The 71,808-nt window shown below is 40.0% G+C and overlaps 6 protein-coding genes and 1 long non-coding RNA gene across 10 annotated transcripts; 2 read left to right on the plus strand and 5 right to left on the minus strand.

The window, feature by feature from the left end:
* Positions 1-14,021: 14,021 nt before the first annotated feature.
* On the minus strand, positions 14,022-20,104 carry LOC125502037. Its single transcript, XR_007279841.1, has 4 exons — positions 19,009-20,104; positions 18,768-18,945; positions 15,528-17,642; positions 14,022-15,426 (listed from the first exon to the last, which is right to left on the minus strand). It is a non-coding gene; the product is annotated as an uncharacterized LOC125502037 (long non-coding RNA).
* Positions 17,657-18,734, minus strand: LOC125502029 (jerky protein homolog-like). Its single transcript, XM_048659513.1, has one exon. The coding sequence runs from the start codon at positions 18,311-18,313 to the stop codon at positions 17,672-17,674; it is 642 nt and encodes a 213-aa protein (XP_048515470.1). The 5' UTR covers positions 18,314-18,734; the 3' UTR covers positions 17,657-17,671.
* An 8,635-nt stretch (positions 20,105-28,739) lies between the features above and the next one.
* Positions 28,740-30,646, minus strand: LOC125502028. Of its 2 annotated transcripts, none has more exons than XM_048659511.1 (3): positions 30,451-30,646; positions 30,186-30,344; positions 28,740-29,989 (listed from the first exon to the last, which is right to left on the minus strand). In XM_048659511.1, the coding sequence occupies exons 1-3, from the start codon at positions 30,632-30,634 to the stop codon at positions 29,607-29,609; spliced, it is 726 nt and encodes a 241-aa protein (XP_048515468.1). In that variant the 5' UTR covers positions 30,635-30,646; the 3' UTR covers positions 28,740-29,606. The 2 variants fall into 2 exon arrangements, with proteins under 2 accessions (XP_048515468.1, XP_048515469.1); XM_048659512.1 differs by having other exon boundaries at positions 28,767-29,986.
* Positions 30,647-30,856: 210 nt separating this feature from the next.
* LOC125502070 lies at positions 30,857-32,871 on the minus strand. Its single transcript, XM_048659630.1, has 3 exons — positions 32,861-32,871; positions 32,724-32,779; positions 30,857-32,634 (listed from the first exon to the last, which is right to left on the minus strand). Exons 1-3 carry the CDS (start codon positions 32,869-32,871, stop codon positions 30,857-30,859), a joined length of 1,845 nt encoding a protein of 614 aa, XP_048515587.1.
* LOC125502027 lies at positions 32,614-34,172 on the plus strand. Its single transcript, XM_048659509.1, has 2 exons — positions 32,614-33,362; positions 33,446-34,172. Exons 1-2 carry the CDS (start codon positions 32,940-32,942, stop codon positions 34,145-34,147), a joined length of 1,125 nt encoding a protein of 374 aa, XP_048515466.1. The 5' UTR covers positions 32,614-32,939; the 3' UTR covers positions 34,148-34,172.
* An 8,234-nt stretch (positions 34,173-42,406) lies between these two features.
* LOC105683007 (protein ALP1-like) lies at positions 42,407-44,550 on the plus strand. 3 transcript variants are annotated; one of them, XM_048659853.1, is made up of 5 exons: positions 42,407-43,007; positions 43,092-43,329; positions 43,404-43,784; positions 43,957-44,150; positions 44,419-44,550. In XM_048659853.1, exons 1-4 carry the CDS (start codon positions 42,781-42,783, stop codon positions 44,041-44,043), a joined length of 933 nt encoding a protein of 310 aa, XP_048515810.1. In that variant the 5' UTR covers positions 42,407-42,780; the 3' UTR covers positions 44,044-44,150; positions 44,419-44,550. The 3 variants fall into 3 exon arrangements, with proteins under 3 accessions (XP_048515810.1, XP_012250713.2, XP_048515811.1); XM_012395290.2 differs by having other exon boundaries at positions 43,404-44,150; XM_048659854.1 differs by lacking the exon at positions 44,419-44,550 and having other exon boundaries at positions 43,404-43,620; positions 43,957-44,138.
* A 203-nt stretch (positions 44,551-44,753) lies between these two features.
* Positions 44,754-46,803, minus strand: LOC125502124. The gene is made up of 7 exons (XM_048659855.1): positions 46,497-46,803; positions 46,180-46,306; positions 46,002-46,106; positions 45,659-45,883; positions 45,373-45,544; positions 45,135-45,256; positions 44,754-45,030 (listed from the first exon to the last, which is right to left on the minus strand). The coding sequence occupies exons 1-7, from the start codon at positions 46,506-46,508 to the stop codon at positions 44,771-44,773; spliced, it is 1,023 nt and encodes a 340-aa protein (XP_048515812.1). The 5' UTR covers positions 46,509-46,803; the 3' UTR covers positions 44,754-44,770.
* Positions 46,804-71,808: the final 25,005 nt, after the last annotated feature.

Genomic DNA, 71,808 nt, shown 5'->3' on the forward strand with positions numbered 1-71,808 from the left:
CTCTCCGGCTGTTCTCTGTGGATGTTCTGAGGATGTGGAATTTGGTTCTGTTGGCTACTACTCTTTGTATTGCCATGGCTTTATCCATTGCTTCTGCTAGTGTAGTTGGTTTTTCCGCGGCGACTCTACTTTCTATATCGTCTGGTAATCTTTTGATGAAAGAACGCGTAGCCGAAAGTCTAACCTGGTCTAATACATACCTAACAGCTTCATTTGGGATAGTAGCTTCAGCTACCTCCTTAGCTTTCCTGACTAATTCAGTTACCCTATCACAATACTAAATGACTGTTTCGTTTCGTTCCATCACGCATAGGCCAATGTCCGCCTGAATTTCATCCAAGGTTCTTTTGGATCTATATGCGCACTTAAGGTCTCCAAGTGTATCGACGAGGGTTACCGACTCTGGCTTTATGCGTCTAGCTGCTTCGCCCTCTGATTTGAGTTGCACTAAGAACGCGAATTGAGAGTGATCTCGCGGGTTTATTAAAATTTTGAATGTTATTAACTCGGGTCATGAATTCCCGGTACGACATATTTTTTGCATTGAATGTCGGAGGTACGGCCGATGCGTGTTGGATCGACATAAAAGAGAAACTATTATCTTCCTGATGGTTCATTTTGATTCGCTAACTTTAGATCCACTTTATAGCTATAGAACACTTATTGTTAGATTGATGATTCGAACGACTTACAGGAGTGCAGCTACAATGATAAAGATGCGAGAGATTTGCATTTTCTGAGATGTGTAGATGTGCTGCGTAGTGTTGCGATGACCTCGTCCCAGTCGTTGGATCAGCTGGGCTCTATGATGTGTTGTCAGCGTTCTCTCCGGTGTCCGGGTGCTGACGGGATTGTAGGTTCTCTCCGCTACTGGTAATAATTGTCCGTTGTTGTTGATTTTGAGATTTTCCGTCGCTTTGTCGCGGATTGCTTTTATACGTTGCTCTATGGCGGATTGAAGTAATTTTCGTCGCGTTTTTCGCGGATATTATTTAATACGTCGCACTGTGGCGGATTGAAGAAATTTTCGTCGCGATTTTCGCGGATATTATTTGATACGTCGCTCTTTGGCGGATTGAAGAAATTTTCGTCGCTTTCTCGCGGTTTTGATTATTGATTTATATAACAATTGTTGTTCACTTTAAGTTACACGATACCTTCACTAACGGGGTTTCCGTTATCACGGAACTAGCTGTTCGTATGTACGAGGTGCTATCTATGACGGCTGGCAGGTATTGCCACCGGTAAAAGCTGGTGCAGAGTCAATTTTCACAGATTACGATTGCAACTCACGATTACCACCAACTGTTACGGAATTGGTGTGTTTAAAAATTAGATTCGATGATTCCCACAAAAAAAAAAAGATCACCGTTGTCGCCAATTTGTTAGGAAATTAGTGTGTTTAAAAAAAATTATTATTTATTTCTATAACTTCGATGTTTCCCGCAGAAACGAGAAGGTCACCGCTGCCACCAGTTTGTTAGTAAATTGGTGTGTTTGAAAAAAATGTTCGTTAATTTGATTAATTAGGTTCGATTTCACCCACAGGAACGAGTAGTACACCGCTGCCACTAGTTTGTTACGTCGGTAAACGCTGCCACCAATTAGTTACTTGTGTAAAAGGTTCACCGGCGTTATTATTTAGGTTCGTTCTCGTTTTATGCAACTAAATGCAACTGCAGGAAAGGATTCGAAGTGATGAAGGTGACAGTTTGTAGATGATTATGATACGAAGTATATTTATTCGCCAAGCTCGGGGAGGCTTACAGGCGTAATCAGACGTGTTTAAGTCTCGAAGAGTTATGATTATTATTGACCAGGCTCGGGGAGGCTTACAGGTGTGTTTGATAAATATTTGTAGAGTGACCGATCCAGGATTTCGGTGCGTGACTAAGGAACTGTGTCCTGGAAAACCGTACTGTTTGGTTCTAAGTTCAGAAGTGATTTTGATATAAAGATTAGGAATAAGGTGAGTTCGGTTTATTGAAAGAGGGGCTAGGTGGAGTGGGAGTGCACGTGTAGCTGACAGGGTGCAAATCGGAAAGTCATTGCACTTCCATGTCATGCTGATGCAAGGTCGAGCAATGACCGATGGCAATTGAAATAGTCAGGCCGGAAGAAAGATGTCGGGTTGCATCCAGTAGAATTGGTGGTAATACTTGACATGTATTGGGAATTGGTAAGAATGGTTGGGCGAGACGTTTGGACCCAGGTCCGGACGTAGCATAATAATGAAACAGCGATAAACAAATGATAGAAAAATTGATGACGAGAATATTTTTGGTTTTTTTCGTACAGCGCTTCTCAAACCGGGCGAAATTCATGCCTCTACAGGAGAATACTCCCTTATCTCTACAGATCAAACAAATAACGGAGAAACACCTTCGGTACAAGATGTACCGGACGCTACAACGTCGTGGCCTCCTGTACAGGATTTAGCTAGAGCGGCACGCCAGAAGAACCTCCAGTACAGGACGTACCGGAGGTATTCCAGACTGGACAAAAGTAAGTCCAGAAGTGAGTCACCAAATTTGTTTGGTATGACTTCGGCACGAAATTTTTCCCTTCTATCGTATTGAGTATTTAAAATAGAACTTAACAGTTATTTAGAAGAACAGCGGCCTTCTAGCGCGTAGAAGGGTAAGTGCCGGAGCACAAAATGATCTGTGCTGGAGGGTTTGAATAATTAAAGACCAGGTAAATATGAATCCAGTGCCCTTGCAGAATAATTCAGAACAGCGGTCTGCCTGGCTTAGAGTGGTTGAAGAAAGTCTGAATCCGAATTCATTTTTTATTTTGCATCGTTTTTACTTTCGGTAAATCCTTCGCTTTTTTGAACATAGGTTATGAAAAATGAAGCTCGCCAAAGAAATTCAGACCGCAGTCTACCAAACTCTTTCTGGGTATGTGGCGGAAATCCAAGAAAACCGGTACTTTCCTCCGCAGCATACCAAGGAAATAGCGGTAGCAGTCTACCATAAGAGACAAGTGGCAAAAAAAGCTGTCGCCGTTAAGAATTATATCAAGAAGTACCGTAATTTTCTGATGGCGACACTACTTGCACCTTTAGACCCTCCAGCAGAGGTCATGCCAGTCCCTGAAACTTTGCCGCGAGGAAAAAAGAAACGGTGAAATCAATTGGAATTGTTGATTGCGATCAACGCAAATAAAGGCTAAGCTGGCACGAGAAAAAATTGAAGAAATCAACTTGCTTTCTTGCTATGACTTGTTTCTGATTATTCAGCAGATAAATTGACATAGTTCTCCACAACTGATTATTATTATTATTCGCAAGTAAATGGCAACGTGGAATCGCATACCAAAAAAAATCGGGTTTTTTTTTTGTTTTAGGAACTTGTTCCGTATCTGGCGCCCAACGATTGAGTTTTAGTATTGTCGCGTTCCAATTTGGCGTGATTTGGGTTCAACTAACAATAAGTAGGTAACGTGCCTAGAAAAGAGCGCCGTAGCGTTATGCGGTGACCCGTCGTCTTTCTTCCCTTGGGGAAAGGGGGGGGCCTGAACCCATCACAATCCCCGCACATAATGTAGATCGTTCTGCTTCTGCATGTTCTGTTGGTATGCCCGAATTTAAAGCAGTTTAGCACCGCATGGGTTTTCCTACATAAGGAAATATATCTGTTTTTACTCTCGGAATTGGAATTTCATTGCGTAGAATTTGGCCACGAAAAGTTTATACCATAATTTGGCTTGAGATGCATCTGTCCCAACTACACGTGGCTTTTTGATTTCTCTCTTCCAGTCCATTAATCTATTCCACTCGTACACGAGACCATCAGATTCTTTTTTGCTTATAGAGCTTGAGGCCGACTGTAGGTTATAGGACACGTCGACTTCCATGAACGCTTCATCTACCAGCTCTGTCGTAATCATAGGATAGGCCTTTCGCAGAGCGGGGGCCGTATTTCGAAGTAAATTTTTCGCGAAGGAGAAATAGTGAGGATGTTTGGCACTTGAGAGCAATAAGAAGGAAGACCTGCGCCCGAACAAGGGTCCCCCAATCTTCGATGCCTGTCAAGTTCAGCATAAATCTCACTTGATATAGAACGACTGCAAAACACGTGTGTATTCCTCACAGCATTCTGAAGCGAACTCTCCTTGACAAAGTGGCGAATGTTTATATAACGGCGCCGTTACACGTCAGTGCTGAGTGCTGAGAATCAATCTTCAAAATGTAATACGCGCCCTGTTCTTTCATATATAAATCTGAATTCGTTAGTAGTGACTTCAGAACGACTAGAATTCTGTCAGTTATCGCACTAGCGAATGGACGTATGAATAGAAAGAATGAATGTATAAGCATACGTCAAACATGCGAATTATGCCACCATACAGCTTATTATTTTGACCCACCTCACGGCCACGCGCCTGCCCTGGGGAGTTCACCCGCGGTGTTATATTTTACCGGGTCTATTTCTTCTACGGGAAACATCGGTGGCGCCTCGCTGCCTATCGGCGCTTTCTGGAACTGGCCATGTACGTTAGAGCTACGGCGTTGACTCAAGATTTCCAAAGACATCCAGCGGTGGGTAATGATTTGAAGCAAACAAAAGGGCACGGGGGGCACGGCTCAAACCGTGCGGTTCAGCATAATCGGTCGCATCGGTAAAAAAAGAAACGATAGTATATTGTCACGACAGCACAAATACGTGCCTCATTTTCCGCCAAATGTGCCCCGGTTTTTACCAGAACTTGCACGCGAGCTCGTTTAGATTCGACTTAACAATCGATGGGAAAGCACAGTCAACGCTGAACTTTTCGATAGCTGTACTGTAACTGAATATTTGATTTTTAATCGGTAATTCCGAATCGTATGCGAAATGAGAAATCTTATCCGGTATTTGTATGCCCGAGATAACGTAGTTTTTTTCTTGCTCATCCGGATCATCGCATGATTAACACGCCAGTTCGTAATAGTGATACGCCTATTAAGAATAATTCATACGTATATTCCACGAAGATTCATTCTACGTGTGTGCTATGTTACTTTTTCATCACCACAGGAGTATTTCTCCCACTAAATATAATAAGCGAATATGATTTTGTCTAATTTTTGAGTGATTATTGGAAAAAAAAAAACACGTGATTTTGGGCTTACAAATAACGAATAAGATCCGAAAAGAATTACTCGAATATCACGACCGTGTAGCGCATTACATGGCTTACCCCCTGACATGCGCAACATTGTATGATGAAATGATTTTAATCTCCACAGATCCGACCAATAACGGAGAAACACCTTCGGTACAAGATGTACCGGACGCTACAACGTCGTGGCCTCCTGTACAGGATTTAGCTAGAGTGGCACACCAGAAGAACCTCCAGTACAGGACGTACCGGAGGTATCCTCAGGTAGGTTAGGTATGAGATCATACCCAACGTTTCGACGACGTTAAGGCTGTCCCAGCGACCCCCACCACCGCTTATTTTTCCATAGTTATGTGGCGTCCGTGTAACGCAATCGCATATATCAAATAACTCCTCGATAAAACAACAGATCACTCTGAAACTGCTTGGGACAACTCATTGAAGTGTGGTGAAGGGAGCTACCGTCAGGTACAAACGAACAAAATTAGTTTGAATTAGTAATTGATTTATTTTTGCGAAGCTGCGGATCAGCTGTCACACGGACGCGAACCACAATTACACGAAAAACGCACAATTTACGGAAAAGGCACCGAATAACGGATCATAGCCCCATGCATGCTAATCCTGTCGACCGTTTGGAAAAATTACAACGCAGATTATTGCCATTTGGCGACTTAAAACCAAATATGTGAGCCGAAACACAAATCGTGAGCTTGCCCATGTTTTTCTAGCCCGCGCCACCGAAAGTCGCGTAGGAACAGTTCACGACTTTGCCGCAACGTTTTGAGCGACATCAGCGCTACACAGTCGAGCTCAACAGCAGGGGTGCTCAAATAAGATTTCTCGCTCGTCAAGCGTGCTCTAAGAACCGAATCCCATCTTTATCGCCACATAACTATTATACATGGGGCTATCCACGTCAACTTGACACGGCTCCAGACCTCATATCTCAAATTTCGTTTTTAATTTTATATGTTACCATCCTACCTCTGGAGAGCTCCGAATTTTTTGTGCTGAGTTTTCAAATCATCACCTCCGGAGCTATGAATGTTTTCGAACAAAAGGTGCTTATTTGAAATTCAGCAATAAATCACAAATAGTCTGTGGAGAATATAGACACCCTCCCACTCACAGAAACATGGGCGGAATTTGGCTCATATTTGTTTTCAATTCATACAAAATTTTATTCCGAAGAATGCTTTTCTGATGACATTTATGCTCTTGAAAATCTTTCGTACTTACACCATTCCGGTATTTCGAAATAACAATTGCTTCAAATTGAGAAAAATACGTCACTCGTGCTCATCATAGTTCCGACTCGAGAGGTAATAAATTTTTTTTTTGTTCACGAAAATTCTGAAAAAATTTGAACCCTTGTAGTGTAAACTCGTGCAACATTTTGCTCCCTTGGCATTTTCTTCGAGTTAACTTTACCGGGATCCCTCTGACGGAACAACTTGACCCATGTGAAGTTAGCCCCCCCAAACGTCAGAAATTTTTTTGAATAAATCACACGGATTGCCCATGATTGCCCTATCTTTTTTTCTGTTTGCCTCATTTTATTCAAAGTTATCGCGCATTGAAATTTGAGGGGGGGGGGGGGGGGGGGCTGCCTTCGTGAAGTTGGACCCCCCACCCAAGAGTATCGGATTTTGCGGAGTTTTCAGAGTTATTTGTTACACATAAAAAATCAATTCGATTTCGGCATCGTATACCATTTTGAAAATTTCGGAAAAATTCCCGAGAAATCGTTATGCGAGTTCAGAATTTTTCAGACCATTTGAATCATGGGTGGAATTTTCTACGATTTTTGCAGAGTTGCGAGATTTGTATCCAATTTTTCTACCAACGATTTGGGTTATGTTTTCAGGGGGTCATATCAAGATCTATAGCTGATGTTACTCACTCACTCATCTCACTCTGAAACTGAGTCAATTTGTTTGTCGTGAACTTGACTTTTGTAGTGCGAATCTGACTGGGTTTTACCGGTTTTTCTGGAGTTCTTGTTCGAAATTTCAGATAAAAAAAATCCATTTTCCGCAAGGTTCGCCATTTGCGAAAATTATGAGTAAATTTTTCAACGTGTTGTTACTGATACAAATATTCTGAGATCTCACCGATCATGTGTGAAATTTTTGCCATTCGTAGACGGAATTTGCGTTTCCGATAACATTCGAGAATCGGAACATCTCTCGAGAACCCGAATTCGATCCATAATTCAAAGAGTCTCTAAAGTGTCCATATTGGTGATAACATATTTGTATAATTTTATCGACAATTTGAAAAATAGCGACCATCGCGGAAAATTGATGTTCACATGTAGTGAATATCAGAAAATCTGCGAAAAATCTGCAAAAATCCCACCTATCATAGGTATAAGCGACCCCCAAAATACGTCTCGGAGAAAAGATTTCTCGAGACTTTCTCTAGAATTGGAAAAAATGGTGTACTTAGTGTCGTGTCGAGATTTCGGGAAAAATGATTTCAAACAATTGGGTGCTCCAAAAGAATTTCTTTGAGAAATGAAATCGGTACAATTTGTGTTGAAAAGTCGAACTGAAGACAAGCGATTTTACGTGACATCATAGTCCGATACCATCTATGGCCTATGACATGGCCCCCTCAGAACTTGTAACTTCCAAATTCAGGCCGAGTCACGGTTAGAAGAAATAAATAAAAGGAAACACAAATTCTGTCAACAATCGTGTCAACTTCGGCTCATGATCTAGAAAGTATCCAGAATTTTGTCTCGGCGAGAAAATTGTGCCAGAATTTTTTTTTTTGGACAATGACATACCTCGCAAAAATTGGATTTCGTGATTTGAATTATGATGAACATCTTCACAACAATGGAAAAATAGAGTAAAAAGTGCATCAGCAATACAGTACATAATCCATGCATGGGTTTACGGTGTACAAATAAACGTAGTATCAAATTTTGCATGCAATAGAGTGGCTTTTTACAAGAATCTGCGGTACAACCCGGGTGTTCAGAAGACTCTGAACATTTTTTGTCAGCTCTCTTGGGATCGGCCATAGTGAGAAACGAAGATGGGTTGAAACCAAAATGGACCGGGAGGCCGTTGAATTAGGGGGCATGGGTTCAAGATTTTACTAATTTTGCTGAGAATGAAAACGCGGGAGATGTTTTAAATCCTATCAAAAAAAAAATTCAAAAAATTATGAAATAATGAAAACGTTTTCGAAATAATAGGATTAGCTATAAATATGAATGATATAGAGACTTGAATACGAAGTCCGTGGACCATAAATGATTCTTTATTTTCTGTTTGAACCAAAACCCTAATACTTGAATCCAAAACTTAATTGATTTATTCTATTCCAATTTTAATACTTGAGGAAAGTTTGGAAAAATTCTTACGTTCATCATTTGGGGCAAGGGGGTTCACGATATTCTTAGTTTTTCCATGTTTTTCTCATACTGGGGAGTCTCAAATAATTGACAACTTGCTTATCGGGGTAATATCCGCAGACGGCAAAGAATTACAGAGGTCGACGGGCAGGCCACGAAGTTGGTACATAGTGAGGTCCAACAGGGTCTGGAGAAACTTAACCTGCTTTATTCTTCCTTTGGTTTGTGCATGTTGATTCGAACATGAGTCGAAAACTATATTTTCGTTGCAGTTGCATTTTGAATGTAGTTGGGCAGTAATGTAGCACAATTTCTCATGTACGTACAAATGGTATCGACCAAGAGCGGAAATCCCTCTTACTGAACACTAAATGTCTGTGACTCCCGAAATTACTCGCTAAGCGGGTGACAGCATGGCGTGAGCTTTTTTCATAACTTGTTAGAATGAAATTGCTCTTTGATACGCGAATTTCGCAACACCTCATCACAAGCTGACAAATATCACACACAAATTACATCCTTACGAAAAGAGTGCGAGTTATTTCAATCTCTGTATACCTCTCATCTGGATGTGGAATTTTTTTCGCGATCATATAGGTTGTCATCCTAGGCGATTTCATGTGACATTTCTCCGAAAATTCCCAGAGTTAAAAATTCTCGTTCTGATAAGACCGTGTTCTTCGATTTTTCCCCACGAATAAAATTATCATTGCTTCGTATCAGAACCCTGACTTTTTAAACGCATAGCCGCTCGTAGTGATTGAAATGTTCGAATTTTTTAGTGCAGAGACGTCAGCATGTAGTTCATGTAGGGTTTTAACATGAGAAGAGAGGATATTCTGTGAATGCCGACTTTGGTATCGAATTGTAATTAGAGAAATAGAAAACGTGGGCCTACACGACCGATGGTAGTAGAAAGTTTCAGTTGGGTGCATAATTTAGGTGTGTTATCGGAAGAAAATATGATAATTAGGGAAAGGCGGGGCAAAATGGGGTACTCGAGGAAACCGTGAGAGAAAAAAAAATTTCGAATCCAGAATGATGTTTGACGGCCTTTTCGATCATTTCAAAAACAATTTTTTCGAAATGTTTCGGTGACCCCATTCTGCCCCGCTGGCAGAATGGGCTATACAGAAATTTGGATTATGCCACCCTCAACATTTGTCGAATGCAAACAATTCATTGATTAGTAGCATTACAATTTTTTACTAGTTTAAAAATCAAAAATTCAACAAAGTGATATTCCGTATTTTCATACAGTTTTGAATCATGACGAAAAATATTAGGTATATGAGTGGAATGAGCGCCAGTGATACTATTACCCATCGAATATTGGGCATACTAACTGCTCTGAAATCAACGTGGTTGGCGTGGTGAGCACCAGGTGTGCTGCGATCGTTTCTAAACTCATTTCGGAGTTCGGGCTCGGCGCTGGGACACCCTTAAATGCCGTCGAAAACTCGCGAGGACCCAAAAAAAAAGACGTAATGGCAGACGAACCAGAAGACGCGTCTCAAGACTCGAAGGAGCCTGCTCACGCATCTAAAGAATACCTTTCAGAAAGACCTGAAAGACCTGACTATATCTAGAAAAAAATCTAAAAACATGGAGAAGCCCAATTATCTGTCCAAATGTCCTGATTGGGAATTTGTGTAAACAAATAAACATATTGCTATTCTATTGTTGAGAATCGGTAGCCTCTGTGATGCGGTCAAGTTAGGGCAATTTCATGTCATGATTCACAAAACATGCGGCTTGAATTCGCCTTTTCAACTTTTTGCAAGCGCGATAGCAGAAGAAAAGAGTTATGAACTAGCGATGCAAGAACAACACAACCGGTTCATCAAATTCGCCACTGGAATCCTAATTAGGGGTAAAATATGTGCTGTTGACTTCATGGATCGAGCATCTATCTTACACTAAGTATCCTTTTTAGGTAAAACATCAAGAACCAGGCGTTTGACATCTATTGACGCTCATTGCAACGTAGTTTAGTTGGCGGAAACTTTATTACGCGACATACGGAGTATGTCCCGGAAGACAAAGTGTATAGCAAATGTGAGTACACAGAAACAACACAAATGCCAATCCTGTACATTAACGTTGGTCTGATCGTACAGCTTGGGTTGTATGTCATTCATGACAATAACTCTAAAATGAATCTTAGACCCTGTCCGAAATGTCGTGGCTGTCGTAAATTTAGCGTTATGCACGGGCCGCATCTACTCTTGGAAACATGCCTTATTACAGATCCGAATCACGAGATTGAAGATCGATTCGGAACGCCTCCGACATAGGATTGGCTGTCAAAAACAGTGAATGTAAGTGATCACACTCATGATGTGGCAGCAGTTGTGTCGAATAGTGTTGTCGGTAAACACTATACCACGTTCACGTTTGCCGGTAACCGGCTAAAATATGACGATACTTGCAATCAAAGGTGCTTGGTACCGTCTTCTGATTAAGTATCACCACATTTGATAATGTATACAATCAATATAAAAATACCAGAATATGAAAATTTCGAAAATGTCGTCGCCATTCTTCGATTGTCATCTTGGTTATGAGTGTTATATTACCCAAGTTGTTGACACATAATTCAGTAAGATAGGAATAATATAGTATCGAACAATTTGAATCTTTTCAGTAACCTGACATGAGGAATATCAACACCTAAATAAACGAAGCTATAAAACTATGAAATAATCAGCACCAAAAAAACATGCTTCAATAACCAAAAAGAAAATTATCAAATACATAACCACTCAACTATAGAAATATGTAATATTCATGATACAACATTTTTCGAAAATAACAAAAAAAACTTAATAATAAGCACAAGACTATAGTAATGTATAGTCATTATTATAAAAGAGAACAAGAACTGACAAAAAAAAAAACAAATAGAAAACATCAAATACGATGTTCACCAGTGTTATTAATTAGGTCCATTTTACGTTTTGCATATCTGAATACAACTGTAAGAAGTGGTGGTCATGGAAGATGGGTCGATGATCTAAGACGACAGTTTGCTGGTGGAACGGTAGATCCTTCTGCCTAGCACAACGACGGCTAGTAGGCCTAAAAATTTCGTACGGGTCGAGCTCAATAAAACCGTTTAAAAAGACTCCGTGTGATGATCTAGGAAAATAAAAAATATTTTTATTGGCCAAGTTCGAGGAGGCTTACAGGCGTTATCACTAAGGCGTGATTCGTAGAAAACTGATACAGGGTGTATGGTTAACAAACTATGTCTCAAAGCGCGCGTGGCCACCAGAAGGCTCCATGATCAATCTCGCTGGGCCCTAAGAATTGTCTTTCCGAGATGATCTCTGGAGAGGGGGCTCATGACTCGTGTATTAAAAATTTTGATAGAGGACGCAGAAAGAAATATCTATTTTTCTGGGGTCACTCTGATCCATATTATATTGGCTAGTCGATTCGTAATTGAGAAGGAATATTTCTGAAAATTTCAGCTTTTAAACCCAGAAATACGATGAAAGTTGAAAAAAACACATTTTCCAGTATTAATTCCATCACAGATATATCATTGATCTGAGTTTTCTCTTTTCTAAAACGTTGTACTCGAATAATGTGAAGGAGTTCCCTGGACCCCAAGTGGAATAATAAAAAAAACATGTTGCAATCAATATGTCTATGCTGCAATACTTTTCAAACTCCTTATTACACCGTACCTCAAAATTCTATCAAATACCATTGGAATTGAAAATATACATCTTCCTCCTCTCGAGGATACCTCATATTTCCAAGGTATACAGCTTAGTAGTAAGCTAGATACATTGAATACATCTATGACCGTAGTGGAACATCATACACGGCCTATGAGAAGGTTTTGGTAAGTATATACAGAGAGGACAACGTGGAATTGCGCACCCAAATTTTGTGCGCAAGCGCGAATCAAAACGACAGTCGAATTTATCAGCTGCTAGCGTGTTGTACCAACTCCCTCAGATTTTAGCTTTAGCTGTCAAATTTTCGATCGCCAATACAGCTGATATCGCGGTATTTAAATATGACTGGGCTATGTTGTGTCAGCGTGAATAATGCGGCACGAAAGCAGACTCAGATAAGTAGGGTGGCATAGCATGAAATAAAATTGATCAATTGAATGAGAGATTTTAATGTCGATAGAAACTTCATTATATTATGAAGGTCAAATCATGACTGGTTAGAAAATAAACTCAAATGATTTTGACATGATGACTTTTGAAATTCATTTGGCCAACTGAATAATCATCATCAATCATCATCAATCCTCACTGAAATTAAGAAGATAAGGATTGCAACTTTAATCGAGAACTTGGAACGATTGAAGGAAATTCGACTCATTGAAGAAACTGCGACATTGACAAAGAACTTTGTTACCTGTGTCGTACGAGTTTCAACTTCCAGAAGGAATGAGACTCGTGACAGTTGTTTCGACACCGACAGAGACCTATCATCTGAGACAAGGGATGTAGTACCTCTGTAAGAAATACACTTATCGAAAAGGTTTCAACTGCAATGGGTAACTTCAGTGCTTGCATCGAAAAAATCAATTCCTTTGTAGTAGACGGGCTTGTTAGAGGGGTTGCAGTTTTGATGTAGAATTCCATTACCTGTATCTAAGGTTTTTTTTTTCACAGGAAATAGATTTGTTAGAGGGATACATCAACATGGGTTAGTTCTCTATCAGATCTATGCCATGCGGGACACGTATTTTGTTGTTGTTAGGAATATAAGTTAGGGAGAGGGCCTAATCCGCTTTTGAGCGAGGAAGGCGATTATCGCGGCATTCGGGGACGATACGGCAAACCTGACACATGTAAAATTACGTAAAACAAATAAAATGTGATTGAAATATATTATAGAGTAATTCAGGCACCCCGACTACCCCAATCTCACATTGTACACAAGGTGAGATACTACTGATGTAACTGTCTCCACGGAATTATCAAACAAATATGGTTTTCTGTGATCTTCGAAGGACTCACTGTCTGTTGACTTTGACAATGTATTTTGCTTCAATATTCAATTAGAAAATCATTTTGTAATTCAAATAATTAATGAAAATAATAAATTCCAAACTGGAAAAGTCTGTGTACTTGAATCATTATTGGGTGTAATGTTCAATGGATCAACATTGCTGAAAGCTGATTTTTTGTTGGGTAAAATTCTAACGTTTATTCATTTCAAACTGATCGCATTATGGTCCAACCTAACTCGACCATAATATCTAAATGACTGGCTCCCCCCCCCCCCCCCCCCACTTTTCCGTCACGTCGTCCTTGTATCTGACAGCTTAATCTGAAATCGGAGTGTGTTGGCTACTCTACGAAACAAATGACGACTATCGCGCACGCGCGAATGGGGTGCGCAATTTCACGTTGTCCTCTCTGCATACACGATCAAGCGTACTACGAAGAGTCCTGTCCCGTATTTCACATATTTCATACATAACAACAACATTTTTTTTCTTTTCCTTAAATTCGTCAAAGTATGCTGCGCGAATGTTCCTTATTTTAATCAGAAATACAACGACGCTGTATTTAAAATACAATTATTACAATTACAATACGAATAACAAATGGATAGCAGCGAGTGGCTTAATTTTCATGTTTATTATTACATCATCGCTCGAATAATTCAACAATATGTAGCGCATTCGTCGGGATGGTACCTATCATAGTAACATTCAAAACAAATATTCTCTGCACCAGGAGCAACCCGCGAAGACACTTTGGCCGCAATCACAGTTCTGGGTGTGAACGTCGTCCGGAAACGCAATGCCGTTGACGTTATTGAAAACCGCGCGATCCGCCGATAATTTTGCGGCGAACCATGCGTACCGAATCATTTTTTCAAATGCTGGTACCCGCAATTGATTGTGGACCAGGGAGTGTATTTTCATTGCGTCGCGTCTGCTTGTGATTTCTCTCCGCTGTGCAATCGGGACGGGGCAGTTTTGGAGATGTCGAATACAGTTTTTTACCTGCCTGTAAAAGTATACGTCACACGGCTGGCATAGCGGAGTACAGTTCGGAGGTATCACCTACAATGAACAAGTTGGCATTCCGTCCTCATCCACGAATTTTCCATCATACAAGAAGATGTCGCTTTGTCCACCCCACGAATCAATTACAAACAAAACTGGTTCCGGTTTTACATAAGGTTGTAGAACTTTATCCAAAAAGAGATTGTACGTATCTCGTCAGTTTTTCAGATTTTGTGGCGGTTATATAGACGTTCTGATATTTTTCCATCATCTGCGTCACCTTTTGTTGTACTCGAGGACCGAATTTGCTATTAGGCTCTCGAAGACAGATAAATACTATTGCTCCGGAAAGTGTTAGCCCGTACTGGGCGGTATATGAATGTGTCAGTTTATTTAACTGGCTGACAGCAACTTTTGTGACTTTCTCACTTCGGAAAGATGACGTTCGTTTGCTGCTGATGCGATATTCGCACTCGGTTTGATCCGTATTAATTACCACATCAGGATCGAAGGTTGATATTATACTGGATGTTTGATGTTGAAATTCAGCAGCGATTCGCAATTATTCATGAAACGTGCGTTTTTCTTTGGAGCTGACGTATTTGGTAACATGGCGCTGCCGAATTTTAAGCTTGGCCTTGGAGGATTCGCACCATGTGTCTGAAGCTTGAAATTAAAAATTTTCGGATAGTAATGGGGCCGCGGCAGCCATTGCCCACTGCCGCGATGTTCGTGTAGTGACCAAGTGCGCATCATTTCTGGCTTCTTGAAAACGATTAAATACCCACGTGTCGATCAATTTATATTTGTCAAGTTTTGAACAGCCGCCCTGCACATGATTTTTCCATCGCCAGAGCTGCTTCTTATTTGTAGGTTTGCGCGTGGTTTTCGATGCCAATGTTTTTATTGACCATTGCGGATGTCGTTTCGCAAGTCTGAACGCCTTCAACTGTGATGAAAAATAGAATTTACATCATACCTCACGCAGAGTTCTACCGACACAGGTAAAACAATCAATTTTAAAAAAACGTTATTAGACGTGAAACTTACCTTCAAATCAAATGGAACTGTATCGATTACTGGTTGATCTTCACTATTTCCTGATGAACTCGAGAACTCGAAGACTCTTCTATCGCATGATCAATGCTTGTCGGTGATATTTGCAGATCGTCGGTATGCGATTCGCATTCTTCCTCTGCAGCCGATAATTCGATTTCTTCAACGAACTCGCCACCACTAATTACGTTTATGACTTCTTTTTCCATCTTTTCACCCATAATTTTGGATCGTTTTGAAATTTCTGTACTTCGCGTTTTATTAATCATGTCCATTTTTTCCAATAATTCCATATAATAATACACTGCACCAGTTATCTCTTTTTCCGTGTCCTCACTCACTGTTCCACATTCATCCAGTATATCAACAGATTTAAACATAGATTCGCTCGAAAAATCTGATGGTGAAGTTCCTGCTGCAGGGACACTTTCATCGTAGCTATTTCTTTTTTTCAATTTTTGCGGAGGCTCCATTGCACGTGTTAATTGAAACTGAACCGTAACGGTTGGTATAATTTATTTGATTGTTGAATCGGTCTTCTTTTACCTTGGCCAGGGCATGGAAGACGTTGAGGGGAGCGAAAGGGAAGAACGGCGGTTATTCAGACCTTGTTTGAATAACGAGCGGTGGAGTATTTATTAATAGTTATAATAGTGAAACTATGATACAGGTATACATATATATTTAAGTTCGGTCGGTACTCGGCCAGAAGGGCCCTGGAGACGCGACCGATAACAAACATCCACAATTAATACAAAAGCGATAGACAAGAACCGGCTCCGCGCCACGAGGCGTCACATACAAAGAGACGAGGGGGAGAGGGAGAGGGACCACGTCTGGCACCTGCTCTACTCCGTAACGTACTACCCTAGAGCTACCGGTCAACCAAAATGGCTGCCTTTATTCAAATTTACTGAGAGGCCCACGTAGGCCGTACAATAGCGCCACCTAGGCCTTCTTCGTTTGGAGCGGTGATGCTCGCGTTCTCCCTCTTTCACTTTATCTTTAACACTCGGCCACGCTCACATCCGACCGTCCTCGAGTGGCATACGAGTGAAATCATATGACTCCACACGCGTCATGTGACCGTCGTTATCATTCGCTCATACACAGTTGCTCCTAGTATAGAGGCTTTCTTGTAACAAATATGATTCAAACACTCTCAACCATAACAAAAGGAAATAATGAATAACATCGTTTATTCGTCCATATTGATACACTAACACAGCATTGGAGCATTGTCCTTAGAGCCTAATTCACATAGTCTTCGAACTTGGTCGGCGGGCACTTTATTTGAGTCGACTGTCGCGTTTGTGACGTCGACGACAATTCTTCATTTGTTTTGTTTTTGACACCTGCACGGGTCACTTGATTCCCCACATCCAGATTGATATTGCCCTTTTCATTCGATGAAGTTGTACGCTCTTCTTCCTCGCTATCGTCTTCGGCTGCTGGCGCGCTGTTTTCCTCCTCGAAGTCATCTACCTCCGAGTCGTTGTCAGATTGCGGCTTCCAGATCTTCAATTGGGACGCGTGCGCTGTCGTCGCATACCGGTGTCCTCGCGTTCTTACGTTGAGCTCGGCGACACGGTACGTGTCTCCAGGCAAGCAGCTGAGAACCTCCAACGGCTCTCGATACTTTGCATGTAGTTTTGTGGATTCGCCAGTTTGCGTCGGCACCGTCTTCATGAAGACAATACTGCCTACCCCGATCGTTACATCGCGACAACGGTTTGCGTCGTATCTTACTTTCATCTTTTCTTGTGCCCGGGCGATGCGTGCTCGAGCCTCGTCCTGCAACTCCTGTGGTGACCGGTAACACGAAGCGGTCTCCGCCACGAGCAAGCGCAAGGCACCTTCATTTCGTCGAGGCACGTAGCCGAATACTAGTTTGAACGGACTCTTGCTCGTCGTTGCGTTCCGCATCTAGTTAAGATCACTTTGGATTACGTCCAGTTTTCGATCCCAAGTCCTTCCGTCTTCGTCGTTAATGTTCACACTGATCGCCGCCACTATCGTTGCGTTAACGCGTTCCACCTGACCGTTCGCCTGTGGGTGTCGATGTCCTTATATCTTCTTAACCGAGTAAAATATCTGCTGATTCTGATCCTACATTTGGATACAAACAAGTCAAAACTTCAGTCATTTTCTGTTTGTGTTGCTACTTCACGAGTATCAATTGTCAATAGTCGATTCCGGCATTTATAAATTGTGAATGAATAAATTTCATTCCAATATTGACTGATCCAATCAATTGTTTCTTTTTGAGAAATAGTCTTCGTGAATTCTTTGTCAGAATCATTATTTTTTTGTGCGTTAAAAATTTCTGTAAAAAGTGTGTTTTTATATCTTATTTTTAAACATTCTAAAATACCTTGATCGAGTGGTTGTATAATCGAAGTAACTTTCGGAGGAAAAAACATTGTTTCAATTTCACCAACTTTTAAAGATAAATGAGCCTTACAGTTATCGATAAGCAGTACTGCTCTTGCTGGAAGACCAGATTTTTTCAAAAAATCTGTTACTTGAGGGACAAATTCCGATTTAAACCAATCTTTGAAAAGCTGAGCCGTCATCCAGCAATTTTTCTGATAGGATGTATTTTTTGATTGATTTTTTAATTTTCGAGGCTTTGCTGATTTACCAATTACAACCAAGGGCAGTTTACATGAACCGTCGGCATTACAACAAGCAGCAATCGTTACACGAGTCTTATCCTTTTTAAAACCTGGAGCTTCGTTTTCTTCGTTATTTTTCTTCGTTAGATTTGTGTTTCGCATCTACTACAAAATAAATTGTTTCGCCCAAGGAACTTTTTGCGTTTAAGGAATCAGTCCAAACGTCCGTCGTCAAAGATAAATGCTCTACAGTTGTTAACCGCGTTTTTATCATGCTCGATAGCACCTCGTATTTTTCTTCCATCAAACTTGTCACGGTTTTCCTACTCGAAAGCTTGTACAAGGGGCACAATTCCTTTGTATAAGTCTTGAATCCCTAGTTCTCCACTGTTTGGAATGGCATATTGTCCTTGGCTATCATGAATAACAGTCTGTTTGTTAGGTCAGCAGCTTTAGATCCCCGACCTGGAGCGTCATATTGAAACGATGTGGGTTAGTTTTATGCGAAAATGTCGAACAATGCATTACCGATTTGGAAAGTAATGAGGACTAAGAAAGAAGATGTTTGAAAAATGAATTGGAAATGAACGAATGATAAGAACGAATTACTACATACCTTAAAACGATTTTTGATCTAAGAAAGCCATGTCTAGTCTGGGTTGTTAGAGCAAAGTTGCATTCGATGCAGATGCAATTGATGATTCGGCCGTAACAGACGTCGTCGAAATTGACGATGCTGAAGAGGAACATCGCTCGGGCAAGTCGTTCACGTCCTCTTCATTTTCGAAAGATAACTTAAGGAAATCGTAATGAGCTGCTTGTAAGAAACGATTGATATTCTGGAAAAAAATAATTACCATATACTGACAGATCGCTTCCTTTTCGAACCATGTGCAAAATTTTTCTCGATGGAACAAGCCCCCATGTCAACTTAAGAATGTGAGCGCAATAGATGAAAGCTTAAATTCGTTGTTTTGCCACTGCCTCTTACATCTTGTTGGCATAACTTGCATTCGCCTTGTTTCTACGAAAACTCCCAGACTACACTTCTCGATGGCACTACAAAAAATGTTGACGGGTGAAATGAATTAATTAGATAAATTTGTGAGTTTCCGAAATACAATAAAACCCTGAGGAGGATCTTGATATATCAATAGGACGATGTCATAGGAATTGGGTATGCATACTCTCTCTCTGAGTCTTGGTCTGTAATCTCTCTGTTGAATCATAGATCTTAATTTGGCAATGATTGCGTAATTTTATCTCATTCGTCAATGAGTTATCTATTCAGTGCCTGTGTATGTTGAAGATATTTTGTAAAAATCCATTGTATGTCTATGATTGGATAGCTTCAAATTTTATGCACTTAGATTGTCGCGGGAAGCAACCAGACTACTTTGTGAAGCTCTGCGGTCACTTGTACCTAATCAGATACGTGGAACAGCCAATTGCTGGAATCAAAATTTAGAGTTCGGAGCAGAATCAAGTGTTCAATTCACAGTCGCAAAAAATTGGAAAACCACAATGTCAGGGTGTCACATCGCTTGTGGATTCCATATAAGCTGTTTCTATATATATGTCGAGGCGACAGAGCCACTTCTTTTATTCAAACGATTGCGCCTCATGGGCGACATAGGTATTGCCGGTTTGGTAAGGTAATAATAGTAATTTCAATATCAATTAATTGATGTATTATTCACAAAAGGGTTTCCTCTAATAATAGAACAAATAATATTTGAATGCAAGGGATGATTAACGAATTCACGATTGCTGTCAATTCAAGCTTCTTCAAAAGTGTTCTGATTCCAAAATGCCAAACGTTGCTATGCAAAACAAGTTCATAAAACACTGGAATTTCGAGGATCGTGACTACGTTCGAATGATGTGATCATCCATCGTCCCAGGCATGAAAGTATAACTCACCGACATATATATATAATGCAGTCAAGTTCCTCTTCGAGATCCGTAAAACTCATTTTTTTTGGAGGCCACCTACAGTGCCACCTGCATGACTTCTTCGTTGTGTCTCTTTTTTCAATACAGATGCTTTCCAATCGGCCCAACTCTGAAGAAGACGTATTCAATCTTATGTATATTACTACCAATTTGTACTATTCCATTATAACATTGAGTGACGATAAACTTTTATTTATGCATCTCTGGTTTCGATATGACCCTCTCCAGAGCTGTTCAATTTTGTTGCAACTTTTGTCCACATATTTTGCGAGGAAATTATGAGTTCTCCGTATTATAGAAACTGTATTATAACAGGGCAATAATTTTTCACCCGTCTTACCAATTCTCGACGAGATTCTGTCTTCTTAGACGCTCGACCTCTCAATATTTGTCGATTTTCCTTGAGGCTCTCCAACATAATTTTTCGCTGTTTGTGTGTCACGTTCATCTTGAAAGTATGTACAAATTAGATTTCTGTGAAATTTGCAGTTTTCACCAATTTGAGAGAATTTTTTTTTTCAAATCGTGCATGTATTGAGAGAAAAGAGCGACGTAGCTGTCGAGAAATAGCATAATTCCAGGGTTTTTTTTTTAATTCAAACCTGAGGTATAATCCTGTGATGATAATTTCATATAATTTCATGTTAACTACTTACGTTTTGGCTATGTTACGCATGCTTCGCGGATAACCCGGGGACACACGTGGTTGAACTCAGGTTGGACCGTTAGACCGCTCGACCACTTCGAAACGTTCTTCGATTCCTAGAGGTTATAGTGTTGCCAGCGCACGCGCAGGAATATCTCACGATAGCTCATGGCAGAGGATCCGCTAGGGATCTCATTTTTTACTTTTCCAGTTACGTGATAGGGCGAAATGAATAAAGTTAGATGTGACTCTATTCACGTGAGGTTCGGACTTGGGAAAAAGGAGATTCGAGACTTCACACTTGGAATAACATGATAAGGGCCCTGGACTTGTGAAATAACACCAACAAATTTAGGTTAGGAGTTCAGGAGTCGACGAGAGGATAACTTTACCCTTGCACCGTTATATGCTAAACACAACGAATAAAAATCTTCTTAACTACTATTTCATTTATAACTTAGGAACAGATATGCATCCTGCGAATGGGTATGCTAATAAACAATTACTAATTACCTAATATATGATATTCACCTTATACTTTCCTTGCTGCTTGGACGTGTGTGTGTGTGCAGAATTTCACAAAAAATTCGATCGTGCATTGCCCGATTTCTGGCCCAGACAAAGTAAGTTTCGTTTTGATCTTTCTCTTGATCTACTGAACCTTGTACATTACATATTAGGTTACTCTATATTAGCAAACGTTGAAGTTCCAAGCGTCAATAAATTCGTAGCTCAAATTTCACTACAGAGCGTAGCAGCTTCTTTGTCCGTCGCACTCACACCTGACGACATTAATCAATTACACCGTAATTATTTCTTCACTCAATTTGCGAAATGTCAATATCAGTAGATTTGACGAATTCGAACGGCGTTACCTGGGTCTAATAAACGTCTTGTGTGGCAATTGCTCTGCTAAACATTTCGCGGTAGAAAGTGTGTCAAATAAAAAAACCTTCAATGATTATTGTTTACACAAAGACGTGCTTCTAGAGCAAATACCAAATCCACCAAACGAATTACGAGAGTTATTTGTTGATCACCATGTTAAATCTAGACATTTTTTCAAAAGAATAAGAAGTTATAATGGATCAGTTTGTTTTGCTTCCTTCAACGCTGACTTGGTTAACTTCGGACAAACACTTAATGGACCGTGTTGTTGCAAAATTAATGAACAAATATATTATCAATTAAATACTGTGTTGTATCCAGCAGTGAATGACATTCCAAGTTATGGTCAGCTTTGCATTGTAGATGCGAATGAAGCAACAGATCATAGATTACACAGAAATAACGAGCTGGACCGTGGAATATTGCATACTATCGATTGATTAATACGTAAACACAACGTTTTTGCCGAATCTTATCAGATGATGGGTGATGAAATGGAAAAACAAACGAAAATCAGCAATTCAAAGGAACGAGATCTTAACGGAATTATAATTATTGTTTACGCTGAAGCCGGAAATGGATCGTCGTAGGTTTAACTTTCGGAAATGCGACGGAGTTGCAGCAGTTTTCTCAACCACAGCTGATGGCAAAATTCCAGAAGCTTTTGTGAGTATTCGGAATAAAAGTACAAAAAAATTACAAAACGTGAGCCTAATGGATCCGAATGTAGAACCGTGGATATACATACCCATTATTTTATCCGTATGGTACTTGAGGTTGGAGTAGGGATTTGACGCGTGTCGGTGGAACTGGTTCAACATACAAACGTATTAGCCGTGCAGCATATGTCAAATATAGAATTTCAATCAGAGACACTGAATTTAATGTTTTCTTACTCGGCGGACGATTATTTCAGCAGTTGATCGTTGATTCTTACGTTAAAATTGAAAAAGATAGGATCGATCACTGCAAAAATCATCAGAAAGAGTTGCGTGCCGAATCTTATCAAGGTTTAGTAGATTATTTGGAAAAAAGAGCGAAAAACATGAATGGTCGTGCTGGTAAAATGGTAGTTTTACCTCTATCTTTCATTGGTTCGCCACGCAGTATGATGCAAATGTATCAAGATGCGATGGCGATTGTACGTCAGTACGGAAAACCAGATTTTTTCATAACCATGACATGTAATCCCAAATGGCGTGAGACAAATGACAATATTTTTGAACATCAGCAGGCAGCAGATAAACCACACATCTGTGCTTGCGTTTTTGATGCAAAAAAAAATTATTTAGTTGATATTATTGTCTGCTAGAAATTTTTTAGAAAAGTAGCAGCATACGTTTATGTGATTGAATTCTAGAAACGTGAATTGCAGCACATTAATATGTTGGTAACGTTGGCATAAGGTGATAGGATAACAACAAGGAAGGCTGTAGATAAATACATTTCTGCGGAAATTCCAAATGAAAACGAAAATAAAAATTTACACGATATCAGGATAAAACATATGATGCATGGTTCATGTAGAGACTGGTGTATGAAATACGGTAAATGTTTTCAACATCTTCCGAAAGAGTTCAGAAAAGAAACAATGATAGATAAAAATGGTTATCCTTCCTATCGCCGGCGAGACACGGGGCTATTCTTTGAACGACCTGGCAAATTTATGGTGAACAATCAGTACGTTGTGCCATATTGTCCTCAACTATTGATTACATTCAATAGTCACATTAACGTGGAAATAGTATTAAGTATAAAATCGGTAAAATACTTGTTCAAATATATTCACAAGGGTCACGATGCAGCTGCTATAACCGGTGGCGAAAATCCTGAGAAAAATAAGTCGATCGACCACGATGAGATAAAAAAGTTCATACAAACATGTTATGTTGGACCTGTTGAAGCGAGTTTTGCGAATTTTGAAAAAAAGTTTGCAGGACAAAAGTCATGTTATCACACATTCACCTGTTCACTTACAAAATGAGCAAATCGCAGTATCCACGCATGACAATGAAGAGGAAACGATACGATCAAGTTTGGAAAAAAACGGAATGTTATTGGTTCAGTTTCCGTTCAACGCACATGACCCTCGGGCTCGGCAGTATTACTATTCTGAGGATCCGTATCATTTTACGTACAAAAAATACAAAATCAACGAAAAAACTGTCCACAGATGAAAACAACGAAAGGCTAGATTCAATTGTATTTGTCGTATGTATTCTGTTAGTCCGACGCAGGTTGAATTATTTCATCAGAGATTACTGCTACTGACAGTTGAAAGTGCGAAAAATTATATGAAAATAGTTAATGGAAATGTTCATCAGACATTCACAGCAATGAGTTGAGCTCGAGGTTTAATCGAAGATGACGAAAAGTGGAAAGGCACAATGGACGAAGCTACAACCTGGATGATGCCACGAAGACTTAGAAGGCTGTTCGTTAGAATACCTATATACTGTCAACCAGTTCACCCAAAAGATCTTTGGAAAAAATTCAAAGACTAAATAGCTGAAGATTATTTACGCAAAGAGGGGGTGTCGCGTGGACGAGCAAAAGCCTATGCACAAATGAGTGAAATGTCGAATGCGGAGGGTTAGAGTCTTGCTGATTTTCCGAAAATGCCATGCAATGCCATGTGCTCGATTTCTTGACTTATTCGTCGGGTGAGGCGGTGACTGTGGATACGTCTGGGATAAATCGTCTTTACTACAAATTTAAACCTAGGAATCGCCGTACTATTTGGCGGTCCTGCGGAGCGGCCTTCTGGGTGATTGCCTGCGTTTTTTCCGGGTCAATGTGAATGTCGTCTTTGTTGATAATATGCTCGAGGTACTCCAAGCTAGCTACGCAGAATTGACATTTTTCTGGGTTTATCCTTAGTCGGCCAGGCGGTGGAACACAGCCTCTCTCAGGCGGTGGAACACAGTGGCCAGGTGTTTCAGGTGATCCTCTAAATTGCCGTCCACTACGATAATGTCGTCGAGGTATGCAAATGCATATGTCCCGAGTTCAGGGCCTATGACTCGGTCGCGTCGTCGTCGGATAGTTGCGGGCGCCGAGTGGAGTCTAAACGGCATGACTTGCCTCTGCCTGCTGCGGTTAATGCAGTGATTGGTCGGCTCGGGTCCGCCATCGAGACCTGCCAATATCCATTCTTCCGGTCGATAGTGAATAGATAGCGTGCGCCTCGTAGCTTATCGAGAGTGGCGTTGACTTGCGGTAGTGAATATGCGTCACGCTATGAGACTCCGCTTACTCTGCCGTCGCCCACGCAGAAGCGTGGTTTGCCATCTTCCTTTTTCATGATAACTACTGGCGAGCTCCAGGAACCGTTTGACGGTTCGATTGTTATCGGCGAGCATCTTGTCGACCTCTTGATCTATGACTTGCTAGATGCTAGGGTTTCTCGGTTGGTACCATAGACCTATGAAATATAGGGACGGAGCACAAAGTCCCATCTTAGGTAAGGGGGTGAACTTAGTAGATCGGGAGAGAAAAAGTATCCCCTGTAGCGCATGAGCGCAGTACGCCGCGAATTAAATCAAATGTAGTGCATTACTACATCGTTTGTAGTGCGAAAGACTTGTCTCATAAAATAAAACCTGCCACTTCAAGCTTTTTCCGAAATACAATTAACAACTAATAACACGCATCAAAACTAAACTTTCGCATGTAAATATTGAATATAATTATACACATAAACATAAATCATGTGTAATAACAGTACAGTTGCTGTGAAAAAAACATTCAAACACATAATTCAAAGTCAAATTTATTTATTGGGGGAAAAATTCCATATGTACAGTTAATATATAGCACAGTCACACGGTTGGTGTCACAGTCGATATTTGAAAGGTCTTCTGAAATTAAGAATGCACAATTTAAGTTATTGTCGAAAAATCATTAGACGAAAATCAGATTCAGCTATGCAGGTGACAAAACAAAATCATGCGAAAATTCGTAAACTACTCGTACAAGTGCATAGAAATGATAATAGCATCTATATGTGTATGATACAAAGGTAAGGGAAAACTAATAATAGAATGGTGAAGAACAGGTAAGAAGGAACTATAAAATCAGAAAGATGGAATGATCTTTTATCTAACAAGGTATAGATTTATACATATGTGTTGTAACGCCGCTTCCGCTCCCCGAAGGAATACAAAGAACTGTCCACGACGCGCCCTACGGCGCTCTTCTCTATGCACTTCAGATCTCAAAATCCCAAAAATCAAAATTCTGAATTTTCCACGCAAATCTCAAAATAAGACCGTTGGACGCCAGACGCACTTTGCGTCAATAAATCAAACGAATTACAAAATTAACCAAAATACTGAAAAAAAGTGCAATAGAGTCTCACGACGAATGCGCTCGGCTAACTCACCTCCGCGACAGATGTTTGTGGTAGAGGGGCAGGGTTGCCAATTCAATTGTTCTTTTATTTTTATAATCATTTGGGCACCATGTTGTAACACAAAATGTACGACTCAATAAACAACAGTCAGTTCAGTTTTAACAATATGATGCTTCAATGCAACTAGGTGTCAGAGCTTCCAAATACAGAATTCACAAAATATAGCTCTTTGGCCCAAAAGACTCAATACAATGCAAACTCTATGCTACGGCACGACTCCGAGGGAGTCGGGGCGATACGATAGAAAAAGACGGCAAGAAAATATAATAGTACGAGATCAGGGATGCGCACAAATACGCTAGCTACAATTAAACGTGGAGATCAACTATTAATTACTCAAATTACAAATTCCCAATACAAATTACAATACTCAAAAATTACGCTAATTCTCCACGGCTACTTCTACGCCTGCAATACTCTCGGAAACGTGACAGTGACTCTAAATTCATGCGTCGCGATCGATCACATGGCAAATACTCAAAATTACCTTGCAACTATATCACATAGCGGATATAGCCAGGAATACGTAATATAAAGCAGCAAAATACAAAATAGCAAAATACCCAATAGCAAAATTCACAATAATCAAAATAGCAAAAGATTCTGAGCCAAATATTATCTCAGATTATAGCTCCTAAGAACGAAAACGAAAAGGCGTCAGCCAGTCACGAATTAACACATTCCAAATTCTCCAAATAATCAAAAATCGTCGTGACCTGGTCGTACGCAAAAGAGACTCAAAATACAAAATTATGCGACGGTAGGGCTTTCTGGGCCAACAACCGTGACGCAAATACAAAATTACTCGACGATAGGGCTTTCTGGGCCAACAACCGCGTGGTAACACCCAAAAATGACCAGGCCTGACCCAATACGTTACATTTTAGGGTTAATTCGTGGCTTTAAAGTAAGAAAGTAAGGCTTACCTCAACGATAGAAGAAAAAGAAGAACGATGGATCAGAAAAGGAAGGGGCAAAAAAACACTAAATGACTTTAAGAAAACTGTGGGGGGGGGGGGGGGGGCTTTGGGGGAGCGGTACGATAATCGATGATGATTCCGTGTAGCCGGGTCGACGGTCAGACGTAGAAGAGAAGGATCCTTCGATCCGTCCTGCCGAATATCGATATCTGGAGGGAGTAGCTTCCGATGTTTGATTGGTCGCTAGATCACTCCAGCGACACCTTAGCTGCGCTGACTGCGCAGGATGAACTGGATGGCTACTGCTTCAGACTGCACGGACCCTGCTGTACCCTGACGCTTCTCTCGTTATTCGCTGGGTGTCACTCCCGGAACCACCGCCGCCTTGGAGTAGCCCCCAACCCTGGGCCCACACGTCACCTCGCTAACTGGGGGTTGTTTGGCCTCGGTGCGACGACCTTCACGTTGGATCCTCGCCGGACCGCACCAGGATCGGCGTAGGGGGTCACCTGAACCCCGCTCCCGCAATTCTGCTGCTCCTTCGGGTGAATGATGTAGCCGGGGCCTTTCTGGGGCAACCGCGGAGTCAACACGGCGTCCGGAGGGTGGTTGTTGTTGGGGTGGTTCGGCGCCTGGCCGAGAAGTCGGGATGGTAGGAGGATCTACTGTGGAGTTCATCTCACGGCCTTATACGCTGCCATCCGGCATCCACGGAGTTGGTACGATACGATAGTTGGGGAAATATGCGGCAGTGAAAAAGTCGTCCACTGTGCTCTCCGGGAAGACATCATGGCGATACGAGATGGTAGACGCTGATCTTCGTCCGTTTCTTGCGGCAACCAGAGCTGCGCGTCTTTTGGGGCTACTTTTACTTCGTCCGATGCAGTTGGGTCCGTGAGCCTTCCACAGTAGCATCCGTCGGGCTGTGGTATTCCCTCGGTGGTCGGGCTCCAGGTCATGGGGAGGAATGGAATGGGAAAAAAAAAAAATTAATGCTATAATACAAACTACCTAAATCTGTCACTGTTTGCCGAGAGTATCCCGCCGATCCGGCCGTATTTTCGCGAAGTTGAATGACCCTGTGACGGGCATGCAAAATGCAACGTCACAGTGTATACACGTTCAAATCTAAGCTATGACTATTCATTACAAATTTTCGTGACATTTTCACGACATTTAATGTCCCCTGAACTGAATTAAATTCGTGAAATGTTGTCTAGTCGAAACTTCGTTGCTTGTTGCTGACTTTGCAATATAGAAAAGTCTCGTTTTAATATATTTTTGAATAACACTCTTATTAGATGGATGCGGTGGTTGTCAAGAGCATCCTGATCATTGCCATGGTCAATCAAATTTTTGAAGACGGCTTCAGAGTCAATAAATTCTTTCAAAGCCATGGCTGTGAGATACATTTCCGAATACTTTTTTTTCAATAGTGTTTCACCTACATTGCCTGTACTTTCATTAGATGCACATCTAATAGCTTTTTCAGCTTTTTGGTAGATCCAGAAAACGTCGTTGGAAGGATAGATCAATCCACCCTTATTCTTAAATGTAATTAAACTGTATTCTTCGCAACAGTTGGAGCCCACTAATGCTTCCAGGCATACTTCGTAGCAAAGTTTCGAACGTTTCGCGTGCAAATGCCTGACAACAAAACCTGCCATGTAAGCTATTACACGAGTTGAAAATTCGGTAGTTGTCAAAAAGTTTAGAACGTAACTATGAATATCTATAACATCGCAAGCTGTGGTGACGAATTAAGGATGTTTGGGTGGTTCAATCGGAGACAAAAGTACAAAAATATAGAAGTTCGTGAATAATTACGTTATATTGCACACTATTCAGTAAATTAGTAGTAACAGAGTAAGAGAAATGCATAAGGTTTACCAGGAAATCAAAAATTCGACAGAAAAATCACAACAAAAAAGAAAAATACAATAAACAAAAATTGAAATAACTTTTAGCAGTGAATATGCCTTGATTTCAACTTCTTAACACAAAAATATTTTATTTTAATTTTTACTGATTACGATCGTAAAAATTTTTTATATACTCAAATAAAAATTATAACAATAGAACAGCATTTATTGAAGATAGTTGTGAGTAAAAATTATTATAAAATTAATAATTTATTACTGTAAAATATACTGAGAACGTGACAACACTGTGTAGTTGATACGTTGGTAGCTTTAGTATGTCTTTCTTTCATATGAATAAGAGAGGAAAATCTTTGGGTATCAATCTGAGCAGTTACTGGTAAAGTATCGTAGAATTTGTTTGATTGCGACAATCTAGAACGCAATTAATAATGTTAAATGCTTCCAAAGCCGCGACATTTCGCTGGAAAGGTAAAATAGTGACAAAAAGAATATATGGAAAACGGCTTGCTCAACAACAAAGTGGTATAAGTAGAAAGAAAACTAAAGTAACCTCAATAGAAGATGAGGATGGAGTCAACAGTGAAAAAAAAGAGACCTAAGTCTTGAATAATTTCGAATTTTTCTGCTTTCAGGATCCAGGATTCTGAACCTCTAAACTATATGAACTGAAAGGGAGCGACTGTAAACGTACTGATGATCAGCCTACGTGGATCAGCCAGCGTACAACCTCTTCAGGTGAGTATGAATATCATTTGAATATGAATTGAATAGGATTAGTATGATGTGAGTATAATGACAAACCTATTTCTTGACTGAAAACCGAATCAAACAAGTTGGTTCCATGATCAAAAGCGATATCCAAACACGGATTATACCGGCATGGAGTATTGGGTGGCAATTCCTCTGTGGCAGTATGTGTGTCCAGAGCTTCAGAAAAATAAGTTGCGTCAGTATCTGAACCATTGTCGATCGTCATGGTCTTATGCGATACAGGAGGGCCACGGAATTGTAATAGTGATGGGCTTTTACAGGTAGTGCCCTGAGGTTTCTTTGGCGATGAATCCCACAGACCTTTCTTATATGATGATGGTGGAGCTGGTATTGACCTCATTTTTGTCGCTGTAGCCACTGCTAATCGTAAGTATATACCATAATAATCCGAAAACAAAAGACTATGGTTTGTCGTTGCTTATTAATTCAAACTCGAATTAAATTAAATTTCACAGAAAATATTAGTTCAATCGAAATGAATGAAATTATTTTGAGAAATTTAGTTTAAACTTCGACATATTGGAAATTTAAATATTCACGCACAGAAAATCATTACCTTGTTGTTGAATGTCTGATTGGTTGTCACAAAAGTTTCTTTTAATTATTTTTCGTTTTTTAGGAAGAGTCTGATTTGAGAGCGATGCAAATTGTGCCTCATCGGATGTCGATATGCACACGGATTCTCGTTCGATTCTTCGAGCTTCTTCGTAAGTAGCTGAAAAATATAAATTGGATTTAAATTTACGATGTGAGAAAATTCTGTCATTTTTGTAGAGCAAGGATAAGATGCAAGCATCAATTATGACCATTTAGTGACTCACAATATGGTCCATAAATCTTGCGGTATTCCAGAATGGGCCAACTGTAATCAGCTTTGTCTTTACGCTTAACTAGTGCTGCCGTCTTAGATGTGGATGGAGGCCAACTGAAGCTAAGAGAACCCAAATCGATCCGACCCCTTGGCACGGTTGCACACCAGTCATTACAAATGACTACGTACCACATCTGAAAATACACAATTGCTACATTGACAACGAAATACACTAAGTTGATTTTTGGTATTGGAAGTTTCCCTTATCGTTAAACATTGACCCCACATGCATGTTACAGGTTCCAGGCTAATGTACCGACTCTTTTTGATTCAACAAAAAGACTCGGTAGAACTGTACTGAGGTATGATTAATTGGTTGGAATAACGTTTTGTTCTAGAATTTCAAATGCTTTGAATTAAGATTTTAGTAAAGCACTTGAAATTCCGAAAAAAGCATTACTCTGTAGAATACCAATTTTTGAAAACAATCCAATCGTAGCAGGTTGAGAGATCAATTCAATACCTTGAGTATTTCTGGTGTGTAATAGTGGGTAGAAGCAGAATTTCCCCCGGTATGGAAGTCCAATGGCTTTTGTGCTAATCTCGTTTATGTTGAATGTTTGGATATTCGACCATTGGTTTCCAACGTGAATTCCAACACTACGCGAATCACATGGATAAATCTGCAGCCGTTCGGTATTCAACAATATTTGACCGGTACAATTTTTCTCTCCATCGATACCTATATCCTTGATGCGCATAATTCGTCCATCTTCTAAATAACAGCACTTATCCGCCTTCTTCATAGATGACAGTTCGAAATTTCTGAATTGTATGGTTACGTTAGAACATGTGCTTCCTGAAGGTAACTTTCTACCCCTGTGACGTATAATCACTGGTTCTCCTGACTTTATTTGTGAGTTGTGGAGAACGACTCCAGAATTTCTTTCGATTATGCGATTGTGCAGTTGAGCTAGAGGCTTTGAACCTTTCCGCAATGACTTTTTGATGACTTGCATATGGTTTTCGAATGGGAAGGCGCTAAAACTGTCCAATGGCCCATACAATTTAACATCCTCGGGCAGGTGCACCAAGTTGTGAACATTGTAAATGATTGTCTCTTCACCATAAAGGAGTTTCATTGTTTGCACAAAATATGTCAGCAGTTCTTTGGCATCATCATTGTTATACATGCAGTCTGTTGGATGGCATAATATGAAGATTGCGCACTGTAATGAACAGATATGCTGCACATTCAGTCTCGGTAGATATTCATGTAATATAACAGGTGACAGGTATAACAAAAATAAACAAAACTCTGTTGCCTTCCAGCGATCGAATTCGTCAAGACCTCTAGGTTTCCTACAAAATTCTACTGGGATCCACTGGACCATCGAAATCAAATCTTCAGAAAGTTTCTTGATATTACGTGCATCGAGCTTTGTTGTTTGGTAACCTTTCAACCATAAGCTTATCATCTTTTTAACCACTCCCAGGCAAACCAGGTGCATGTAGTCTAATGGAAAGGTTGAAACCATGAGAAGAGAAATATGTTCGAATGGAGATATACCGGTGTGGTGTTCTTCGTTGACACGATTTTTAAATCCACTATCGGTACGCAGTGGATGATTTTCATCAAGAAACAGCATTTTATGTTGCCGGTATTCACCCTCTTGGAGACATTTACTGCAACCAAAGTATCCTGTATGCCCCTTTGCACAAGTTATAAATGCTCTAGCAGGACTATCGCATATTACCGCTCTAATAGCAATAGTGTACCGAGTGCCAGAAAATTCAAAGCCCTCACGTGTGAGTGTGTTGAACTCATTAATGAATTCCTCCAAAACCTCGAATGGACAACTCGGTTTTGAGTGCCCATGAAACGCACCAATGACAAAAAGATGTGGAAATTGCGGATGATGAATTTGACCTAAAATAGGCCAAAGCTGGCTCTTGGAGCTTTTTGCAATAGGGAGGCCATCAATATTAATATTTATCTGAATAGTATATCCAGCGTCCATGGGCATCTTTGTTATTCTAAGCTGATCCCGTAATGCCGTTCCAAGTCCGTAATGAAAATAATATCCAAAAGTAGTTTTCTTCGTGTGAGTGATGCGTGGGGTACGTAGTAGACTTCGTGCTGAAGAAGTGACTCCTTGAAACCCATTCAACCGGTGGATGCGCAATAATTTTTCTACAACACATGCATTAAAAACTCGTGTTTTTTGCCCTCCTCGGCGGGATGGAAGTCACAGTTTTCGGACGAGCGGGCAAAAAACTTGCCAGCGGGCAAAAAACTCTGGCAGCAGGGAAATAAACTCGCCGCCGGGAAAAAAACTCTGTCCGCCGGGAAAAAAACTCTCGTAGCCGTGTAATAAACCAAGAAAGTGCTGCCCCTAGCGTAGAACTATATTGAGTACGATGTTTTCATGACGAGTTGTATACTAACCGAAGGACTAAGGCGCCGTTCGAACGGTTTTAAGTGTTCTAACCTCAAAAATGGAGTCTACTACAGAAAATGACCGTCCAACTACGCCTCCTGATATACGTGACGCAGCGGATAAAGTTTCATTTCACCTGTTGCCGGATAAATCGAAAGAAGTTTATGAATCCGCCTACAAGGCATACACCGACTGGAGAACGTCCAAAGGCGCGAATTCGTCTTCGGAATCAGTTTTACTGGCATATTTCGATCAGATGTCGCAACAATATAAACCTACAACTATCTGGTCGTTATACTCGAAGCTCAAAAGCACCATCAATATCAGAGAAAAAGTTGACATAAGCAGCTACAAAACATTATCGGCTTTTTTAAAAAAACAGTCACGTGGATTTCGCAGCAAAAAATCCAGCGTATTTACATCCGAGGAAGTACAGTCTTTTTTGACAAGGGCCCCAGACGACAAATATCTTGCAACAAAGGTAAAATTACAGTATATACATATAACATACACTCTACACACCTACACCTACACTCTATTTACAATCAACTGTGTTATTTACAGATCGTTCTAATTTTTGGGATTTTCGGCGCATTGAGGACCGATGAATTAACAAACATTCAAGTACGCGATATGAAAAAGCAAGGGAATCTACTGCAGGTCCAAGTTCCTAAAACTAAAACGATGCTACCACGATCTTTCATAATTCCTGAGGATTGTGTGGAGTACGTTACACGATATCAGTCTCTCCGTCCTGAAAATGTACCCTCCGGCCGCTTCTTCATAAATTACCAAAATGGTAAATGTACTGCGCAGGTGATTGGAAAAAACAAGTTTGCCGGTATGCCGAAAGAAATCGCTGAGTTTCTTGATTTACCTGATGCTGCATCATACACCGGCCATACTTTTCGCCGTACCTCCGCAACAATGCTTGTTGACAATGGAGCGAACATGGAAACGCTGAAGAGGCATGGTGGCTGGAAATCAAGCACTGTTGCGGAGGGATACATAGCAGAATCCTTAGGAAACAAAAAAAATATCGGGGATATGATAATGTCTTCTCTGAATTTGCCTTCAACAGCAACCTCAGCCGACAACCGCAGTGTCAAAATATCATCGCCAAAGCGTCCTAAAATGGACGATTCAATAAACGCAGTACCTTCTACAGCGAAAGTGCATTGTGGCCCGGAGCAAAAAGTATTCACTTTCGAAAATTGTACAAATGTTACAATTAATTACACAGGGAATCCGGGAAATCCTCTGTAATTTTCTATTAGCTCATTAGCTGTGATAAAACGTAACAAAACCACTCTTGGCTCGAGAGTAAGGTTGTCAGAGGTTTTTAGATGATTGGATGATATTAATAATAAGAAAAACTGATTTGTGATGATAAACATATCCTGAATATAAAATATATAAGTCTAAATATACGTACCTACTATTAGAGATAAGAAACTGATTTCAAGTTAAGCTTGATTGCAGTAGATTGCATACTATTAAAATTAGGGAAAATTCTGTGATTCCAAGAGAATAAGAGTGAACATAGTTTAAGTTTGATACTATCATAAATATAAAAAGAACTTTGTGATTTCAACATCAATAAAAATCATCTTGAAAATATAAGAAACAAAAATATGAAAATATTTAAAATATAAAATATATAATCCTGATATAATTGAATATGAAAAAACAGATGTAAGGTTTTCATTTTGCTAGAAAGATTTTTATGAAACATCAGATCTTTGATAATGTTTTTAGTCGGGGGGCTTTGCCCCCCGGCCCCCCACGGGGGCTTCGCCCCTCGACCCCACCAGGGGCTCCGCCCCTGGACCCCGCCGTCACGCACAGTGGTCTATCACAGTTCAGTTTTTCAAGGATGTAGTAACTATTTGATCGCATTTCTGCAAAGTCCGAATTATGCACACCTTCGGCGGTTTTTTAGGTCATTTTATCGTAGTCGGGTAAGAAGTAGTATATGCCACACGGGAGGAGCGGATTTTCACCTTGTGCTCGTGCAAACCTCGCTTTGTCGTAACTTAACCTGCCAATGCATGAGTAATTCGTAATTTCCAATATGTATTTTTCACTCGTTTTTAATGCATGTGTTATAGAAAATAGTATATGCACCACGGGAAAGGGCAAGCGTTTTGTCTCGCGCGATGTTTGCCGAACTCGTCTTCACTCTCGGGCGCCTTCGGCGCCCTCGACTTACAACTCGTTCTGCAAACATCGGCGCTCGACCGAAAACACATGCTTCCTTCCCTAGATGCATAATATACTATTCAAGTGCGGTATGTGAAATATTGCATTCAAGTGCCCAAGAGCGCAACAACTCTGGAAACGGCAGAGTATCTTTTTCATTATCTTGAGCATACTCATCTGCAATTAGGTCAGTTGCACAGTAATCTTTATTCACATGTGGCAATATCTGATTCGTGGTTACATTATGCATTGTAGTTTCTGGATCAGTGGCTGATGATACTGATATAGGATCATTTGGATCGACTTGTTCTGAAATAGGATTTTCGTATGTCGTTTCACTACCCTGCCCAGCTTCTTCGTGTGGTTCCACATCTGAGGAAGCATATGCAGCATTGATGAGCCGAAGCCTCCGATACTTCTGGGATTGCGAAAGGCTTGAAAACGTGCAGTTCTTTGACATAGTGGTTTTATGAATTTTTTTGGATCTTCGTAGCTGTTGATTGGAAATTGTCTGGGAACAAAATACACCAGCCTTCTCCGTAAGTGTATATCAATCTGCTATTCACTAATATAGTGAAACAATATGTCGCGTACCAGACGAGTATCACACTGAATGCTCTACTAGTTCCCATGAGGTATTTGAAAGTTAGGTTATGCCGGCCGATCACACGTGATGTACATCAATTGGAATACTTGATTCAACAAAAACTCTTAAAATGTATATCAGAACAATTGAAAATAGACTACTTACCGTTGGATTGTAGAATGGTGTTGGCTACCGGTCAATTGGCACAATAATCTAATGTTCACGACGTTCACCACGTGCACGACGCTAGAGAATTTGCAAGCAAAAGGACGCTGGTTAGCAGCAACAACGCGGCTACATTGCACAATTTGCAAACCACGGATGGCGGAGACGTCGCCGACGCGCGCATTTACATCTTTCTAGGTTACATAAAGACGTCTTTATGACGTCTTGCGACAAGAATTTCGACGTCTTTTCAACTGCGTCTGCAGACATGTTTGTCCCTTAAAACAGGCATCTTTTCGTCGAAGTTTTCGAGTCGACGAAAAGACGTCGCTCACACGATAGCCGATAGACGCCTTTATGACGCCTTTTTAATGTATTACTCATTTGTCTGCAATATTACCGATACGGACGTCTTTAAGACGACGTTTTATCGTCGACTAAAAGAAGTCTTTCAGGAGACGGCTAGTAGCCGCCTTTACGACGATTTTGTTGTCTGGGTTGTCAAGAGGATCGATCCGATCAAGAGTCAATACTTATAGATGGTAGACGAATTGTGGATTCAAAAACCTTAGGTGAACAGATGTAGTGTATCTCTTGTAAGCAAGCTTTGTCTTTGCAATACATAGAGAAAGAGACACGTCTAGGATTCAGTTCACAATTGTCCGTACGATGCCATAACTGTTTGATTATTAATCAAGTATCCACGAGCAAACAACGCGTATCACAAGATAAACGTAGCATTCGTTTCGATACAAATTATAAAGCAGTTTTAGGTATGTATATTTTTCCAAATATATTTATCATTTATTATTAGTATATTTAATTTATTGTAAATATTTTTTTTAGGTGCTTTACATACTGGATCAGGATGGACACACCTTTCCAAAATGTGTGCTTGTTTAAACATTCCATGTCTTGACTTTAAAACATACAAAAAATACGTGACAGAAATTGGATTAGCAGCTGAAAAAGTGGCAAAATCCAGTTGTATGGATGCAGCAGCTGAGGAAAGAAGATTAACTTTGGAGTAACTTGAGAGTATTGCTGAATTATTGTAATTATCGAGATTCTTTTACATCAAAATTAATTTCAGAGATGCGTTCGGCTTCGTTTTCGAGTGATCGACACCGTTAAAAAATCTGAAAAGAATTCCATAGCTTCCCTATAACACGGCAAAGCGAAAGAGTAAGTTCCAGAAATGTGTTATTTCTAGTTTTCGAGATATTAGGACGCATTGGGATATGACATATTTTGAGATATTAGGACATATTAAGAGACGAAAATATCTCGAAAACTAGAAATAACACATTTCTGGAACTTACTTGTTCGCTTTGCCGTATTATAGAGAAGCTATGGAATTTTTTTCAGATTTTTTAACGGCGTCGATCATCGCGAAAATGACTCGTGAATGCCGCCGCGGAGCGTACACCAAGTAGCGAGCGCGGAGTGCCATATGCGTCCCTATATCTCGAGAACGAATAATAACACATCTCTGGAACTCACTCTATCGCTTTGGAGAGTCATGGAAAAATTATGGAATTTTTTCAGATTTTTTAACGGTGCTATCCATCAGTGTTTTAAAAATCATTCAAAAATTCTTTGTCAAATAAACGAATGATAAATGAACTTTTTCGGCACCATTCATTTTTTTTCCAAATCTATGGCCTCATCCGCGTAAATTCTGAAAAAAAATCAAATTCAACATCATTTTTGACGAAGTTATGATTTTTTGAAGAAACCGCCTCTCAATTTTCCGATTGTTCATAATAAATCGAAATTTGCACTAAATCAAAAATCCTTCGGCACAAAAATCCAACTCTCTATGGACAATCGACATGCCAATTTGAAAAAATATTCGAGAGGTGACTGATCCGGTTCACGTGGAATAGCCCATATATTTTACTTTTCACATTATAATTTTTTTAAAGTTGCAATAGAATATTCGGCTACGAAAATTGTAAATATTTAAATTGTAATCTATTGTATCCCCCCAAAAGGCACCTACGGTGCAAAAAAGTTCACCGAGTACATTAAATGTTAAAGAATAACTACTACTCAAATATCTTCAGTGACAAAAAAGGAAAAATTCATTAATAATTCGAAAAAAAGGATCCAAATCAATTATTGTGCCTAGTACATGTAACTTTGCATCATGCACAGAAGTACTAGAGAAGACTGGAATTAACATACAACGAACAATAATACCAAGTGTAAAAATATAGAATTGGAGAATGAATCAATTAAAATCAATTCAAAGAATGGAAAAAAAAAAAAAAAAAACTGAATTAAATTGAATTAAATTAAAAATAAAAAAATAATAACTTGGAGTACGTGGTTCTTGGCGAGCTAATGTTATATTGCCATACTAGAACTCCGAATTTTTTTTTCCGAAAAAGCTCGCCAAGTCCCACTGCCTCCAAGTTTTTATTTTTTTATTTTTAATTTAATTTAATTTAATTCAGTTTTTTTTTTTTTTTCTTTTCATTCTTTGAATTGATTTTAATTTGTTACGTCTAACGCCTCTCCTTATCTCAACTATCCCACGCTAAACCCGATCTCTCACATCCTCTTCTCCTATTCACCACTGCATATAGATTTGCAACTAAGAATCGTGCGAGTTGCATACGCCACCAACGTATGCAACTCATTGTCAGCTAAAACCCCCTCCTAATTCCGAACCTTACTTCTTCACATCTTCTCTAGTCAAGCAGCTCTCTACTCCTAACCTTCGAACTAGAAACATCTTTCTTTTCCAACAAATCTCCAACAAAGTCAATATACATACCAATAAACAAGTAAATGTGCAACATATCAATCATTAAGTCAAACTTTCACACCTTCCTCACTGTATCCTTTCGGCAAGGGTCGAACCTTTGACAAATTGTTGTCGCGCCCAAAGTCGCACGTTACAAATTGATTCATTCTCCAATTCTATATTTTTACACTTGGTATTATTGTTCGTTGTATGTTCATGCCAGTCTTCTCTAGTACTTCTGTGCATGATGCAAAGTTACATGTACTTGGCACAATAATTGATTTGGATCCTTTTTTTCGGATTATTAATGAATTTTTCCTTTTTTGTCATTAAAGATATTTGAGTAGTAGTTATTCTTTAACATTTAATGTACTTGGCGAACTTTTTTGCACCGTAGGTGCCTTTTGGGGGGATTTGATAACTTTTTGTATGTTGTTGAAGAATATTGTAGTATTGATTATGGTTACGTTTGTATACTATTGTTGTAAGATATTTGATGGGTTGAAAAAAATTTAGTTACCATCACGATTAAGCTTAGCAGATATCAAGAGATTCGGTATAGTACTATGCCTTTGCAATTCAACGATTAATTACTTCGCAGGTCGGTTTCCTATGCTTCGGAGAATGTGTCCTATTTGAATAAGAAGGCTCGGTAGCTGCTAAATTGCGATTTGGAGTCCACGGTTTTTCAGTTCACTAGACATATTTGTGCAATTTTATCACAAGTCGCCAGGTGCAATATCCTTAGATCATAAGTTTGACGAAATGGATCTTGGGTTCGAAGCTGCAGCTTATCAGTGTTTAACAACATACCAGGAGAGAGATCGGTTCCTTTCAGGTAACATGGAAGCAAGGGTCGAATTGTTTGGCATCGGTTTGCTTGGTTCGTGATATCAAAACAGAAAATGATACTTCTTTCATTATCGATATGCTTGTGGGTGAAAGAAGAGTGTTAGTTATGATGAATCGGTACAGTAGGTATGAAATAAAAAGAAAGATAACTTCTACTTATAACTGTTAACTTATGAACAACTGCTAGGCAGATGGCCAGGTTTCAGTTTGGCTGTAGCTTTCACCGATAAATAGGATCAGAGAGGAGCTCTTGGTTCATATTATGCCAGGAAGAAAACTGAATTCTTGCAGGAAACATAAAAGGACATGCTGAGCACTTCAACTTCAGTTTATTGAATAAATGATGACAGAATATTCGTTACAAAACAGCCTGATCACGTTCAAGCTTCTGGTACACCTTTGGTTGATGGTTACATGGTTGGCACGCAGTTATAGTATTTCTGCCCGTCGATACTCCTTCTTGCTCGATAGCAGATACCACTAATCGCAGCAGATGAACCAAAGGTCTCACGTATTGATCCAAATGACAGATATTGAAGTATGCATGACATATTTGAGAAACATAATTATAGCTATATGATTGTACTCTGTACAAGAACTCACCGAGAGAGACTTGTAAACTCATTGGTAGCGTTAGAATACATCATAGCGATAGAGTAGGATCTAGAGTAGGACGCAGGATCTTTGAACCAAAGGATCTTGTAGTAACTGCAAGGAAGATGATACTCCAAACTCATCTTTGCTGAAACTTTCTTCCGTCGACTCAATCGGTGACCGCTCGAAGTAAAAATAAGCACCAGTCATTGCACCAATAGATAACACATCATTCCTGAAAAATAATAGTACAATATGAAAATCATAATCTTTATAATACTTAACTTACAGGATAATAAAATGTGCTAAAATATACTTACATGATAACAGCAGATACGCATCCGCTATTTTTACACACCTTCTTCTCTTTCTCGTCTCTACGGCCGAACTTGTTCTATTTTCTTTCCTATTGGAGTGCACTTTCCAAACACGAATGCTTATAAACATGAGCCGTACGGCATCTGATAGTAAACACTGCATTCCGAATTTTTCTAAAATCCAACTACTGCGATAATATCGGAATGTTGACGCAGTGGTGCTACCGCGACAAATGAAAGCCGAGTTGTACTTTGGATTGACATTTCTCAGTCCACCACGAAAATTCTACGTGCGTGAGCTTCGCTGGCCCGCGTCCACGAGTCCTCTCTGTATATGGCACGAAGCGCAGTGTTCTCCGATTATCATTTTGCCCTAATGTATCTTTAGTTCGAAGCTGAAAGTTGTAAAAGGCGGTCCATTATCAATGTTGTTGAGACATTTATTTCCTAGGTCGATCTGGGGCGCCCTGCGTGTCTGTAAGGAATATAATAGGAATATCTAATTCATTTCAAGTATTGCACTTAGTTCCGCCGGATATATTTTTGTAACTATAAACCCTGCATGCAGCCCTCCTCCTTTCTCATACGGGGTTGGGACCGCCAATGGCGGAGTTACTGACATGCAGGGCTTATAAACGCGATTGCATTGCGTCTGTTTAGTTCGCTTGTTGTAGTTATCTTCATATTCTTACAATATTTCTGGCACTGCCTTTAGATTTGCCGCAAGAAGAATATGTATGCGTCCTAAGCATTTCTTGGCCAGGGTTGTTTTCTGATGTTCGCGTTATTAGCGTTCACCCAGGTAGACGTCCCTTATCGAAGCATGCTTGTATAATGCCCTTCGGTTATGTTGCGGCCATGGTGAAATATCGCACTATCAACCTCTCACACTTTAGTGCAGATCATGATTTTCTCTGTAGGTACTGCTTTTATACCGTAACCATTCATTTTCGTGACTTTTCCATTCTCTACTGAAAATAGCATTAGCTGAATAATTAAACACCTGTTTGCTGATGATATGTCAGTTTTTACGCTCATTTCTTTCGATTCACAAGTACCGCACGATCCTTCGACCGTTTTCCAGTGCGAAAGATTATCATTGATTAGGTCAGATAAGCTCGGTGGTTTTTTGCAAGATTTGGGCAGCGCCAGTAACAGTATGTTACTCCGTTCGATTGAGGTATTAGTGTAACCGCAATCTTTGCAGTGCAGTTTTATCGTGAGCTGGTGCTCAACTATTACGCTGAGATTATCGCAGTGAGAAATTAAACCGGCTAAAAATTCTGAAGCATCTTGTTGCTCATTTGCAGTAAAGTGTTCACCCGCAAGTGCCCTGACAGGAAATACATTTACCGGGGCTTCTGATCTAGCATAACAATCGATCAACATTTTAAAAATATCGTCCGTTTGGTTTTGACGTGATAAATGGTCCCTGAATGTTCTACAGTGAAATATACACTGGATCGTTGCGTCAGCGTAGCAAGAAACGTGATCGACCTTTCGTAAGCCTTTTATTTGCCACAATTTAGCTGCAGTTTTTTCTTCAGCTGGTACCTGACATGTGACAACATCTTTTGCAATCGACCATCTGCAGTCAGCTACTTTCTGTGCTCTTACTGACGTAAGAGGCATTGGTATGAGATCTGGACGATACTCTTTTCTCAATCTATTGTATTCTAAAATGGCTGCCCCATTCGCTAACACAGAGTATGGATCGTAATTGATCAAATGCAGACCTTCTAATGAAGTTACTCGTGAAAGAGCAACGTACACTTGTCCACAAGCAAATACGGAATTACCTGCATCGATTACGGCATTCTTTAAACTCAGGCCCTGACTTTTATGAATTGTAATACCGTAACTGAGGCAAATAGGGAATTGTCTTCGGATAACAAAGGCGCCTTCCATTACCTCAAATTTCACATCAACGCGCTCCAAAATATGTACGACGCCTGTAGCTAAGACAATTGGCACTGTTTTCACGTCGCCGGTATCAGCAGCTCGGGATATGGCCGTTATTGTACCAATAGTGCCGTTGACGAGGCCTAAAGGTGTATTTTCATGCTGACGCTTGACGCTGGTTTCTAGCGTCAAACTCGATCACGTGATGAGAATTTAACATACGCGCCGTCTAGAAAAAATGTAGCGATAAATTACAGCGTTCAGCGTCAAATTTGAGCGACAAATACATTATATAGAATTTTGACGTATCGATGTCACTACTCGACTTTATAGGTTAACGTATGTAATTGTGAGTAAATAAACCTTAAACTTGCTCGTAAACAAATCATGTCTAGTGAATACGATTATCAAATTTGGATTTACGAATGTCAAAAAATTATTCGACAAGCGCAAAGTCGACGTAATAGGGTTATAAATACACTTCTATTGAATGATATAGCTATTCATAAAAAAAAAAAAATATAAAATGAAGAGATTCTGGGTTCATCCATTGTATGAATTTCGACGAGAACATGGATTTTTTGAAGCTGTATTTCCGACACTTTCTTCATATCCTGAAAAATTTGAAAACTACATTCGTATGTCTGCCTCTCAGTTTGACGAATTACTGTGCTTAGTTGGTCCACATGTAATTAAGCAAAACGTCGTGAAAGAACCAATTTCAGCTACCGCTCGACTTGTCATGACTCTGAGGTAAGATCTTGTGTACTTTGTTATTATTATGTACTGCTATGAAGTAAAATAGTATACTAATTATAAAAAATACTTTTATTTCAGATACTTGGCAACAGGTGATTGTATAACATCCATTTCATATCAATATCTTGTTGGCATAGCAACAACAGCAAATATCATTGCTGAAACTTGTCAAGTTATATGGAATTGTCTTCAGCAGAAGGTTTTACCGTACCCTTTAACAACCCGTGATTGGTTAAAAATTGCAAATGATTTTGATAAGTGTTGGCAATTCCCTCATTGCATCGGAGCTATTGATGGAAAACACATACAAATACAGGTATATGCTATTATTCACATACAAGTAAAGTTTATAATAAGCTGTTTATATATTGGTTATGATTATTATTTCAGTGCCCCGACAATTCTGGCTCGTTATTTTATAATTACAAAAATCATCACAGTATTGTACTCCTTGGAATATGTGACGCAAATTATTTATTTTTATTTGTTGATATTGGTGCATTCGGTCGGCGTAGTGATGGTGGCATTTTTCGTGACTCTCAAATGGGTCAAAAATTTGAAAAACGTAAAATGAATGTACCAGAAGCGGAGCTGCTCACCATTGATGGTATGCTTTTACCATATGTGCTTGTCGGTGATGAGGCTTTCCAACTAACAAATTATCTACTCCGACCGTACCCTGGTAGAGGTGGCCTTGATATAGACAAAAGTATCTTTAATTACCGTCTCAGTCGTGCTCGACGAACTATAGGAAATTCCTTCGGCTTACTAGTAAGTTTGTGGAGAATCTTAAAGAAGCCAATTGAAGCTACAGTGGACAATACTGTTAATACAGTCAAAGCGATTATTTGTCTTCACAATTGGCTCCGTAAACAAGATAAAGATAACAATTACATACAAGAAAATATGGTAGATCGGCATGGAGAAAATGGTTTTATTCCAGGACGCTGGAGGGATGAAGTTGGAGAGCATTCCGCACTCCGAGATGCAAGAATATATGGTAATCATTTTAGTTCTCGAGCTGCTGTAACTATTCGCGATGAGTTTCGTGATTATTTTAATGCTGAAGGAGCTATTCCTTGGCAGTATAATCGAACTTCACAATAACTGTCTTCAATTTTAATTATTCTGACATGAGTAAGACAAAACAAATGTAATTTTTTCTCCTACTGACGCCTAAAGTTCGATTTTAGACCCGCAAACGCGGGAGTAAAGTTCCACTTTTATTCCCTCACAGTTGCACACTGCGCTCATACGCACTTGACAACTGTGAGGGTATAGAGTGGAACTTTTGTCCCTTGTTTACGGGTCTAAAATCGAAGTTAAGGCGTCGGTAGGACAAAAAATAGTATGTGCTACTAATTACTATACTATTAATTACTAACTTGAATGTTGTGAATTTCAGATGATTATAATATCAACATTAATAATTATAAAGGTCAACTGATAGCCGAAATTGACACAATATATTTTGTAAAAATAACATTAAAGTTAAAATTAAATTTGGATTAAATCTTCTCTTCAAATTATTACTCACTTCAGTTTACTTATTTGTTTATTTATTTATAAAGTGTACTTATAAACAACAAATATATGGCAATGAATAAATTTTTTTTATCATAGGAACTGTGTTAAACAAAAATACTTCAAACAATCATGTGGCTTAATTTTATTCTTATTAAGACGATAATATTGCGTATTTTTTCTTAATGTAATGACTTTGGTTTTTTTGTATCACGTAATCTCGAAAGATCTCACTAGCAGTGCTTTACAGCTTCGTAAACGATGTCTGTAAATTGTTTTATTATATCGATTTGTCCCTGCTGAGGTAACTGGCGTATTTGGTTGCCTATCCCAATGAGAAAAGCACCAACCGTATCAATTTTTGGGGGTTCCGGCAGTGTTAAAGGCACATTTTCGCGGCATAAAGCGTCTGCTATGCGATTCAAAGCGCTTGCTGAATCAATTGCATCGTCTTTGTTAGAGCGTCGACGCTTTTGACCGTTGCCTACGACGCCTGAAATCGATAAAAATGAATTGATTTTCATATTACAGATATTAAAATCTATGACTTTTTGTTTTTCAAGTGAATTTCTTCAATACTTTCATAAATCAATTTACCGCAAGCTTGGCTCCTTCCAAGATCTTCGTCACCTGTTTCACTGAAAGTATCATCAATTGATGAATCGATGTCAGCGTTTCCATCGTCGGTAACACTTCCCTGTGTTACATTACTGCTTGTGCTGGAAGACAAAAAAAATAAATGAATAATTTACAATTACAAACCTAAGTAAACAGAAATTCCTGTACAGAGTTGACGCGCTCACGTCATTGTCACATTTAATATTAGATTACTTACTTTCTTATTAAACAAGTATCTCTTAGAAACTCGCAGCAGTTATAAAACTTCCATTGATCCTGAGATGTTACTGCAGCTGAACCACTAGCGCGGTATTCAGACTGAATAATCCTTCGGTAAGTATTACGTATGCTTTTGAATTTTATTTTAGCTTCGGCGGCACTTATTTTCCCTGATGGAAGAAATTTGAATTTATAAAATTTTACTTTACAGTTTCTTTTAATTAATACTGGAATTTAATTCTCGTGAAAGAAAAACTACAAATGATACGATAATTTATTTTTACCATTCAAGGCTGCAGCTACTTCTTCCCAAAGCTTAGCTTGTGTTTCTCGTGATCGTTCTTCTACTGGAATGTTAGAATTCCACGAAGGAATTCTAACTTGAACCTCAATAATTAAGTGTTCAACATCCGCATCGCTTAACTTTTTTCGATTTGTTTTAGGAGCTGTCAGCTTGCGTCGTTTAGATTGGTTTTTAGTTGTTGGTGTAGTTGTTGTTGGCGAAATAACTGGAATATATCATCAAATAAAAATGCATGAACATATTACTACAAAAAGATGAGAAACTAATCTCAATTCAGTTACAATATCATATACAAATTAAAATACTATTAAAATATTACTAACGTAAATTTTGACATGTATTTTCTTTGTTTCCATAAATGGAATCTTCAATCAGTCCCTCGCTTCCGTCTGGAAGAATTCCTCGCCGAATAATTGTTTCCTTGTCGTCTGAAAATAACACATGTATAATTTTTAATAATTGTTTAACTTTTTTGTTATACTACAATTTCTAACAACAAACCTGAAAGAGGATAAACATAATAATTTTCATCCAAGTGTATATCTCCATAATCACTTAAGCATGGATGGTCTACGTAATCATCACAAGGCATTTCACATAGTCCACATGTGAAATGAACGTGTAGTTCCTAAATTAAAACAAAAAGTTAAAATAAAAAGCGATTAGAATATTTTTTCTTTCTCTTACTTAAAAGTTGATTTTTTTTATTCAAACATATGCACATGTCTTTTGAAAAATAATTACGTTTTTCATAAGTTATTCTACTACTAGGTTATTGTATTATACTAGTATATTAGTTAATTTTAATTGATATTTACCTCATAACTCATTGTAAGTATTTTAAACAATCACAGTAACAATTAATATTGTGACTGGTTACGTAGAATAAAACTGTATTAGCTATTTTTAAATATTTATCAGTATTTGTTTGCACTCGCTAGTTTGATGCGATTGTTCGAACTTCGAGTTACGTTGACGCTAAACCCGGCAAAAAAGCTAAATTATGTTTAGCTTTATCGCTACATCTTTTCTAAAGGGCGCGAATGTTAAATTCTCATCACGTGATCGAGTTTGACGCTAGAAACCAGCGTCAAGCGTCAGCATGAAAATACACCTTAACGTAACATCAATGTTCCGTCTAATCATTATCTTCGAACCAATTTTCACAATAATCATTTTTGCAAGACCTGCAGTTCGAGAACTGTCTTCGTCATCCGTGTTTAACATTTTCTGAACTTTTTTTTTGAAGTACGGTGGACAATCAACCGTATCATGAGCCAATAAGTGTATCTCGTCAGTCTGAATTGCGCTCAACATAGCTTCATTGAGAACACCTCACTTACGACACGTGGGAAGTAAACAGACTGTGTCGATAGGTAAATTATTTATATAGTTGCAAAGTTCTCGTATTCTGTCTCTGAACTCGGTTGCTTTGAATATGATTTTCCTCGATGACAACATTTTCGTGTCCATATCAGTAACGATCCCAAGGCGTATTCGTGTGAGTATCTCGTGATAAGTTCGATCATTCTTTTGCCTCATATTGATCGTCAGTTCGTCGTATGTAAATAAATTACACCACAGATCCACACTGCCCATTGCACCTATGAGTTTTTCGAAATCGGTGTTCGATAATTTTGTGAACGAGGGTCCCTCGTGAACTGGTGTAAGTTGTAGCAAATCGCCGAAAAGGAGAATATGCTTATTACCAAACCAACCATCTTCACAGTCTGCGGTATTGAAGATTTCGACTAATCGAAGATGTATGTACATAAACGTTACTTTCGAGATCATCGAAACTTCGTCTATCACTATCAGGGCAACGTTTCTGAGTTGGTCCCGTATGGTTTTATGGACCGCATCTGACAGCTGTTTGTATTTTGGAGTGCGGCCGTGTTCAACTGGCAATTGAAAAAGCCTATAAACAGTCAAGCCGTCAACATTGAATGCTGCTATTCCGGTTGGTGCGGTTATTACAGTATCTTTACTAGCATGCTGCTTAATCCAGCATCTGATAGTTTTAATGAGAAAGCTCTGACCAGTTCCTCCCTCGCCACTGACGTAAAGACGTAGGATTTGATTTGAACCCACCAGTTTGATAACCTGATCAAAAACTCGTTTCTAATCCATGTTTAGCTTGCCTATCATTTCTGAAACGTCTACAGTTTCGACTTTCTCAGCAGCGTCTTTGAATTCTTTCATTGCACCTTCAGCCTCGATAGGTACGCAGCCGAGTGGTACAGTGTCGCTATTTTGTGAATTATCATAGTCTTTCGCATTATCTGCGAATTGTTTGTCAATCATTTCCTTCACATATTCCATACCTTTTTGTACCTCGGTTATGCGTTCGTGATATTCTAGTGCTTGTGCAAGTTCTAATTGCATTGACTGAAATGACTCAGCATAAGTATCGCACCCGTTGCGGAGTTCATCTACATCTCTCCATGGTTGAAAGAGTAGCAGCAAGGCGTAGAAATAACGTTCGGGTTGAATATTCACGTTATTTTTGTAGTGATTTACTAGGCATGGACGCTTACGCTTCTTTAAGTACAGCGACTTGCCCATCGTATAATATTCTACATCTTGACCTGTGGACTCTACCTTAGTTATGTCGTACCATTGTACGACATTGTAGAGGTTGGTAGCTTCCAATTTCTTTGGTCGTGCGGGATAATGCGTATCGACTAACGAATCACAAAATATTTCAGTGGAATCGGCCTCCAAGGCTTCGATTTCCTTACGAGATTTTACTTTTCTATTTCTGATTATGTTCACGTCAACCCACCTGATGGTAGTTACCGGATCTGTGCCATACAAAGCGATTCCTAATAGAGTATTCGCGGCTTCAAGAGCTCCACACTCTCTATGATTCAACATGCGCGAACCAAAATTCCAGAGACGCTTACACAGAGATTTCGTGGAATTTATGTCTTCAAAAGTCGTGACTGAGTTGCTTTTTTCAGGCTTAGCAACGTATTTGGTGACCTACAGATTCAGGAGTGTAGATTTTTCTCCGATGAACTGGATGTCCATATTCCATTCCCAGGCCGTAAGAATTGCCGGGTTGTAGTCGTTGATATTGGCTTTCTTTTCGGAGCGGGGCAGGTCATACGCTCGGCTTTTAGACTTTAGCGTCCGTCTACCAGCAATCGAAATGGCCACTTCTCGCATAACGAAATTATTCGTGATTGGTCTAGAAAACCCGAAACGACACACTTTTCCAATTTTGCCATTTTTGTTTGCTTTAATTAGCGAACAATAGGAATTATGTGTATGCCGTTGATGTGTATTAACACGACGATGGAGGTTTGGTGAAACATTTTTAGATGGCATTCTGCAAGTAGCATATTTGAGAATGAAGTTCGCTACTTCTTGATTGGAAGACGTTCCAAGAATCGGAGCGTCTTTGATCCAGATCATTAAATGAAAATGCTGCGTTCCTCTACCTTGGTATTCTCGCCTCCAGAAGAAATGCGTTACTTCCCCAATGGGTTTATCTGGAGAACATATGAAATCGAGCATAGCCTTGAACTTTTTTTCGATAAATCTGGATGCAGACACTGGATCAGAGGCCACCAACTGACGAGGTGACATCTTTGCGGCGGAGGAGCCGCCGACTTTGCGTAGATATTCTGTCATATCCGACCACAACCATTCGCTTGGACTTAATGTGAGGAACTCTGTCGCCGGTCCGTAATTATATATCATGCAGGATACGTCATTTCTTGGCCTACTCCAATATTGCTCCGTATTACGCAGTCTTGCAAATATAGCATTCAAATTTCCTTCCAACTCTTCCTTGGAAAGCTTACTCAAATAACTTGCTGCGGTAAATTGCTCCTTTGGATTAATGATATTTAATTTGTGATAAATACCACCGCTTAGTTGTCTGTTGTTAGCATCGTTCAATAGATAGAAAAGGTATTGTTGATCGGTTCTGAATTGTGAATGCTTTGACATAAGTCTCGATTTGATAAATTCGAAATGAGTAAGACGTTTGGGTCTATCTCCGTGTTGTCTGTTACAACCGTAAGAATATAAGTGCGGTAACATTGCAAGTCTAGTGTTTTTTCACGGTTATCTAATAGCACGTCGTGAATTCTCAACATTTAATAGAGATTTGTCGCCGTTTCATTTCCTTTTTTTTTCGTACATCGGATATATAGTAAACTGTTCGTACAGCGCATCCGATGCCGAAGCCTGAGTGAGTAACGCTGTACGCTCGTCAGCTTCTATTTCATCGTGAATCTCGTTTTTTTCGACTAAAGGATCGTCTTCGTGATCAGAAACTGTGTTTGTATCTCGATTGTCTTGTATTTGGAATTCCACTTCTTTTACATTGGCCAGCAGAAGATCAGCTGATGCTGGCAGCTCGATTTCCGAATACTGAGGATTATTCGCTTTGAGCCAGACTAACGCTTCCCACACTTTATTCATATCGACTAGTTGTTCCCAAACCAATTTTGATTTTGTTGGGATACCACGAACCAGGATGTAAAATTCGTGTTCGAGATTAATTGGATCCGTTTGACGGCAAACTTTTTTCAAAGTTTTTTCGAGGGGCAGGGGCAAATGAAATGTTCTGCCCTTAACTTTTTGCACCATCTCTCTGTAAGGTAAATTTTTTTTTGCCACGGTGCCCATTCTTTGAATAGTTTGGAATGCCTTCGCTCTCTGAATCAAAATTCGCTCGTTATCATTTAAGCACGACATAACTTCAGGTACCGACTCGGTAGCAAGTTTATTTAATATGCATTTCGGTAGCATATTGTCTTGGCGAAGCTTTGGGAGATAGTAATTGCAAACATAATCGCAATCGTTACCTCGAGCTGCGACGTGTTGCATCAATTTTGCCCATAAGAGACTGGTCATAGGTTTCCTGAATTTCTGAACGTCCGTGACCTCTCTTTGGAAACAGAGTTTTTCGCAGGATACACATACGTACCGCGGAGTATCAATAGATCGCTTTGTTAATGTTTTAAACGTGATAATGTACTTGGATTTTATATTTTCTTCGTTGAGATCTAATTCCTGTGTAACATTACTCGCGATCGTATTTGCTTTGCGTTGGGCAAATTCTGAGGTTTCTTTCAGTTTCGTTACGTCACCTTCGTCTAGAGCTTTGTCTATGGTGAGTATTTTCTCGAAACAGTTCACTGATTTGCATACTAACCGTTGTATGTATCGCACCGAAGGGAAATGTGGTGCTAATACCTGGACAGGTAAAAATATTGATTTGCAGATGGCGTCATCCATGTAACACACTTGTGAATGACCTAACTCAACGTCTACGTGTTCCACCGTACAATCCAATTGCACAATGAATTTATGGAAATTTTTCAACGTGCACGTCAATATGATTTGCAGAAAACTAACGTACTTGGTCAGTTGATGTATATCTTGAGTTTCACACGTGTTACCGCAAAGCCAACTTTTTTTCATGCTTTTTAATTTTTTCGTTGTATCGACCAATGGTGAGATATTTACTGCTTGCCCCGTTCGGTTGATTATGATTGAGTCTGATAATTGAACACTCCTGTATGCAGCTTCTGCAAAATAGGGTTCACCAGAAGCAATATGTTTGGATGGACCGCATATAGCATCTAGCTAATCCTCAATATTGTGATCGGGACATTCGGCAGCTTTTGTTGAAAAAATTTGCGCCTGCTTCTGGACGATCAGTCATTTTTTTTTTAACATAATGATGTTACATTCTCTCTCATGGAGACACCAATTTATCATGGATTCCGCTTTTAACCTGCTCTCGATTTGGCATTGTTCACTTATTCTTGGTAAGATCTTTGCTACATATTTCTTTTTGGATTGCCTTACTGCCTTCGAGTTTGTTGCTCGGATAAGACGATATTTCGTGGGGATTCTGCTAGCGACACTCATTTTTTGCCTCACGTTATCATTTTTCTTGGTTCGTATGTGGTAAAATTCATTATATTGCATCTGCAAATCGCGACGGCGTAAATAATTAGCTCTCAGTCGCGCGCGTTTTCTTTCTGTTTGGGAAGTGTACCGTTTACGGAGCCGTTCACGTTCTTTCTCAATGTTGGACATATAACGTTTACGTTTCAGAGTTCGCTGATGATCAATGCCAAGCAGATATCTATTTTTTTTTCTAGCAAGGCGTTTTTCTTCATCCAAGACATAACGGTCTCGCTGTCGAGCCCTCAGCTTTTCATTATTCGAATGATAACATTTTCTATTTTGTTCTCTACGTTTTTCAAGGTCTGAAATACGCTCATCGACGAGCGTTTGTTCTTGATGATCATGAGTCTGATCATTTACAACCGACGATACGTGTCCTAATCTATTGCTATCATGTGGTTCCACTGAGGACTTATCTGAGGATCTATTTTTATGAATCGATTTCCGTGGCTTATCATCATCATCTTGTTTAATATTATCGTCATCATTATTATTATTCACATCCTTTTGCGGTGGATGGGTATTTTTTTTGACGGTGCTTTATTTCTGATCTGTGCTATCTCGTCCGATAAAGTTCTCTTCTTACGTTGTTCTACACATTGTCCCCCGACATCTTCGCCAGGTGCCTGACGTTTTCTAGAGGAATCAGTATTTACCAAAACAATATTTCTTTTCTTGTTGATGCATGGGAAGTTTTCCATAAGGTTGCTTTCGAATATTTTTAGCAGATGTGTTCGCATCTGAGAGATATCGTTATTTTTTCTTGATGGCTTCTGACCATTAATAAGCGATATCGCGAATGCAATAGCAAAGACTCCGCAGTCGGATCCATTACTTTGCTGTTGGACTTGAGGGAATTTGATACGTTTGCTCTGAAACTGATAGAAAGGAAACAGTTTTTTCAAGTATATCTCATGGTGTTCATGAAGAGTCTTTCTGTTTAATGAATCGTATATGCAGAGTGATTTACCGTCAAAACAACTGCACACCCAGTGCCCGTCTAATCCTGTATTACCGCTATGCAGTATTTGCACATGCTTTACGTTCGATGAAACTGGCTTAATTGTGTCCGGCATTTGAACTCTCCACGTTTTTCGGGGTAAATATGACGAACATTTTTTGACGATATGACTAAAATAATCCATGTGCAGGTCAGTCAACCACCCACCTGATGTTATTATGTCTTTGGACGTAGCATCCAAATGCGGTGTAGGGCGAACCGCGCTCTTTTGATTTTCAAGAGATATCTTCTCTCTATTTTTATTAACAGAAGGATCTTGTGTTGTGAGACAAGTCTTATCATTGACTAACTGATTGTCATTGCGATTAAGAACGCAAAGAAAAGTTACCAATACCGATTCAGGCGGTTTGTTGACTTGTTTTGCTGATTGTTCAGTACGTCGTTTTTTTGCGCTGTTCTGCAAATCTTTCCGCAGCTTTTTATTTTGCCTAACCTCATTTGTCAAGCGATTGATTTCACGTGGCATTTGAGGTTTGGGAGAAGAGATGACCTTGACCGCCGAAGCGCTATTTATTCCGTCCACGTATGGAAACTGTTGGATTGCATTGTTTTTGAATAATTTCAACAAATGTGCCCGCATAAGGGTTGCATGATATGTTACCTGATCAGGTTTTTCCTCATATATAAGAGAAATGGCGGAAGCAATCGCAAATACTCCACAATCAGACCCATTGGGCTGTCGCTGTACTGTAGGAAATTGTACAGGATTCTGGTGGAAGTTATAGAAGGGAAACAACGCCCTTAAATATATTTCGTGGTCCTTGTGGAGCACCTTTGAATTCATAGAATCGTATATGCATATCGATTTTGTATCGTAGTAACTACAAACCCAGTGTTGCGCTCCATGCGTGCCACTGTGCAGAATTTGCACATGCTTGGTGGTAGGTGATACAGGTTTCATCGTACCTGGCATCTGTACCCGCCACGTCTCCTGAGGTGCATATTCTGAAAATTCTTTCAGAAGCATTGAAAAATGATCCATATGATCATCATACAGCCATTCACCAGATTCAATGACATTTAGTAGCCTGTCGTTAACAACTGGTATCTGCAAACTGACCATGATTGCGAGTTGGTTAATCGTTTAGTTGAAAGTCCTCTATCTCTTTGTATTGTGCGTAAAGCAGCAATATGTTGCGCGTAAAGCAGCAATGCGTTGTTTGCAGAGCAACAACTGATCTGATTGCGTAAAGCAGCAGATTGTGGCGCTTAGAGCAGCCTTTCTCGGAATCGTGAGATTTCTTGAGATGGAGGACGTCCTAACCTAACTAACCTATTTATCCTAACGCACCTAATTATTAATAGACCCACGCGACCTAGCCTAGCTAATCCCTTACTAATGCAAATGCACTTGTTACAATTAATAGGGTGTGGGTTGTTCTCTCGCGACTCTAACTCTGAAAATTATTGAAACTTTATGAAAACAACGTAATCCAAAAGTGCACTCCACAACCTCAGCTACGAAATTGGAGCTGTCATCGAGAGCGAACCATGATATATTGGATTCCGATAGCGCGAGATCTCATTCGTAACTGTACCTACGGTGAACGAGACACTTGCCATTGGTCGGAGACTAGGGAATTTACGCTCAGTGCTGATTTCAAACAATGTCGGCTACATTCCGATATTAGTTGTAAGCGCTGGGATTCACTAACTTTTCGGTAAGGTTGGACCGAGCGGTACGGTACCGAAGGCCTATCAGATCTCGGTAATTCAGCGGTAATTCAGATTCACCGAGATCTGATTGGCCTTCGGTATCGTACCGCTCGGTCCAACCGTACCGAAAAGTTATTAAATAGGTCCCCTGTCAGTAATGTTTTGTCTCACTACTGGACTTTCCACAAGCTCCGTTCCTCTTCCTCTAGATTTTCAGCGCTTCCAGCTCATATCGGAACATGGCCATCGTTTCGTGCAACCACGCTCCGCTGTGTTTGTTAACGCTGTAACGGTCTCTCGATCGTCACCAGAGTTTTAAGAAATGAAATAGATTGATCAAATAGGTACACATATATATGTATATTATATAAGAATATTTATTGAAGGAAAGATATATGTATATATTAAATCGTCATTATTATACTTTGCTCGAAATTGATTGTCAAGAATTTATTAATGTAAATGTTGTATAAATTAAAAATGTGTTTTTTGATAAATATAAAAATTGGCCGTTGAGCTCATGGAATACTTCCCTTTAATCATTCACGCAGTCACACATTCATATAAATTAACACATCACAAATACAATTATTGATCGATCGCGCTTCGTCTAGTATAAGGTAAAATAGAGATATTGAGACAGTTTTATTTTTTGTTGTAAAATTTAAGACGTCTTTGTAGCTGTACGTCTGATTGCCAAGTCCTTTATAATCGAGCCAAATCTTTAGGAAACCTCGGTACACCCGCAAGTCCCACTTCTCCCGAAACTCCTCCGAAACTCCTCCGAAATTGTTGGTTTTGTGGTTGCGTATGGTCGGTGTGTTGCTTGATTGATCGAGATCGATCTTTTGTGGATTCGGAACCGGACCATCCAGTGCATAAGTTTGGATCCACATCCACTGCGTTACTTTGCATCAATTTGTCGTGGTTTAAGATCTTTGTATAATAACGTGGATAGTTTACTATGAATTCAACATGCCGTCCTCTGGTTTCTGCTGGTGATGCTGTGTGGCTATTACGATATTACAACGCTGTCATCAACGTTGAACGCTTTTGAAAAGTTCGAATGAGAAAGGAAGAGTCGTTTTTATGACAGCATTGTTTTCTACTGTTTTTGGTTGTGTTGGGCTCTTTTTCATTTCTCTTTACTCTTTGTTCAAGGTGAGCTACATTTGTTTGATAATATTAGTATGACTATAATTATTGCTGTTGTCATTGTTATTATCATTATTACAGGGCTTGTCTCAAATCAACAGTCAGCGGGTTTTGCGTTAGATCTGCTATTCCTAAATGACAGTGAACTGACAGTGAAACGACACTATGACGTAGGCTGTGCAGCCGATTCCATCTACGGTAGCTTTAGAGATGAGTCGATGGAGAAGTTGCACAAAGATAGATCTCAACACAACATTGTCAGATAGGCAAACATTCAATGACAGTAATACATTTTTAATAACAAAAAATCAGCTGTGGAACTGATGATGATGTATGAACCCTCGTGAGCATTGCTTCATCCTTTTTCTTTTTTTCCTTCATTTATTTTTCAGGACTATTCCTTGGCTGTAATTTTTGTGAATTGTAACAGAACTTGAGGCAACTGAAATCAACTGTCACTAGACTTTGAGTTCGGTTTGCGGTGGCAGAATGAACATGAGGTAATGACATTTCGATGCAAACTGTGTAGCTGATAGGTAGGTTTTATGTTTTTGCTGAATTTGAACTAGAACATTGAGACTCAACATGGGCGCTTCAGGAGCAAAATCTCATTTTTTCACCATTTGTAGAGGAGCCCGTGTTCTATGAAGTGTCAGAAAAAAGACTGTCTTCTTTCAGGTAACGTGGAAGGGAGCTCCGGATTTTTCATTTCCGGTTTGTTTAAGGGTGCAGGAACTCTTGGTTTGCGGTATTAGAACGGGAACCGATTCTTCCATTGATATTGGTATGCTGGTAGGAAAAAGGATGGTGTTAGTCATTACAGATTTGTACAAAGGGTTGAGAGAGTGATGAACGTCATACTTGAGTCACATTCGGCGACCAGAACTCGATCTCACTATTGAAGCAAGATTCTTGTCAAAGAAACCTACGTTTTGGAAAGTTGTTTACCTTTCGATTCGCTACAGCTCTCGTCCCCTAGTGGGATCGCGTTTGGAAAGGTTTTTCGTGAGTGTTGTGCCAGGAGAAAGACTAGTTGGTTTCGGGTGATGTGGAAGGGAGCTCCGGATTTTTCATCGTCAATTTGCTCGAAGATGGTCTCTGGGAAGGAACTCTTGGACTGTAGCAATAGAACAAGTGCTGATGAATCTTTCAAAATCAGTATGCTTCTTGGACAAAGAAATGTTGTGATGAAGCGATATGGTAAGTACCAATGGCAGGCAAACGTCATAGTTGGCTTACCGACAACTGCCGGGTGCGTGGCCAGTAAGTGATTTGACTGCAGTTGACGACGCACCTCATTGGACGTAAACCTTCTTTGTTTTGAAAAGTCTTCCACCGTTTCGGTCATTTGGAACTTTTGTCGGCGGGTAGGATTGGAGAGGAGCTTTCCGTTTGTGAAGTCCCAGAAGAGAAACCGAATTCTTTCGTGACTTTACATAGAAAGAGCCAAAGAATTTGTTGACTTCATTTCACCTGTGGAAGTAGGATCCATTGATTCGTCGTATTAGGACGAATACTGCTGCATCCTTCGGTATCGAGATGCTTGTGGTGGAAAGGAAAGTGTTAATTGCGTTGATAGGGCACAGCAGGTACATTAGGGAGGCATTGGTTATGATTGACTTATATACAACTTTGGGGGAGGTAGGTTGGATTTTGTCACCTGCAACTTGTAATGACGAACAGTATCAGCGGGAGACCTCCATCTTGGAAAGTTTTTCTCTCTCTGATTTTGTTACAGGTTTTATAGCCGAGTAGGATTGGAAAGAAACCCCAAGTTTGTGGCGTGCCAGAAGGGAAAGCATCCTTTTGTGAAATCCGGGTAGTAGTGTTGGATCGTTCGGCGTTTGTTTTCCTGTAGGAATAGGAACCCTCGATTTGTGTCATTGGAGCAGAAACTGCTGTATTTTGCGATATCCGTATGCTTGTGGAACAAGAGGAAATGCTGGTTGTTTTGATTCGAGACAGTGGGTACGTTGGAATACGTGAAAAACTCAAAGTTTATGATTGACTCGCACCCATGCTGTTTGTTACTCACGTGATTGCTTCGCGAATTCGACGAACTTGATCACCTTGCATAGCATCAATCAATACATCTGTTTTACGATATATTGAAAATTTTATAAGGCAATCACTGTCGGTAGCGATTACCGATGATTCGACGAGCTTTGTCCTTCTAACCCGATATTTCGATCATCGATCAAGTCGACAAACATGTCGCACTCTTCAGTTTTATTACCAAGATTATTTATGTTCGTTCATGGAACTAAGAGTGCTATCACAAGGGCATGTAAAATACAACACACATCCCAGCAATGACGATTCCGTCACTTCTATTCTGTGCCGCCATTGTGTTGACTTGCCACTAGACGGGCTCCGATATCAGCTGCCAGCGCGGCAAGCGGTAGCCATGAGAGCACCGCTTTTCTGGGGCCCAATCACATTATAGGGAATAACCACACCCGCGGTTTCTCTTCTACAGAATTATGTTGGAATGGTTTTGGATATAGCTGGCTGTACGATGACGACGGTGGTGAATCCGATCGAAACGACCTACCGGTGATCAAAGATTATCATATCCCAGCTCTCCGACCACTGACGTTATTGAAATTACACTTAAATGACAGCTCGTCCGCGATTCATATAGCGAAAGTGCATCCAAATTTCCCGAAATGCTTTTGATTTAGGAGATACCTAATAAAACAGTCGGCCCTACAGCGCTTTTCCTATCCCCTAGCAGTAAAGATACTCGGTAGTCCGCCCGTTCTTTTGAATGTACTTGGCGCGAGACTCTACCGAGTCTCTTGATGTCTATGATTCATCTACATAAATTTATACCGAGTTTAATTCCACCATGAATCGAAAAGCGTTGAACACGTGATACAAAATACAGCGAAAGTGCTCACCATTATTTAGTATATTTCACAGATTTCTATACAACAACCTAGCTGTTCTATAAAAGTAACAAATATTGCCGACTATTAAGCCTGCCCCTGTCTTGAACATACGATTTCTGGGCAAAAATTCTGTCACTGCACGAAGTTACGCACATTGTGCCACCACGTGGCACGACCTTGCTGCACGTGGCTAGCTGTTTGAATAATAAACCAAATATACATCTCAAAATCATAGACCATGAATAATAATTACTAAAATTACAATTTCGTATTATAAAAGTGATTGTACTACTTACTGAATAATATGATGAACGAAGTCCTCTTCAGTCTTGGTAGTTCCTTTCCACAACTCGTATTCCACGTATATCACGTATACACAAGTCCACGATGAAGCAATGAAAAATGCGTCCCACACTGCACAGAACTGAACCCCGCTACAGTTGCGCTTCGCAAGCGATTTCACGATCGCATGGTGACGCATTCAACCAATGAAACTTCAAAGAATCTTTTGCCCAGTAAAATGCATAGAAACGGAAATTTATACAAACTATTCGATTCTCTCGAAGCGCACTTAGAACGCCAACAGCGCTTTATTACAATTATTTGACGTAAATATATTATGATGTAAAATAATAATGTATAGTAGAGTATAAACATAATAATAAACGAAAATAAAAAATTAATCTCTCAAATTAAAAGAATATTAACCACATTTTGCCATATATATTCGTGTTGGTACTACTATTTTTTCTGGTTTTTGACGTGCTGAATCCAATGATCCAAGCATTGTCACGCCAACCTTTAAGGTAAGAATAGAAAAAACAATTCCAATTGAGGTTGCTATCTGCTAGTATTGCGATAACGACGCAGAAATTGAAAGAAAGTTTGAAACGAAAATTTTTAATAAAATAAAACCGCGAAAAAGCCATTCAACTTTTTTTTTTATTAAATCATTCGGTGAGCCAGTGAAATCACTTAAAGATTTTTCGATCGGACAAAAGTGGGTTGCGAACAGAGAGGTGCATGCGACCAGAATATACAGGTTGATTCTGCACCAGCGCACTTCCGGACACCAGCAGATTCCTCTTGAGAAAATAAGACCAAAATGTTCAGTGACATTTTTTTTCGAAACCAATTGTTTTCGAACAAGAGCCGTATAATGTCGACCAATCAAAACATACCGTGGGATGTGCACATAATATTGAGGATAAATGTATTCAGAATTTTCACGTTAAAAAAAAAAAAAAATAGCATTTCCGTTCATTTTATTGATACAAAGGCGATAGAAAGTTGAAGAGCATGGAACGCTCGAAAGAGATTATAATGTTGGTTACGTATGTATATTTCACGACCGCCGGACGGAGCAGCAGTACTGAGCAGTATCAACTTCTCATAAGCAAAATAATGGTCGGTGATAAAGATATTTTGCCTATCCCCGCGCCCCGCAAACGAGGGGTTGACGGACCTTGACCTTTCGGCAGAGCCCACAGTTTTCGAGTTTTCGTATGCTCCAGCAAGACGTAGAATTTCTCGTTTTCTAACACTTGGATTGCTGGTTTGAGCCTCGCTACCGTCCTTTTTTTTTTTACAAAAACTAGGACATGATTTGTTCGGAATAGAAAAGTTATAGAAAAAGAACCAGATATGTTGTTAGTTTACGTAAACAGCTAACACACTGCTCTTAGCCGACATTTTTTTTCGTATTCAGCTCGAAGAAATTTGAGGTTATGGTCCCTGACCATGAGTATAAAGATCAGGGTTAATTTTCATCGAAATTTCGAGGAAACAATGTTTTCATCCTCCCAGTAATCTTTGATTATTTAATATTGGTTATTATACGTATATTATTTATTCATTATTTACTATATCTTGCGATCACGTCGACTCAACATAGCATTAATACTGTTGCGTCAGCTGTATCTGGCCCAGTTCATTGTACACCATTTGATAGAAAAGAAGAATTTGTGAGGCTATAGATATCTACTGCTAGATAGCTCTGAAAGAGCACTAAGATTATACGATATTGAACAACTACGATCAGATATCTGAGAGATGTCATGAAGTAATGACACTTTGGAGACCTCATGTGAAATATCTCTGAGATGGCGCTAAGCTAATACGGTTTGGGATATCGACGAACAGATATTCGAGAGATGTCATGAAGTGATGACACTTTGGATATCTCATGTGAAATATCTCTGAGAGCGCGCTAAGATGATACGGTGTTGGATATCGATGCTCAGATATTACAGAGATGACATGAAGTTATTACACTCTGGATATCTGATGTGAAATATCTTTTGGAGATCGCTAAGGTATATTTTTCTAGACATCTATTATTGGATTGTACCGGGATATCCATAATATATAGTAGAATGGATTTTGTCATTTGGATATCTCTATGAGATTTATGCGATGTCCATTATTGGTTTGACCGATTTTGGATATTTGGGATATGATTTGGATTATCCCCTAGATACGTTTTGCTGTGCGGGCGTCGTCCGATATCATTCTGGGATGAATATTCCTCGAAATTTTCTACGAAAATTTCTTCGAGTGCCATAATGAACGCATAGAAACTTTCTGCCGGCATTCTCAGATTTCCAAAAGTATCGTTATTTCGATTTTGATAGGCCTCAAATGAGCAGAAAATGTTTTCATTGTCAAGTTTGGTGGACGCTTTTGAGTAATTCAAGCAAATGACGCAGGAATGCAATTTCAAACAAGCTTTCATTAAACATACTTGAATGCATTTTTTTCCGGTAAATCCATACCCTGGTATTCTGTGTCAGCTACCGCTAGTACGAGCTTGTTGCATGGTTAGATTTGCAAAGTTTCGTGGCAGATATTTCTTGCAAGCTTTTTCAAAATCTTGTAGTGTGATCACTGACGCGGTATTCGCATCTATCTTGTCAGTGATGTGATTCTGTAGTCGAGCAATCTTGACTCGTGACATTTTCAAGTCCGACTTCAATTCTTGTTTCCTCGGAGTGTTTGCAGAGAGGCTGGGTTGTGTCTGACTTCCAATCCTAAGAATGAGAACATCTAGTATTGGTAATTTGAGACACTCGTTTCTTATATAATTTGAGAAACTAGATCGTAAATAATGGCATATGAGTTATTCGTCGCAATCCGTTGAGTACTTACGATGAGGTTTGTAATTTTGGGATAGGAATTGAAAGTGGATCTGGGTCTTGATCTTCGTGGATGGCCTGTAAAGCAATAACCGTTGTTGGAAAGCAAATACAATTGAGATTTGCAGTACAAGACGTGGGCCCAGAGTTCGTTCTGAATCTCGATCGATGGTAAAGTTAAAAGTACACTTACATAGCAGAAAAGTTTTCAGTCAAGTGGACTAGCGGCTTTCTGTGCTCTTCATGTACAAATTCGTTATTGGCCACATCTGAGATTACACTGAAATATGCTCTAGGTTAACAGTGTTACGCTACAAAAATTGGTTATCAAGATACCAATGTAGAATAGTAGTGATAATAGATGACTTACGGATCTTTAGATAATGCAGGCAGATTCAGTGTCGGAATGGCGCTTGGCATCAGCCTAGTCCGGATGTCAGGATTGAGGTACATTCTGAGTTCAAAGTGATCGCTGCATAGCCGGCAGTTTGTTTTAGCATACGCAGGTCCTTTTGGGATTAAATGGCATCGTCCACATGCGTTGACCCATATTAATCACCTGAAATCGTATATTCATTGAAGAATCAAAATGCTGATTTTTTTCTCAGGTCACTACTTGGCTTAAATATATGAAATATACGCCACATACCTTCCGGAGTCGTCAGGAAATGAGAAAAACTGTCGGTTTGTAGTTTTAGCGTCATTGCGACATTGCAACGCCGAGCACCAACGACCACCTTTTTTACTCATCGTTAGAAATGTTCATATAAAGTTTTGTGGATCTTGCACTTGTCTCACTCAATCAATTGCAATCGACAGTTGAAATCACTCAGTTCAGATTTATAATTTGACTTTTCAATGCGATGTAATACAAGAATATAAAGAGACGCTACAAATTCGATATGCTACGACGCTAACAAGAGATTCAAAGAGATTCAATTGTTAGCGGAAAAGCGTCCATGTCTACTCCCTCAAAACATGGCGGTTACCGGTCATGCGCGAGGTAGAATTGGCAACAGCAAAGCGGGCACTTGTCGCTACTGGTTATACTATATTCTCTATACTGCGGTACCGCGATGCCGATCTCTTCCGCAGCTGAATGTGAAACATACTTGGCTAGTTCCAAGAACCGCCGCCAGGCAGCGACGCGCCACCCATCTTTCCCACGGAGGGAATAGGCTTGGTAAATTATGAGACCGCGGACCAACTTGCCTCGACGGTTGCGTGGTCTTAGCGGTCCGTATCGACATTGTCAGGCGCATGCTTGATGTGCATGTTCCAGTCAACAGTAGTCTCACTGCTTACATTGATTTGGTTGTCCTGAGGGGACGTTCAAAAATCGCCGTAATTAGCATTACGTACGAACGTCCCCTTGCTAGTGATGGCGATATTTAACGAAAAAAACGATGTTCTGATATCGATGCGAATTAGTGATCGGAGTATCGATACGGGTGTAATATCTGCAACGCGACATTTGGCACCTACAACGATACGTGAATGAATGAAAAAAGAATAAAAACAGTTTCTGAAAATGATGCTCCATTCGTGTTATTATGAAATTCGAAAACACACTTATCTGAGTACTTAAAATAAAACAATAAACGGTTCGAACATTTCAATCCAGATACTAGTCTTCGATGGGCTATGATCCCAGGAATAATCATTGTTGCAAATGCTCTTCTCTCAGACGATTTCTAGCTTCGTTCAGAATTCCGCCTGCTCTCGCAGTCAGTTGCTCAGACAGAACTGAAGTTAAAATTATGGCGGAATATTTTTAGGCAAGTTTGCTTATCATTAGATGAACACCAAAATTGAATTGCAGAATCGTCATTTTGATCCGTGTTATATTTTCGGTAAACACGCCGTGGATCATAATAGAGCGTAGCCGGTCGATGCGATCCCCCTACCTCTACTGTGGCGCTGATGTAAATTTGACTTGGGATATTCTGCGCGAACCTAAATCAGATAGCGTCGTGTTTACATATTTCACTTATGAACACGGTCGGTGTACACTGTACGGAGGCTGTAGAAGACACGTAAACGTAAAACACGTATGAATAATAATAACGAATACGGTAATAACGAAATTGCGATATTCATACATTGAGTTTCGATACTTATGAATATCGTCACAGAAAAAATCGATTCAAAATATTGATAATTGGGTAGTAGAGTATCGATGTTTCGGATATCGATACGGTATCGCACATCACTACCTCGTACTTCGATTAGGTTGTCCTTTTGCAGACGAGTGAGACCGTAAATGAGAATATGGCGGAAAAAATGTCATTTCTTCAATTTCTTTCATCCTGTTATTCATTTTTCGGGTCACCGAGTATTAAAACTTTCAAAGTTTCACAAGCACCCGGAAGAGATCAAATCGCCGTCACATTTATATTGTTGATCCTGGGTGAGGTCAAAAGCGGGGGCACAACCGCAAACATGAGGTTGACAAATTAAAAAGTTGGATTACAATCTGCAACACAATGTTCTTGAACACGGCACTGCTTTCATGAAATGTATGAACGGAACGTACACCTGGCGGGCTTGATCATGACCCCCTAGTGGCCATGCGTTTTGGGCTGACTCGAAAAACGTTCGAAGTTTCAGCTTTAGAGGCTCGCCGTAATAGTTGAAGTCGTCTGCTAGCGTGGTCTCTTCGCTACGATTGAAGCAAACCAGAAGAACAGACGATTTAGCGATCACGAGAAGCCAACTAGAATCGGCGAAGTAGCTCGTCGTCAGAGACCGAGGGGACTCAGCAGCAACAGCAGGAGCATTCCCAATTTAACTAAAAACGCGCAGCCGCCAGGGGGGTCATAATCAATCTCGCTGGGCGTACCATAAAAATTTTGATGCGATTGCACGTTGCTATTCTATTGCAAATGATAATAATGATCAGTTGTGGAGAACTATTTCTTTATCGTCAATTTATTTATTTCCTGGTTAATCAGAAACGAGTCGTACCAAGAAAGCGAGTTGATTTTTTCGGATTTTTCTGGTGCCAGCTGTGCCTTTGTTTGCGTTTATCGCAATCAAAAATTCCAATTCAGTTCGCCATTTTTTTTTTTTTTACGGCAAAGTTTCAGGGACTGGCATGACCTCTGCTGAAGGGTTTGGAGTTTCGGAGACCAGCATCTCTGCTAGAGGGTCTGAAGGTGCAAGTAGTGTCGCCATCAGAAAATGACGGTGCTGATTAATATAATTTCTGATCGCAACAGCTCCTTTTGCCACTACTCTTTGATGGTAGACTGCTACCGCTATTACCTCGGCATGCCGCCGAAGAAAGCACCGGTTTTCTTGGAGCTCCGCCAGATACCCAACAAGAGTCTGGTGGACTGTGGTCTGAATTTAACGGCAAGCTTCGTTTCGTTTACCGATGCTCAAAAAAGCGAAGGATTTATTGAAAGTGAGTAGGATGCGGAATGAAAACCAAACTTAGATCCAGACCTTCTCAGAAGAAGCCATCTTGTCTAGATCTTTTCACGGATCTACGATAGAACAGAGTACGAGTTTGATTAATCGTATTTTCAGTATCAATTTTCAAACCGGAGTGATTTGAAATTCGATTCGAGTGTTGAAAAGTAGAAGGATGGAGCTTCAATTTTCTTCTTTCGAAGTTTTTTTTAGATCATCTTGGCATCTGTCACGTTCAGACAAACTTTTAGAGTTCATTGTTGCTTGAAACGTCAATAACTTGGCGGAAAAAAATCGTACGTCCGTTTTCGAAGGAGCGTTTCGAAGCTCAAAGACTGAGAAAAATTCCCCCGTCCCATTCTTCTTTCACTGATGCGACCGATTGTACTGAACTACAAGGTTGGAGCCGTGCCCCCCGTGCTCTTTTGCTTGCTTCAAATTGTTACCCACCGCTGGGTGTCTCTGGAAATCTTCAGTAAACGCAACGTACATGGCCAGTTCTAGAAAGCGCCGATAGGCGGCGGGCGCCATCGATCTTTCCCGAAGATGAATTAGGCCCGGTAAAATATGAGACAGCAGGCGAACTCTTCAACGCGGGTGTGTGGTGGCGAGGGTGTTTGACATTTTGAACTGTAGTGTGGTTTATTTCGCATGTTGGATGACGTGAACCTATATCCATTGTGACGCAGCTCCTCGAAGGAACACAAAAAGCTGTTCACGATGCACCCTACAGCGCTTCCCTCTATGCACTTCTGACCTCAAAATCCCAAAAATCTGAACTCTTAATTTTTCACGCAAATCTCAAAATTTGACCGCTGGGCGACGCAGACGCACTTTGTGTCATTAAATCAAACAAATTACAAAACTAACCGAAATCCTCAAAAGTGCACTCACGACGGATGCGATCGGCTAACTCACCTCCGCGACAGATGTTGTGGTAGAGGGGCAGGGTTGCCAATTCTATTAATCTATTATTTTTCATTTGGGCGCCATTTTGTAACACACGTGGTTCTCTACCAATTAAACCAAACATCTAGAGCAAAATCATGGCATTTAAATTCCTCGGTCACTGGCTTGACCTCACGTTGGGCGTCATTTGGTACGATAAAATGTACGACTCAATACACAACAGTCAGTTCAGTTTTAACAATATTATGCTTTAATGCAATTAAGTGTCAGAGCTTCTAAATACAAAATTCCCAATTCGAAATTCACAAAATATGGCTCTTTGGCCCAACAGACTCAATACAATGCATACTCTATGCTACGGCACGACTCAGAGGGAGTCGGGGCGATACGATGGAAAAAGAGGGCGAGAAAATACAGAACAAGCAGATAGATACAATAATATAAGGAACGGCAAATATAATAGAAAAGGGCAGCAAATATAATAGTAAGAGATCAAAGATTCAGTAAGGTCAACACCGCAGACGTTGCCTTGCTGCGCACAAATACGCTAACTACAATTAAACGTGGAGATCAACTATTAATTACTCAAATTACAAATTCCCAATACAAATTACAATACTCAAAAATTACGCTAATTCTCCACGGCTACTTCTACGCCTGCAATACTCTCGGAAACGTGACAGTGACTCTAAATTCATGCGTCGCGATCGATCACATGGCAAATACTCAAAATTACCTTGCAACTATATCACATAGCGGATATAGCCAGGAATACGTAATATAAAGCAGCAAAATACAAAATAGCAAAATACCCAATAGCAAAATTCACAATAATCAAAATAGCAAAAGATTCTAAGCCAAATATTATCTCAGATTATAGCTCCTAAGAGCGAAAACGAAAAGGCGTCAGCCAGTCACGAATTAACACATTCCAAATTCTCCAAATAATCAAAAATCGTCGTGACCTGGTCGTACGCAAAAGAGACTCAAAATACAGAATTATGCGACGGTAGGGCTTTCTGGGCCAACAACCGCGTGGTAACACCCAAAAATGACCAGGCTTGACCCAATACGTTACATTTTAGGGTTAATTCGTGGCTTTACAGTAAGAAAGTAAGGCTTACCTCAGCGATAGAGAAAAAACATGGAAGAAAGAGCACGAATCGAATTTGAGGAAACTACAGTAGGGATTTAGGGAAGCGGTACGATAATTGATGATCACGTGTAGCCGGGTTGACGGTCAGACGTAAAAGAGAGGGATGCTTCGATCCGTCCTGCCGAATATCGATAACTGAGGGGAGTAGCTTCCGATGTTTGATTGGTCGCTAGATCACTCCAGCGACACCTTGGCTGCGCTGACTGTGCAGGATGAACTGAATGGCTACTGTTTCAGACTGCACGGACCCTGCTGTACCCTAATGCTTCCCTCGTTATTCGCTGGGTGTCACTCCCGGAACCACCGCCGCCTTGAAGTAGCCCCCCAACCCTGGGCCCACACGTCACCTCGCTAACTGGGGGTTGTTTGGCCTCGGTGCGACGACCTTCACGTTGGATCCTCGCCGGACCGCACCAGGATCGGCGTAGGGGGTCACCTGAACCCCGCTCCCGCAATTCTGCTGCTCCTTCGGGTGAATGATGTAGCCGGGGCCTTTCTGGGGCAACCGCGGAGTCAACACGGCGTCCGGAGGGTGGTTGTTGTTATGGTGGTTCGGCGCCTGGCCGAGAAGTCGGGATGGTAGGAGGATCTACTGTGGAGTTCATCTCACGGCCTCATACGCTGCCATCCGGCATCCACGGAGTTGGTACGATACGATAGTTGGGGAAATATGCGGCAGTGAAAAAGTCGTCCACTGTGCTCTCCGGGAAGACATCATGGCGATACGAGATGGTAGACGCTGATCTTCGTCCGTTTCTTGCGGCAACCAGAGCTGCGCGTCTTTTGGGGCTACTTTTACTTCGTCCGATGCAGTTGGGTCCGTGAGCCTTCCACAGTAGCATCCGTCGGGCTGTGGTGTTCCCTCGGTGGTCGGGCTCCAGGACATGGGGAGGAATGGAATAGGAAAAAAAAAAAAATTAATGCTATAATACAAACTACCTAAATCTGTCACTGTTTGCCGAGAGTATCCCGCCGATCCGGCCGTATTTTCGCGAAGTTGAATGACCCTGTGACGGGCATGCAAAATGCAACGTCACACCATATATCCGTTTTTTCCAGTAATACGTCTAATCGCTAATGTGATTATTTATAGAATTCCATTCGTCCTGGAGTCTCCACCAACAAGTCCTGACCATTATTGAAAAACAGGGCGTGTATCACATTTTAATAATGAAATTTCAGCACTTAAAACCGACGTGTAACGGCGCCATCATATGAACATTTGCCACTTTGTCAAGGAGAGTTCGCTTCAGAATGCTGTGAGGAATATACACGTGTTTCGCAGTCATTCTATGTCAAGTAAGATTCATGCTGAACTTCAAAGGCATCGAAGATTGAGGGGCCCTCATTCGGGCGCAGGTCTTCTTTCCTATTGCTCTCAAGTGCCAAACACCATTTCTCCTTCGAGGGAAATTTATTTCGAAATACGGCCCCCGCTCTGCGGAAAGTTCATTTTCTAATCACGACGGAACTGGTAGACGTAGCGCCGAAATAAGTCTACGTGAAGGTAAAGCAGATGCATCTCAAACCATTTTATGGTATTATCTTTTGCTGGTAAAATCTACGCAATGGAATCTGAATTTCCAGAGCAGAAACAGATGTATTTCCCCATGTCAGAAGACCCATGCAGTGCTACAACTGCTTCAATTTCGGGCATACCAACAAAAAATGCAGAAGCAAAACGATCTTCATTATGTGCGGAGATTGTGATGAGCTCCGGCCCCCCCTCTCCCTAAGAGAGGAAGAAGGACAGGTCACCGCATAACACTACGGTGTTTTTTTGTAGGCACGGTACCTACTGATTGTTAGTTAAATCAAATCACGACAAACTGCATCACGACAATACGAACACTCAATCGTTAAGCGCCAGACGCGCTCCGCGTCAATTCTAAAATAACCAAAAGAACTGATTCATACAGAACGAGTTCCTAAAACAAAAAATTCGATTTGAGGGTCAGTTGAAATGGTGCCTGAGACGTTACAATGCATATGCTCAGCTTGATCACGCCCGCATCAGATAATGTGGTATAGGTGAAGGGTTACTATTCTAGATCCTGTAGGTGTTATTTTTGGTTTGATAATTATGACATAGACAGTTTATGGGGATTCACAATCCGATTTAATGCGGATTATTTGTCAAAGCGTTCCATAAGGTTCATTCACGAAGCATGGCTCTTTTCCCTGAAAGACTTGGAACATTTCGAAGCAATAACTTAACATGCGCCTCAGAGAAAGAGGTACGATATGATAAATGAAAGCAACAAGAAAATATATCAGAAAAAGACCAGACGTATGATAGCCAGCGGAAAAAAATATAACAGAAACAGGCGAGAAATATGACAGACTCAATAATTGCGCGGTCAACACCGAATTCACTCAATACGTTTCACGTAGAGATCAGATATTCCAACTGACTACAAAACTACCAATTCAAAATTCTCTAGATATTACTCCTTCCACGCCCGCATTACTTTTGGAAACGTGACACAATACTCGTGCTCGACCAAATTATCGCACTACCATAGACATATTAAACCAGTTCGGACGAGATGGCGTCGAATTTGTGTCGTGAGATGAATGTAGTCGGCGCGCTCGGCGAAAATTTCATTTTTGAGGATTTCGCTCCAGGACGCTGTTTTACTCACGGAATTACTTGATACCTCATAAGTCGCGCGATTTCGGAAATTACTTTCCAGACCGATCTATATCACGATTCAACGTAAGTATTTACCTTGACTGAAGGATTTGTGACCGAGCGAAATTAGCCATGTTACACACAGTGTCTAAGAATTTTCAATGTTAGATACACGCTACGTTACAGGTAACCTGCAATATCCGAGGATTGTTTTCGAAAATGTGTGGAAGAAAAGTTGCAGAATCACGAGAGGATACCTTAATATCACATCATCATACTATAGATATATCGAACCTAATTTGGAGGAAAAATTTCCCGAAATTTTTCAATGATTGGTCTTTTTTCATCATGGATATACAGGGTGGCTGATTTTGAGTTAAACACTTCAATCTCTAAAAAACTTCGCGGGATACAAAAAAATATTTCGCACAAAAGTTGTAGGGTTTGAAGGAAGAAAAAACTTGGTGTTTTTTTTAATTTTCCAAAACGACCTAGTTAGGGTCAAATCAAGGTCAACATAGTTTTTTAAAATGGAACTTCATATTTTTGTTTTAGAAATCATATAGTGTGAAAAATTTCGCGTGAAACGTACATGAAACTTTTTTTTATTGGATCAGAACCTGCGGAAATAATGGCTGATTAAGGTGGTAATGTCATCGCGTCCACGACTATTGCTTCGGTGCATGAACTTTCCTCTCCTTTGATTGGTTCTAAATGGTTTTTCTGTTCTAAATAAAAAGATGAGAATCAATAAAGTATTGATAAAAGAGAATGCACCTCTCACTTTTCCGAATAGGTCGAAAATACGCCCAAATAGTTGAAACTACGAAATCTCGCATGAAAAATGATATATATATGTTGGTATCCAAGACTCTTGAAACTAGTCACCCTGTATATCTATCTTTCTATCCTTTCATATATCAAGTTCATGACAGAGAATTGAAAGTTTGTTAATATTCAGATTTAAAGGTCGTTGAGAATATTCCTAGTACTTCACTTTGAAAGACAGTAAATTTTCAGTGACTTTTAGAAATCAGAATATCTATTTGATATTTGCGGTATTTTCATCGTTTTGTGCATAGAATGCAATATAATATTGAAGAAAAACTGAAAATATTTGATTTTTGACGATTCCGTGATTTGTGTTGGAATCTTCAGGGACTCCTAAGAATTGTCCGTTCGAGCTGATCTTTGGGGGGGCTTATAGAACATGTATTGTATATTTTCATAGGAGACGCAGGGAAGAGAATATTGGTTTTTTTTCCTTCGGGTCACCTTGATCCATATCTGATTGGCTAATTGATTTGTAATGACAAAAAAATATCTCTAGAAATTCCAGCTTTTAAACTCAAAAATACGATAAAACTTCAAAAAAACACATTTTCCAGTTTTAATTCCGTCACAGATGTATCATTGATCTCATATTCTTTTTGTTCTGAGACGTACTTGAAAATTGTGAAAGAAATCGCTAGAGCCTAAACATACGAATGAAAAGAACATCTTGCAATGAATATCTTTGCTGCAGTATTCTTCCAACTCTTTATTATACCGTACCTCAAAATTCTGTCAAACACCATTGAAATTGAGGATATTCAGCTTCCTCCTCTCGAAGATACCTCATTCTTCAAAGGTCTACAGCTTACTAGTAACCCAGATCCATTAAACCTATCTATGATGGCATAGATAAATTGAACACATCTATGATGGAAACATACTGCACGGCCTATGAGAACTGTTCAGTACTGTTCCGTACTGTTCAGTATACCAAGAGTTCCATACAAAAGTGGCCACTCCATACGCCTGACTAGCGACAACTCATCTTGCGCTTACCAACACACGAATTTTTCACGTGCGTGAACCTCCGTCGGTATCAGCAGTTAGGAGCGTGCGAAAAATCTGAAAATTGGGATCTTGCCAGGGCCCCTGAAGCAGCTGCTGGCGCCTCGCGGAGCATTTGCTTTCGCTTTTGAATCCAGCAAACAAATAGTCCAAGCGTTGCAAAGGTTGCATTCACATTCGCAGGAAAGATTGAGTCCAAATTATTAACAACATTTCCGAGCCACTGGAATTATTCGGATGCGGAAATTTATGTGACGTTAATCAAAAATTCGTAGTTTATAATTCGGTACAGTGTAAAACGTAATTTGGCAGACAGAATCCTCGAAGCGCACCATGAAGAGCACAATCAATAAAATCAGAGTAGGTAAGTGTGAAAA

This window comes from Athalia rosae, chromosome 8 (assembly GCF_917208135.1).
Source record: "Athalia rosae chromosome 8, iyAthRosa1.1, whole genome shotgun sequence".
Taxonomy (NCBI): domain Eukaryota; kingdom Metazoa; phylum Arthropoda; class Insecta; order Hymenoptera; family Athaliidae; genus Athalia; species Athalia rosae.

Bases quoted from the DNA above. Each gene is read 5' to 3' on its own strand.
- LOC125502029 (XM_048659513.1), bottom strand. From the start codon at position 18,313: ATGCGAAACACAAATCTAACGAAGAAAAATAACGAAGAAAACGAAGCT.
- LOC125502028 (XM_048659511.1), bottom strand. From the start codon at position 30,634: ATGTGGTACGTAGTCATTTGTAATGACTGGTGTGCAACCGTGCCAAGG. The intron at 30,345-30,450 runs GTGAGTCACTAA...TATATTTTTCAG, and splicing joins CAAGATTTATGGACCATATT to CTACTTACGAAGAAGCTCGA. The intron at 29,990-30,185 runs GTAATGATTTTC...ACTTACGATTAG, and splicing joins ATCAGACATTCAACAACAAG to CAGTGGCTACAGCGACAAAA.
- LOC125502070 (XM_048659630.1), bottom strand. The intron at 32,635-32,723 runs GCAAGTTTTTTG...CATGTGTTGTAG, and splicing joins CCAGAGTTTTTTGCCCGCTG to AAAAATTATTGCGCATCCAC.
- LOC125502027 (XM_048659509.1), top strand. From the start codon at position 32,940: ATGGAGTCTACTACAGAAAATGACCGTCCAACTACGCCTCCTGATATA. The intron at 33,363-33,445 runs GTAAAATTACAG...TGTTATTTACAG, and splicing joins ACAAATATCTTGCAACAAAG to ATCGTTCTAATTTTTGGGAT.
- LOC105683007 (XM_012395290.2), top strand. From the start codon at position 42,781: ATGAAGAGATTCTGGGTTCATCCATTGTATGAATTTCGACGAGAACAT. The intron at 43,008-43,091 runs GTAAGATCTTGT...CTTTTATTTCAG, and splicing joins CGACTTGTCATGACTCTGAG to ATACTTGGCAACAGGTGATT. The intron at 43,330-43,403 runs GTATATGCTATT...TTATTATTTCAG, and splicing joins GAAAACACATACAAATACAG to TGCCCCGACAATTCTGGCTC.
- LOC125502124 (XM_048659855.1), bottom strand. The intron at 45,257-45,372 runs GTAAGTAATCTA...TTTGTCTTCCAG, and splicing joins GATACTTGTTTAATAAGAAA to CACAAGCAGTAATGTAACAC. The intron at 45,031-45,134 runs GTAAATTGATTT...TATCGATTTCAG, and splicing joins TGGAAGGAGCCAAGCTTGCG to GCGTCGTAGGCAACGGTCAA.